Source organism: Rana temporaria, chromosome 6 (genome assembly GCF_905171775.1).
Source record: "Rana temporaria chromosome 6, aRanTem1.1, whole genome shotgun sequence".
In the NCBI taxonomy this organism is placed as follows: Eukaryota; Metazoa; Chordata; class Amphibia; order Anura; family Ranidae; genus Rana; species Rana temporaria.
The window spans coordinates 217,135,305-217,207,393 of NC_053494.1; the positions used below are offsets into that span (position 1 = coordinate 217,135,305).

Below are 72,089 nucleotides of genomic sequence, written 5' to 3' on the forward strand. Positions count from 1 at the left end.
GGTACGTGAAAGGGGGCACTAACTTTGGAGGAGCAGGAAGGATGTATGTGGTGCTTAATTTGGAGGAGCAGGAGGATGTAAGGGGTGCTAACTTTGGAGGAGCAGGAGGATGTAAGGGGTGCTAACTTTGGAGGAGCAGGAGGATGTAAGGGGTGCTAACTTTGGAGGAGCAGGAGGATGTAAGGGGTGCTAACTTTGGAGGAGCAGGAGGATGTAAGGGGTGCTAACTTTGGAGGAGCAGGAGGATGTAAGGGGTGCTTACTTTGGAGGAGCAGGAGGATGTACTGGGTGCTTACTTTGGAGGAGCAGGAGGATGTACTGGGTGCTTACTTTGGAGGAGCAGGAGGATGTACGGGGTGCTTACTTTGGAGGAGCAGGAGGATGTACGGGGTGCTAACTTTGGAGGAGCAGGAGGATGTAAGGGGTGCTAACTTTGGAGGAGCAGGAGGATGTAAGGGGTGCTTAACTTTGGAGGAGCAGGAGGATGTAAGGGGTGCTTACTTTGGAGGAGCAGGAGGATGTACGGGGTGCTAACTTTGGAGGAGCAGGAGGATGTAAGGGGTGCTAACTTTGGAGGAGCAGGAGGATGTAAGGGGTGCTAACTTTGGGGGCACTCTGGAGGAGTAGGAGGACATAAGGGGGCACTCTGAAGGTACTATCTTGGTACTTCCAGAGTGCCCTCTTGGTACAGTATTCTTTGGAGAAGGATGTAAGGGGGCACACTGAAGGTAATTATTTGTTACCTCCCAGAGTGCCCTTTTACGTCCTCCAAAGTGCCCCTTAATGATGTGGGTAAAAAGACTGTCGTATATGGGTGCAGTGTTAAGACCCTCCCACGGGCCATGCCCACTGCTTTCCATGGCTGTTTTGACTGAAGAGGGGGCCCTTTGTGGTTTCTTGCACTGGGGCCCCCAAAGGTTCTAGTTATCCCAGCATTATAGGAGTTGGGGCTCTCCTTGTTTGTTTCAACCAGGTCTTGAGGAAGGGGACCAACTGGCCTACAGGAATGGGCATTCTACAAATCCAGCAGTTGCTCTTGCCTACTGGGGCCCTATGGCTGCATTTCTTCTCAAAGGTGAACTTGGATATAATTTTAAAAGCCACATTTAAAGCTGGGGGGGGGGGGGTGAGGACCGAGGGGTCTGAGCCTGGAGTTGGGCTCTTTAAACCTTAAAAAAAGGATTTGTTGACCCTTCAAAAATGTCAGACTTGCCCGCGTTGTACTGCCCAAAAACAACAAAAGCTTCTCCAATCCAGATAATCTCCTTCCTTCTTAGTGGCTCCAGCGAAGGACATTGGTGGTCGCTCTACGGCCCATGAATCTTTTTTTTCGTATATCTTTCTTAGAGGTTTCTCTTCCTCTTGCAGAGAGTCGTTCCCGATGATTCTCGTCGCAAACAAAGTTGACCTGATGCACTTAAGGAAAATTTCCAGCGAACAAGGGAAGGAAATGGCGGTAAAACACAACGTAAGTGGGAATGGATGATGGGGGGGTGAGGGGGGGCGTGGCACAGAAGGAAACTAAAAAATAAATAACATTTCATTTTGAAGTGGTTGACTTGAAGCAGATTGTCCAGACTGGAGAGGTTTTGGTAGGAAATGAACAAGAGCCGATCTCAACCTCGTGTAACCCTATAAGGGCTGAAACCTGGCGGTCTTCCTCAGGTGCCGCTACACTTCAGTAACAATCCAGCGAAAGAATAGCGCCGCCTACTTGGTGTCATCCATAAAAGTGAATCTTTCTTGGCTACATAACAGGAGCACAGCAAATATCCCAACGCGTTTCAGCTAGGACGCCTTATGCCGCGTGCAGACGGTCGTTTTTTGTGATGGAAAAAAAAACGACGTTTTAAATCCTGAAATAAAACAACGTTTTTTTAAACAAAATCGGCGTTATTTTTTCCCACAAATAGAGCTTTCCTTTGGTGGTATTTGATCACCTCTGCGGTTTTTATTTTTTGCGCTATAAACAAAAATAGAGCGACAATTTAGAAAAAAATGCAATATTTTTTACTTTTTGCTATAATAAATATCCCCAAAAATATATAAAAAAAAAAATTTATACATTTTTTTTCTCAGTTTAGGCCGATACGTATTCTATTTTTGGTACAAAAAATCGCAATAAGCGTTTATCGGTTGGTTTGCGCAAAATTTATAGCGTTAACAAAGTAGGGGATAGTTTTATTGCATTTTTATAATTTTTTTTATTTTTTTTTTACTACTAATGGCGGCGATCAGCGTTTTTTTTTTTTTTTTTTTTTTTTTTTTCCCGTGACTGCGACATTATGGCGGACACATCGGACAATTTTGACACATTTTTGAGACCATTGTCATTTTCACAGCAAAAAATGCATTTAAAATGCATTGTTTATTGTGAAAATGGGAATTGCAGTTTGGAAGTTAACCACAAGGGGGCGCTGAATGGGTTATGTATGACCTCATCTGTGTTTCTAACTGTAGGGGGGTGTGGCTGTAGGTGTGACGTCATCGATTGTGGTTCCCTATAAAAGGGATCACACGATCGATGACGCCGCCACAGTAAAGAACGGGAAAGCTGTGGTTTACACACAGCTCTCCCCGTTCTTCAGCTCCGGGGACTGATCGCGGGACTCCAGTGGCGATAGGGTCCGTGGGTCCCGGAGCTTCTGACCGGGGCGCGCTCCCCGCGACCCACGGCTGGGTACTAACACAGGACGTACCTGTGCCCAGCCGTGCCATTCTGCCGACGTAAATGTGCAGGAGGCGGTCCTTAAGTGGTTAAATACAGTATTTCGAAATCCGATGGACTGTGTACGCATTGAATTTTTAAAGCAGCGGTGTTCTGTCAGATTGGCAAACCTGTGAGATCGGCAGGCTTGCCGTTGCTTTTAAAATGTAACATCTAAACGGTCCTTCAGATCTCCAAATACTGCATGTAAGCTCCAGTTTTTTATTAAGAATAACTCCGGTGGGTGTAACAAGATGTCCCCTTGCTCCCTTCTCGGTTTATCATTCCTATAGAGGAGTACGGGGTGTAGCAAGATGGCGGGGGCGGAACGTCACTCCTGTTACCAATTCTGGCAGGTCGACATATCTGACGGAACATGGGTGTTCCGTCAGATTGGGTGACCCGTCAAATCTTGTAACGGATGTGACGTTCCGTCACGGCCATGTTGGTACACCCCGTACTCCTCTATAGGAATGATAAACCGAGAAGGGAGCAAGGGGACATCTTTTTTTACACCCACCAAAGTCTTGCGTTTCACGCTTCTCATAACTCGGCTTATATTGTGAAATACCGTATTTAGGATTCCGTGACACCATATTTTGATGTTGAGCTTTAAAAGCAGCGGTGTTCTGTCAGATTGGCAAACCTGTGAGATCAGCAGGCTTTTGCCGCTGCTTTTAAAATCCAACATCAAAACCAGTGTCACGGATTTCTAAATCCCGTATTTCACTATATAAGCTCGGTTTACCGGTAAAAATAAGTGTGAAATGCAGTGGCGGTCCGTCCATAGAGGGCGCTGGAGTGCCGCCCCCTCTGGCTCTCACCGCCACTGAGTCTAAAAACATGGATTCATGCATTGCACGAATCTATGTTATTATCGCCGCTGCCGCTGTTCTATTCAGATGGTCGGCGCTCATGTCCGGCCATCTGAATAACGGCAGCTGGTTAGCTGTTCGGAAGTGCCTATCAGAGCCAACGGCTCTCGGGTCCCGGAGGCTTATACAAGGAACGCACTAGGGATGCGCTCCTGGTATAAGATTGACAGGCATCTCAGCCAATCAGGTTGGCCTATTCTGGCTACCGTAACCTGAGACACCTGTCAGTCATCGAGGGCGGTAGAAGATATCGAGGGACGTGGATGGCTGACTCCAGTAAAGGTAAGTGCCGGGGGGGGGGCCGGAGGGGCACTTTACAGGGCACAGCGGCGACATCAATGGGCACAGTGGGGACAATGGGCACAGTGGGGGCAATGGGCACAGTGGGGACAATTAAAGGGCACAGTGTTTGCGTTTGATGGCATGGCACAGTGGTGACAATTGATGGCACAGTGGCTGCATTTGATGGGCACAGTGGCTGCAATTTTTTTCTTTCGTTTGCTCCCCCCCCAAAAATGTTGAGCACCAGCCGCCACTGGTGAAATGCAAGACTTTGGTGGGTGTAAAAAGATGTCCCCTTGGCGAACTTCAGACTGTAGGCTGAGTGAGGGGTGCACCAAGATGACCGTGACGGAACGTCACTTCCGTTACAAAATCTGACAGGTTGCCTAATCCGACGGAACACCAGCAGGAGTGTGCTTGGCTAAGAAAGCCCCCTCCTGAGGACTCCTGGGATATTGCATCATTTTGGACTAGGCCATCAGCCAGGAAGCAACTGGAGGGGAAAAAATGTTTTTTGTTGGCAGCATAAAATTAAGAATCGGACACTTGTGGTGAGAGACGTGGCTGTGCTACTGTCGCCTCTTTATAACTTCTAACTTTCCTTTTTTATAGATTCCATACATTGAGACAAGTGCCAAGGACCCGCCGCAGAATGTGGACAAAGCATTTCATGACCTCGTACGAGTAATCAGGTACGTTCCTTACGGCAGCACCCCCTCACCCTCTCTGCTTACATCCAATCCCAACACTGCCTCCCCCCCCCCCTGTGCCCTTCTCTGCAGCACAACTGACTTCTCTCCTCTCCTTCCCACCAGCTGCTTCAAGCACATAGGGCGATCTTTTGAGGATGGAAAGCAGGGGCTGGTAAATGTCATATTTACCAGCCCCTTCCTTTCCTTTAATGAATAATTCACCCCCAGTTTGTGACTAAGCAGGAGCCCCACTTCCCATTTTATTAACCTTTTTCCTTCTATCTTGGATCATGTGCTCTACGTGGCATGCCCCTTGTTGGCGACGCCCTTTGCGGCATGCCCCCTGTTGGCGACGCCCGTTGCGACATGCCCCTTGTTGGCGACGCCCGTTGCTGCATGCCCCCTGTTGGCGACGCCCGTTGTGGCATGCCCCTTGTTGGCGACGCCCTTTGTGGCATGCCCCTTGTTGGCGACGCCCTTTGCGGCATGCCCCCTTGTTGGCGACGCCCTTTGCGGCATGCCCCCTTGTTGGCGACGCCCTTTGCGGCATGCCCCCTTGTTGGCGACGCCCTTTGCGGCATGCCCCCTTGTTGGCGACGCCCTTTGCGGCATGCCCCCTTGTTGGCGACGCCCTTTGTGGCATGCCCCTTGACGGCGACGCCCTTTGCGGCATGTCCCTTGACGGCGACTCCCTTTGTGGCATGCCCCTTGTTGGCACGTCCCCCGCTAGCGACGCCCTTTGCGGCATGTCCACTGTTGGTGACGCCCCTTGGGGCACGTCCGACCCTGGCGACGCCCTTTGGGGCACGTCCGACCCTGGCGACGCCCTTTGGGGCACGTCCGACCCTGGCGACGCCCTTTGGGGCACGTCCGACCTTGGCGACGCCCTTTGGGGCACGTCCGACCTTGGCGACGCCCTTTGGGGCACGTCCGACCTTGGCGACGCCCTTTGGGGCACGTCCGACCTTGGCGACGCCCTTTGTCACATGTCCGCCATTGGCGATGCCTTACGCAGCATGTCCGCCATTGGCGATGCCTTACGCAGCATGTCCGCCATTGGGGATGCCTTACGCAGCATGTCCACCATTGGGGATGCCTTACGCGGCATGTCCGCCGCTGGGGATGCCTTACGCGGCATGTCCGCCGTTGGGGATGCCTTACGCGGCATGTCCGCCGTTGGGGATGCCTTACGCGGCATGTCCGCCGTTGGGGATGCCTTACGCGGCATGTCCGCCGTTGGGGATGCCTTACGCGGCATGTCCGCCATTGGGGATGCCTTACGCGGCATGTCCGCCATTGGTGATGCCTTACGCAGCATGTCCGCCATTGGTGACGCCTTACGAAGCATGTCCGTCATTGGTGACGCCTTACGCAGCATGTCCGCCATTGGTGACGCCTTACGCAGCATGTCCGCCATTGGTTATGCCTTGAGATGGAGAGGCAGAAAAGCACAGTCACCGTGGAGCTCCACGGCACTATTTCTGCAGAAAGCAGACCCTAAATATGTAATGAGCAAATAGGACTCCAAATTCCCCCCCGCCATGTGAATACAGAATAGCGAAATCTACTATTTATTATTTTTTTTATTATTTTTTGGGGTAACCTTGACACACAATGAAAAGATATGTAGAAAATGTTAAAGACTCCCAAGGAAAAGCATCTCTAATCTTTGTCTTGTTTCTCCCTATAACAGGCAGCAGATCCCAGACAAGAGCCAGAAACGGAAGAGAAACACCAAGTGGCGAGGAGATCGCTCCACGGGAACGCACCGGCTGCAGTGCGTGGTCTTGTGACACGTGGGCGTGCGGAGTACAAACTAACGATGCCATACACTGCCAAGATCTGCACCCACCACTACCCCGGGCCTTGGAGACTGCCTCCTCGTTAATACTTGAAGATGGGCCGTTTTCCCTCCCTTTGTGCCCCCCCCACTCATAGTGTGGGGGGGGTGTCTGCGGTAGCTCTGCCCACAGCGACAGAGTGTTATCATCTGCTGCCTACCCAACAAGCTTGTAATGAATGGCAGACACTGAACCTGGGGGTGCTCCTTTGCCCACTCGGCACATTAAGGCATCTCTGTGTATGGATTTTGGGTTTTAATCCCATCTCCACGTGGTACATTTATTTAATTTTTTTATATTCTTCCTGTGGCAGAAACAATATTGTTTGGTCTTCACTATGGAAGAGGCAGCAGAGGATTTGAACGGTGAGGCAGCACGCCATTCGGCTGCGGCGATAGAGAGGCTGCACTCTTACTGCTAACTGTTTCATTGCCGGATGAGCAGTATGCCGCCAAACCCCATTAAGGGCCAGTAAAGGGGCCACTGTACAGGAGACTGTGGCGCCTATTTCTCCACTTTTTTTATTTTTATTTTTTACAGTTTTTTTTTTATTACAGTTCCACTTTTAATTGGTTTCACTTTTTTTTATATATATATATATATATATATATATATATATATATATATATATATATATATATATATATATATATATATATATATATATATATATATATATATATATATTTTAATTATTTTGTTTTTTAGTTTCCTTTTCTTTTTTTTTTTTCTTTTTTTTATTACAGTTCCACTTTTTTAATTGGTTTCACTTTTCTTTTTTCTCCTTTTTTTACAGTTAATTATTTTGTTTATTTTTTTAATTTTAGTTTCCTTTTTTTTTTTTTTTTACAGTTCCACATTTTTTTTTAATTAGTTTCACTTTTTTTTTTTTTCTTTACAGTTTTTAATTAATTTTATTTTTAATTAGTTTTACTTTTTTTACCAAGTCTCCCAGGAATGAACTTCTCCTACGGTACGCAGCACACTCCGGTCATCTGCAAGAAAACCTTTTATCATGGACTGGATGGATTTGCAATCCGCTTGCCTCCTGGAATCCTTCTTTTTTTTTTTTTTTTTTATATTAAACTGGTTTTTAAAAAGAGATGCAACAGACTCATCATCGGTTTACGGAGACCACTGTGTACTAAACTTGCGCTGTCGTGGCATGCCACTGCTCCGATGCCCACCCCCCCTCCTTGTGTTATGTGACTGGTGCTATAGATCACTATTGCTTTTTAAGTAACTGGACTGTTTTTGTTGGTAACTATGGGCCCAGTGTTTAAAAAGAGCGTGAATGGCGACAATTTTCGTTGCCTGTAATAAACATGTCGGCTTCCTTCCATTCTACAGTTTTAAGGTTTTGAAAATAAAACCAGGAAGTCAATTGATTAGGCATTTTGCAACAAAGTTTACCTTTTGCATTCGAGACCCTGTTGCCAGATCATTATTGCAACAAAAATCTTCACCTATGATTTGTACATTTCATGTATTTTATTGGCTACATGTGGGAGGTTTCTGAAAAGGCCCCGTTTGTCTAGCCATCTAAAAAAATTGCTGTTGGGTGCCACCATCTTGGATGTGATGGCAGTGGACTGGGAACAGTCGTTCAAGTGACACTTGGATTGATTTCTTTGACTTTGTTCAGTGCTCACTCTTCCCACTGACCACCAATGGAAGACCATAGTCTTCTGACTGATCACCAATGTGAGGAGCATTCTTCCCACTGGCCACCAATGGAAGGGGTCAATATCCCTACTGGCCAACATTGTAAGGGACATTCTCCATCCAACCACCAATGGAAGGGGGTCAATCTTCCCACTGACAACCAATGTAACGGTAATTTCCCCAATATTTTTTTTTTTTACATTTCATGTATTTTATTGGCTACACGTGGGTGCCACCATCTTGGATGTGATGGCAGTGGACTGGGAGCAGTCGCTCAAGTAACACTTGGATTTATTTCTTTAACTTTGTGTTCAGTGGTCATTCTTCCCACTGACCACTAATGGAAGATGTATTCTTCTGACTGATCACCATTCTTCCCACTGGCTGCCAATGGAAGACATGGTATTCTGACTCCTCACCAATGTGAGGAGCATTCTTCCCACTGGCCACCAAGGAAAGGGGTCAATATCCCTACTGTCTTACATTGTAAGGGGCATTCTCCGTCCGACCACCAATGGAAGAGCTCAATCTTCCCACGGATCACCAGTGGAACGGGGGTGGTCATCAATCTTCCCACGGGTCGCCACTGGAGGGGGTTCAATCTTCCCACGGGTCGCCAGTGGAAGGTGGGGGGTGGTCGAACTTTTCACCGACAACAAATCTAAAGGGCATTTTCCCAAGAGAATTTGTTTTAGCAGGAGGTCCCCTAGTCTTGAAAATTATTTCAAAAGGTTAATGAGAGGCTGCTTTGTATTATCCCTAAGCCCTCTCACTGCTGCTAAATTAAAGTGTAGGCGGGGCAGATGAGCTGGGCCAGCACAGACTTACTTGGATATTCCCAAAAGAAGGAAGCGCTATGATATAAAAGCGAGGTTGGTAATGCTAGACAATTGGCTCTTCTTGAGGAAGTCAAATGTCCTAGCAAATTCGAAGGCACTTTGCAAGTGAATAAAATGTATGGCGCATATATATATATATATATATATATATATATATATATATATATATATATATATATATATATATATAATGTGATTTGCCTGCAGTATTTTGGCGGGTGGCAGCCGGGTCTCCTTTCAAAGGTAACAATGTTTGCGGTTTGTAACATCCAATCATTGCTTTTTTGTTCTAAATCCAGGAAGCCAACAATGTTTCCTTTCGCACATTTTGATACATCGGTCTCTCGGATTCCATTCTTCCAGGGCTAGTCACTCATTTTCCAGAAAGCACTATTATTATTATTATTATTATTATTTTTATTTATTTTTTATGCATCTCAAGAACAAAAAAATGTAAAAATTAGTTTTTAACAAGAACTGTGCCCCCCCCAGCGTCCTGTGGATTTTCCTAGGTTGCTCGTCCATATCTGAACAAGCCATAGGGGGGGGGGGGCAGTAAGCTCCCCCCCCCCCCAGCAGGGACGGGGTTAATCAGCCCATCTGAAATGAATAAGGATTTGGATGGAAGTACATTCCAGCTGGCTTGGCACCGCAGACAGTGTGTCGGATCCTGGAGGGGAGCCAAGCCGGGGCCCGCAGGAATAGAAGAATCCATTTTTCTGCGCTGAGTGTTATAATGTGTGTGAGGACTTGTCAAACAGTGTGTCAGTGATAAGTGGAATTCTGGGGGGGGGGGAGGGGAGGGGGGGGGGGGGGGGGGGGGGCACATTGTCCAGAAATGTAATTCCATTGACTTTTATTTTTGTGAATGTATTAACTTATTTCTGGGGTAATAAATTGTAGAATGTTTTTATTCCAGGTCTCAAAAAGGGAAAGTGTCCGTTGTGTTTGTTTTATTTGTGTGGGGGCGGGGCGGGAATAAAAGATTTTTCTTTGGAGTGGACTGTTGGGTTCAGTCCAGATCTGTCCCACGTTTTGGAGGATCTCAAGGAAATGCTCGGAGGGGCCGATGGGAATCTCGGCAAAGATCAAGTTCCAGAGGACGAGCCCCCGCCGCCGGCCAGCTCAGGCGTGCGTTATCGCGTGGAGATTTAAGCACTATGCTGCTAACGCATTCTTTTTATAAAAAAAAAAAAAAAAAAAAATTTAAAACATTTATTTTTGGCCTGAAGATTACATAAAACCCCCGAACAGTATATAATTTCTGAAAGCAAAGACCTAGAGAATAAGGCTGCATTCACACTATAACGCGGCGTATTTTGCCACGACAAATTGCGGTGTATTGTACCGCGATTTGCCACGACAAAACGAGTCGTTTTAACCTTTTTTTTTTTTTTTTTTACAAAACATTGTTAACATTGTTGTCTATGCTGAACGGCGAAAGCCGCCTGAAAAAAAGGGTCCGGGACTTGTTTTGAGCTTCAGGCGTACGGCGTTCGGCGTGGAGATGTGAACCATCTCCATAGACATCAATGTTAAATCACACCTCCAGCGGCACGAGCGTCGGGCGTAAATACGCCAAGGTGTGAATGCTGCCTAAAATAGTGGTAGTTCCATTTTTTTTATGAGAAATGCAAAATTTCAGGTTTGGTAAAATATTTGCTTCCAGACCAGCGACTTGCTGGTACGTCGTTAGACTGTCGGTGGCGGCTGGTGCTAAACCTTTTTTTGGGAGGAGGGGGCAAAAACAACCCCCCCCCCCCCCCCCAGGTTCACACTCAGCCCTCCATGGTCCCCCCACACTCAGCCCATTTTCTCACCTTCTTCTCTTTGCCCACCCAATCTGCCTCCAGTCCTGATTGGCCGGGAGGAGAAGCCGGAACACAATAGTGTATATTGATTCGCTAGTGTCACAAGTCGGTCCTGATTGGCCGGGAGGAGAAGCCGGAACACAATAGTGTATATTGATTCGCTAGTGTCACAAGTCGGTCCTGATTGGCCGGGAGGAGAAGCCGGAACACAATAGTGTATATTGATTCGCTAGTGTCACAAGTCGGTCCTGATTGGCCGGGAGGAGATGATAGAAGACAATAGTGTATATTAATTTGCTAGTTTCACAAGTGAGTCCTGATTGGTCGGAAGGAGAAGCCGGAAACACAATAGTGTATATTGATTCCCTAGTGTCACAAGTGAGTTCTGATTGGCCGGGAGGAGACGATGGAACAAAATAGGAGAAGACGGAAGACAATAACGGATATTGATTCGCTAGTGTCACAAGTCGGTCCTGATTGGCCGGGAGGAGACGATGGAAGACAATAGGGTATATTGATTTGCTAGTGTCACAAGTCGGTCCTGATTGGCCGGGAGGAGACGATGGAAGACAATAGGGTATATTGATTCGCTTGTGTCACACGTGGATCCTGATTGGCTGGGAGGAGACGATGGAAGACAATAGGGTACATTGATTTGCTAGTGTCACAAGTGAGTCCTGATTGGCCGGGAAGAGACGATGGAACAAAATAGGAGAAGACGGAAGACAATAATGTATATTGATTCGCTAGTGTCACAAGTAGATCCTGATTGGCTGGGAGGAGAAGCCGGAAAAGACAATGGGCCAGATTCAGAAAGAGATACGACGGCGTATCTCCTGATACGCCGTCATATCTCTGAGTGCGCTCGGTCGTATCTATGCGCCTGATTCATAGAATCAGTTACGCATAGATCTCCCTAAGATCCGACAGGTGTAAGTGTCGTACACCGTCGTCTCTTAGGCTGCATTTTCAGGCTGGCCGTTAGGTGGCGCTTCCGTTTGTTTATGTGAGGAATATGCAAATTACTATTTAAGTCGATTCAGAAACGAACGACCGCCCGGCGCTTTTTTTTTTTAACGTCGTTTGCGTTAGGCTTTTTCCGGCGTAAAGTTACCCCTGCTATATGAGGGGTATGTGCGGCGTATCCTATGTTAAGTATGGCCGTCGTTCCCGCACCGAGTTTTGACATTTTTGCGTAAGTCGTTCGCGAATACGGCTGGACGTAATTTACGTTCACGTCGAAAGCAATGACGTTTTGCGGCGGATTTTCGAGCATGCGCACTGGGATGTTTTCACGAACGGCGCATGCGCCCTTCAAAAAAAACGTAACATACGCGGGGTCAAGCCAAATTTTAATAAAACACGCCCCCAACATTCCCATTTGAATTAGGCGGGCTTACGCCGGCCCACATACGTTACGCCGCCGTAACTTAGGGCGCAAGTTCTTTCTGAATACGGAACTTGCGGCCAAAGTTACAGCGGCGTAACGTATCTAGGATACGTTACGCCGGCCGGACAGATACGCTCAGGTATCTGAATCCGGCCCAATAGCGTATATTGATTCGCTAGTGTCACAAGTCGGTCCTGATTGGCCTGGGAGGAGACAATGGAGTACCATAGCCTATATTGATTTGCTAGTGTCACAAATCGGTCCTGATTGGCCTGGGAGGAGACAATGGAGTACCATAGCCTATATTGATTTGCTAGTGTCACAAATCGGTCCTGATTGGCGTGGCAGGAAAAGCTGGAACACAATAGTGTATATTGATTCGCTGGTGTCATCTCACCAGTGGGTCCTGATTGGCCTGGGAGGAGACGATGGAAGACCATAGCTTATATTGATTCGCTAGTGTCACAAGTAGATCCTGATTGGCTGGGAGGAGAAGCCGGAAGACAATAGTGTATATTGATTCGCTAGTGTCACCAGTGGGTCCTGATAGGAGACGATGGAAGACCATAGCCTATATTGATTCGCTAGTGTCACAAGTGGGTGGGTTCAGGGTGCAGTGCTCTGCCCCCCGAGCCCAACCTTTTTCAAGCCAATTAGAGCTTCTGGAAAACTCCTAGAAAACGAAAAAATTTCCGGCGCTGCACATGCATCTCTCGCATGCAAACTAGGGGGGGCTTATGGACCGGCTGCTCCTGGTCAGTGGTTATACCAGGACCATTTTGTTTTTAGAGCCGGTGGTTGGCTCTTGTAAAAGCAATCCTAGCGGCTAACTAGCCACTGGACTGCTTTTACAAGCAGCAGAGGGGATGCCCCCCCCCCTCCTGCCACCTTCCGCAAAATGAAACCCACGGTATTGCTTTGTGTGCCGCTCAGACTCGCTGATGTGGGGTGTGCATGTAGATTCCTCCGCAGCCGCCGCTGGGAGTGCTGGCAAGGGGCGGAGCCCCACATAAAAGTTGATTTGTGGCCATTGAAGATTATATATTCAGATGAGTTTGAGTGCCTGGCCGGAGTTCAGCCTTAAAACTTCATCAACAACACCGTAGAGTGAAGTCCCGCCTCCAGCAATTTATTCTATTTATCTATCCAATCAGGTAAGTCCTCCAATGACATCACTGTTGGTAACTTTTCAAATGTGGGAGAAACCATTCTGTGGTCGGCTCCGGCGGGCTGGGAGAGGTTTGATAAGAACTTCTACGGAATGTTATTTTTCTTCTCTCGCTGAGTCACCCGCACCTCGCTAGGCGGCGGCGCTCCTCTACTTCCCCCCCACAATCCACCCTCCTACAAGACCAGGGGGCGGAGCCTGGGAGGAGTTGCCCCTGCTTTAAAGCTGAACTCCAGGATCAAACATTTTTTTTTATTTAAATATAAATGTAATTATTTTCCAATAGCCACAAAAGGATATAATTAGAAATTTAAAAAATTTACGTTGTTTGCGTAAGTCGTCCGTGAATGGCGCTGGATGCCATTTACGTTAATTTTGAAACCAATGACGTCCTTGCGACGTCATTTAGCGCAATGCATGTCGGGAAATTTTAGGGACGGCGCATGCGCAGTACGATCAGCGCGGGAACGCGCATAATTTGAATGATCCAAATTGCGTCGGAGGATTTACGCTACGCCGCCGCAACTTTACAGGCAAGTGCTTTGTGAATCAAGCACTTGCCCGTAAAACTTGTGGCGGCGTAACGTAAATGAGATACGTTACGCCGCCGTAGTTTTACTCCATTCTACGAGAATCTGAGCCAATATTTTTTACTTTTTGCTATAATAAATATCCCCAAAAACTTTATTTATCAGTTTAGACCGATATATATATATATATTCTTCTACATATTTTTGGTAAAAAGAAAAAACGCAATAGGCGCATATTGATTGGTTTGCGCTAAAGTTATATCGTCTACAAAATAGGGGATAGTTTTATGGCATTTTTATTTTTTTTACTAGAAATGGCGGCGATCTGTGATTTTTATCAGGACTGTGACATTACGGCGGACACATCGGACACTTCTGACACTGTATTGGGACCATTGTCATTTATACAGCGATCAGTGCTATAAAAAATGCACTGATTTCTGTGTGAATGTCACTGGCACAGCGGGGACAGTTTTCAGCTTTCAGCGCTCTCACACTTTGAATGACGATTGCGCGGTCGTGCAACCCTGTACCCAAACCACGTTTTTATCATTTTCTTCCCACAAATAGAGATTTCTTTTGGTGGTATTCGACCACCTCTGCGGTTTTTTATTTTTTGCTAAACAAACTAAAAAAATACCAAAATTTTGGATTAAAAAAAACGTTTTTTCTTAGTTTCTGTCATAAAGTTTTTCCCATCACTGATGGGCACTGATGGGTTGGCACGGATAAGGTGGCACTGATGAGGTGGAACTGATGAGGTGGCACTGATGAGGTGGCACTGATGAGGTGGCACTGATGAGTTGGCACTAATAAGGTGGCACTGATGAATTGGCACTGATAAGGTGGCACTGATGAGTTGGCACTAATAAGGTGGCACTGATGAATTGGCACTGATAAGGTGGCCATTGGTGTGCGCAGCCTATAGCATTAGGGTGTGCACCCCAAATCTCAAACACACCGAAGCAAACTGTGTTTAATATGCTTCAACAATTTGTGAATGAACACAGTGACCTCTTTCCCCCGCTCTCCATCCTGAAACATCCCACAGCAGCCAAGGGGAGAGGAGAGAAGAGGAGGGAAGCTGGGGGGGGGACACAAGGGGAAGCCCGGGCAGTAGGGCAAGACGACACTGCACAGTGTGATTAGGGTGTGCCCAGGCACACATGGCACATACCCTGCGCACACCTATGAAGGTGGCACTGATGAGTATGCACTGATATGTAGAATTGATGGGCACCGATAGGCGGCACTGATATGCAGCACTGATGGGCACTGATAGGCGGCACTGACAGGCAGCGGTGATGGGCACCGACAGGCGGCTGTAATGGGCACTGACAGGTACGTGGCACTGATGGGCAGCACTGATGATGAGGTACTGATTGGTTACTGACAGGTGTTACTGCTGGGCACTGATTGGCATTGTAATGGGCACTGATTGGCACTGTGGTGGGCACAGATTGACACTGTGGTGGGCACAGATTGGCACTGTGGTGGGCACTTTATTGGGCACTGGCAGGGGGTTATGATGGGGCACTGATTGGCAGCTTTTTTTACAATTGATAGGGGCTATGCTGATAATCAATGTGCTGATTATCAGCACAGACCTCCCCCCCCCCCCCTGACAGGGAGAGCCGCCGATTGGCTCTTCCAGTCAGCGCGAACCGAGGAATGCCGTTTACCGACACTTCCTGGTTCACGCTGTGATTGGTCACAGTTGATCACGTGGTAAGAAGCTTCTGTCAGAGGCTTCTTACCACGATCGGAGATGCGGGATGTCAGACTGACACGCCGCACTCGCGATCGCCGCGCTGCGCCCCCCCCCCCCCCCCCCCGCCATGTTATCCCGCTGGACGTCATGTGAAGCCCAGTCGGGATAACAGAACCACTTCCCGTCCGTCATTCTGCATACGGCGGGCGGGAAGTGGTTAAAACTAATTAATACATTTGTTTTGGTCCAAGAAGCGGAAGTGACGTCGGAGGTTGCTCCAGTCCTCCAAGACCATAGAGACAAGTGGGGGCCATCTTGCCCTTGTTCCGGTAAGCCCCTCCGCTTCTAAAAGTGATCCAGTGGCGAATGCGCCCCCCCCCCCCCGGGGACCACTTTTAGTAGTAAAAAAAAACAATACCGGGGTTATTGGCACCCTAGCGTCAAAGTGATGACCTGTGAAGATTTGTAAGGGAACTGCGACAGACAATTGTGGAAGAAAGGCGACATCAGAGGGATCAGGTAATGGGATGTAACAAGGAAGAGGATAAGAATTTGCATAATGCGAAAATAAAAACAAGGGTCCAGATTCTCGTAGATCGGCGTAAAACTCCACGGGCGTAACGTATCTCATTTACGTTACGCCGCCGCAAGTTTTGCAGGCAAGTGCTTTATTCACAAAGCAGTTGCCTGTAAAGTTGCGGCGGCGTAGCGTAAATCACCCAGGGCAAGGCCGCCTAATTCAAAATAGGTGGGTAGGGGAGGTGGGGCATTTAAATTAAACGCCTTCCCGCGCCGAACGTACTGCGCATGCGCCGTCCGAAAAATATCCCAGGGTGCATTGCTCCAAATGACGTCGCAAGGACGTCATTGGTTTCGACAGTGAAAGTAAATGGCGTCCAGCCCCCATTCACGGACGACTTACGCAAACGACGTAAATTTACAAATTTCGACACGGGAACGACGGCCATACTTAACATTGGTTGCCCCTCATATAGCAGGGGCAACTTTACCCCGCGCAAACCTAACGTAAACGTCGTAACTTCACTGCGTACGTTCGGGAATTTGCGTATATCTAGCTGATTTGCATGCTCGACGGGGAAAACAACGGAGTCGACACCTAGCGGCCAAAAAAAATATTACATTTAAGATCCGACGGCGTAAGAGACTTACGCCTGTCGGATCTAATGGATATCTATGCGTAACTGATTCTAAGAATCAGTCGCATAGATACGACGGCCCAGATTAGGACTTACGACGGCGTACATTGCGTTGCGCCGTCGTAAGCCCTTTGGGAATCTGGGCCAAAGAAAACAAATCCAACAAGTCCCAGCATGCCCTGCCCGGCTCTGGATGGGTTTAGACCAGGGGGGTCTCAAACTGGCGGCCCTCCAGCTGTTGCGGAACTACAAGTCCCATCATGCCTGTGGGAGTCATGCTTGTAACTGCCAGCCTTGCAGTGCCTCATGGGACTTGTAGTTTCACAACAGCTGGAGGGCCGCCAGTTTGAGACCCCCCCTGGTCTAGAGTGATCCGGGAGCCGTTGGGACAACAGCTGGGAGCAGAACGTTCAGAGATCTGCTTCTCCGACTTTTTATTCCTTTTCGTAGAACGTTCCGCGTTGCTCCGCCCCCCCCCCCCCCCCCCGACAATTCCACGTCTCCTCCTTGGCCTGGATTCAACTCGCTGGGCCAGATTCACGTAGCGCAGCGGATCTATAGATCCGCTCGTTCTACGTGAATTAAGATCCGCTCCCGCAAGTTTAGGAGGCAAGTGGCTAATTCACAAACAACTTACCTCCAAACTTGCGACGGCGGATCCTAAATCCCCCAGCGGAATTCAAATTCCGCGGCTGGGGGAGTGTCATGTTTAAATCAGGCGCGTACCCGCGCCGATTTAAATGCGCAGGCGCCGTCCGCGAAATTTCCCGGCGTGCATTGCTCCCACTGACGTCGCTAGGACATCAGTGGTTGCGACGCTTACGTAAACGACGTCCGTCCGTATTCGAGAACGACTTACGCAAACGACGTTAAAAAATTCAAATTCGACGCGGGAACGCCGGCTATACTTAACATTGGCTGCGCCTGATAAAAGAAAGGGTAAGTATACGACGGGTACGCCGCTACGGAAACGTCGTAAGAAGACTGCGTCGGGTCCGCGTACGTTCGTGAATTTGCGTATCTCGCTGATTTACATATTATTTCTTGTAAATCAGCGGGAACGCCCCCGGCGCCATTTTTAAATTGAAAATAAGATCCGACAGTGTAACACTGTCGGATCTTAGCCCTATCTATGCGTATGTGATTCTATGAACCAGGCGCATAGATAGGACCAGTGTAAGTCAGAGATACGATGGTGTATCTACAGTAGATATCAGGAGATAATACACCGGAGTATCTCTTTGTGAATCTGGCCCGCTGAAGGCAGCAAACCAATTATTCCCCTCCGATGCGTTCCGGGAATTTGACAATTTGATTATTAAATAACGGCTCTAAATGGTGATGAATCACACCTACAGATCGTCGCACATCCTGGGGAGGGGGATGTGAAAGCGTTTGTTTTTCTGCGGTACCGCCACATAACTTTAGTGTCATTTTAATTAGTATAAATCAGTGGTGTCCAAACTGCGGCCCGGGGGCCAGATGTGGCCCTTTGCCTGCTTTTATTTGGCCCTCGAGGCACAATTCCTCCCAATGATGCCAACAATGGGGCCCAATTGCACCAATAATGGGGCACAATTTCACCCAATGGTGGGAATAATTTCTCCCAATGACACCAATAATGGGGCACAATTTCTTCCAATGATGCCAACAATGGGGCCCAATTACACCAATAATGGGGCACAATTTCACCCAATGACACCAATGGTGGGAATAATTTCTCCCAATGACAGCAACAATGGGGCACAATTTCTCCCAATTACACCAATAATGGGGCACAATTTCACCCAATGGTGGGAATAATTTCTCCCAATGACAGCAATAATGGGGCACAATTTCTCCCAATGACGCCAACAATGGGGCCCAATGACAGCAATAATGGGGCACAATTTCTTTCAATGATGGGGGACAATTTCTCCCACTGACACTAAAGATGGGGCATTGTTTTTTTTACCACTGATGTCATGAGAGCGGAAGGGGTTAATAAACCCGGATTTTTGTTCGGCGCGATCAGCCGGCGCAGAACAAAGATTGGAGAATTGCCATCAAAGGTGGCAAAATGGGTAAAAGGAGACTCCACACCCAGATCTTGGATGATGATCTCATGGCGGACGGTGGCGGAGGTCCAAGAAGGCGGCGATATACTCTGCGTACGAGAGGAAAGCTTCCAGCAGCCTCGTTGCACACAGGCCATGACGTTACGACTTCTGTTCAGTCACATCTCTTCCCCTGAGGCCGTCTGATCCCAACCCAGAGAGGGAATGACACACGCCGCTCGGATTCTGAGTGTCACAGCGCCCTCCCATGGCGATGATGGAAAAGACACGTCAGCTGAAAATATAAATGTAAGCAGTAATAGCTAGATTCAGAATGGCGAGCGCATAGTTGCGGCGGGGTAGCGTATGGCATTTACACTACGCCGCCGTAATTTAGCGAGGCAAGTACATAATTCACAAAGTACTTGCCTGCTAAGTTACGGCGGCGTAGCATAAATCGGGCGGGCGTAAGGGCGGCTAATTCAAATTCGGCTGAGGGGTCGTGTTTTATGTTAATGGGGCTTGACCTGACGTGATTGACGTATTTTACGAACGGCGCATGCGCCGTCCGCCTACATATCCCAGTGTGCATTGCGGCTAAGTACGCCGCACGGTCCTATTGATTTTGACATGGACGTAAATGACGTAAAACCCTATTCACGGACGACTTACGCAAACAACGTAAAATTTTCAAATTTCGGCGCGGGAACGGCGGCCATACTTAACATTACTATTCCAGCTATTTGATGGAATAACTTTAGGCCTGATAATGCGTTACGTAAACGGCGTATCTGTACTGCGTCGGCCGGGCGTACGTTCATGAATAGGTGTATCTAGTGTTTTACATATTCTACGCCGACCGCAATGGAAGCGCCACCTAGCGGTCAGCCTAAAAATTACACTTTAGGATACGACGGTGTAAGACACTTACGCCGCTCGTATCTGAGCCTAATTTAAGCGTATCTGGTTACCAGAATATGCTTAAATTAGCGCCGACGCAAATTCTGACTTAGGCTGGCGTATCTACTGATACGCCAGCCTAAGTCTCTCTGAATCTAGCTAATAATGTGCAATTCTGGGATTATACTCAGTGGAGACCCCTAGGCAGTTGTAACCTAGGCCCCTCCCCACAGGTTTCTGGAGGCTTCACAGTGGGATAACATTGAACTAAGTAGTGTGTATGCTGGCCGCTACATGGAGATGACATCACTACTGGGCATGACATCATCACTACTGGTCATTACATCACCACTACTGGACATTACATCATCACTACTGGGCATTACATCATCACTACTGGGCATTACATCATCACTACTGGGCATTACATTACCACTACTGGAAATTACATCATCACTACTGGGCATGACATCATCACTACTGGACATTACATCATCATTACTGGGCATTACATCATCATTACTGGGCATTATATCATCACTACTGGGCATTACATCACCACTAGTGGGCATTACATCACCACTACTGGACATTACATCATCACTACTGGAAATTACATCATCACTACTGGGCATTACATCATCATTACTGGGCATTATATCATCACTACTGGGCATTACATCACCACTAGTGGGCATTACATCACCACTACTGGGCATTACATCATCACTACTGGGCATTACATCATCACTACTGGGCATTACACCATCACTACTGGGCATTACATCACCACTACTGGGCATGACATCACCACTACTGGGCATTACATCATCACTACTGGGCATGACATCATCACTACTGGACATTACATCATCACTACTGGGCATGACATCATCACTACTGGACATTACATCATCACTACTGGGCATGACATCATCACTACTGGACATTACATCATCACTACTGGGCATGACATCATCACTACTGGACATTACATCATCACTACTGGGCATGACATCATCACTACTGGGCATTACATCACCACTACTGGGCATTACATCACCACTACTGGACATTACATCATCACTACTGGGCATGACATCATCACTACTGGACATTACATCATCACTACTGGGCATGACATCATCACTACTGGGCATTATATCACCACTACTGGGCATTACATCACCACGACTGGGCATTACATCACCACTACTGGGCATTACATCATCACTACTGGACATGACATCACCACTACTGGACATTACATCATCACTACTGGGCATGACATCATCACTACTGGAAATTACATCATCATTACTGGGCATTACATCATCATTACTGGGCATTATATCATCACTACTGGGCATTACATCACCACTAGTGGGCATTACATCACCACTACTGGACATTACATCATCACTACTGGGCATTACATCATCACTACTGGGCATTACACCATCACTACTGGGCATTACATCACCACTACTGGGCATGACATCACCACTACTGGGCATTACATCATCACTACTGGGCATTATATCACCACTACTGGAAATTACATCATCACTACTGGACATGACATCACCACTACTGGACATTACATCATCACTACTGGAAATTACATCATCACTACTGGACATGACATCACCACTACTGGACATTACATCATCACTACTGGACTTTATATCATCACTACTGGGCATGACATCATCACTACTGGACTTTATATCATCACTACTGGGCATTACATCACCACTACTGGGAATTACATCATCACTACTGGGCACTACATCATCACTACTGGGCATTACATCATCACTACTGGGCATTATATCATCACTACTGGGCATTACATTACCACTACTGGACATTACATCACCACTACTGGGCATGACATCATCACTACTGGGCATTATATCATCACTACTGGGCATTACATCACCACTACTGGGCATTACATCATCACTACTGGGCATTATATCATCACTACTGGGCATTATATCATCACTACTGGGCATTACATCACCACTACTGGGCATGACATCATCACTACTGGACATGACATCATCACTACTGGGCATTATATCACCACTACTGGGCATTACATCACCACTACTGGGCATTACATCACCACTACTGGACATTACATCATCACTACTGGACATGACATCATCACTACTGGGCATGACATCATCACTACTGGACATGACATCACCACTACTGGACTTTATATCATTACTACTGGGCATGACATCATCACTACTGGGCACTACATCATCACTACTGGGCATTATATCATCACTACTGGGCATTACATTACCACTACTGGACATTACATCACCACTACTGGGCATGACATCATCACTACTGGGCATTACATCATCACTACTGGGCATTATATCATCACTACTGGGCATTACATCATCACTACTGGAAATTACATCATCACTACTGGGCATTACATCATCACTACTGGGCATTACATCATCACTACTGGGCATTACATCACCACTACTGGACATTACATCATCACTACTGGGCATTACATCATCACTACTGGGCATTACATCATCACTACTGGGCATTACATCATCACTACTGGGCATTACATCACCACTACTGAACATTACATCATCACTACTGGGCATTACATCACCACTACTGGGCATGACATCATCACTACTGGGCAATTATATCACCACTACTGGGCATTATATCACCACGACTGGGCATTACATCACCACTACTGGGCATGACATCATCACTACTGGGCATGACATCACCACTACTGGGCATGACATCATCACTACTGGAAATTACATCATCACTACTGGGCATGACATCATCACTACTGGGCATTACATCACCATTACTGGGCATTACATCACCACTACTGGGCATGACATCATCACTACTGGGCATTATATCACCACTACTGGGCATTACATCACCACTACTGGGCATTACATCATCACTACTGGGCATTATATCACCACTACTGGGCATTATATCACCACTACTGGGCATTACATCACCACTACTGGGCATTACATCACCACTACTGGGCATTATATCACCACTACTGGGCATTACATCACCACTGCTGGGCATTATATCACCACTGCTGGCCATTATATCATCACTACTGGGCATTACATCATCACTACTGGGCATTACATCATCACTACTGGGCATTACATCACCACTACTGGGCATTACATCATCACTACTGGGCATTACATCATCACTACTGGGCATTACATGGACGGAGGTCGCACCAAAATTTACAAACTGACAGCTGGAAGAAGATGAGATTTTAAGAGACAAACTGCTGTGTGAAGCTGGTGATGTCTCTGATTTATGCCCCCGGTGCCCTTCTGTATGTGATGTGCGGCCCTCGGAGCTCTGCAGTCTGTAGCGGGAACATTGATTAGGGGAACGCCATTTATCTCTACCAGCCTCATGTAACATGGTGTATCTCCTGAGTGTCTGGCTGGCCATACACAGTACACACAGCACAGAGCACACATATCACACACAGTATACGCAGGCAGCACAGAGCGCACACAATATACACAGCACAGAGCACACATAATATACACAGCACAGAGCACACATAGCATACACAGTACACACAGCACAGAGCACACATATCACACACAGTATACGCAGGCAGCACAGAGCGCACACAATATACACAGCACAGAGCACACATAATATACACAGCACAGAGCACACATAGCATACACAGTACACACAGCACAGAGCACACATATCGCACACAGTATACGCAGGCAGCACAGAGCACACACAATATACACAGCACAGAGCACACATAATATACACAGCACAGAGCACACATAGCATACACAGTACACACAGCACAGAGCACACATATCACACACAGTATACGCAGGCAGCACAGAGCGCACACAATATACACAGCACAGAGCACACATAATATACACAGCACAGAGCACACATAGCATACACAGTACACACAGCACAGAGCACACATATCACACACAGTATACGCAGGCAGCACAGAGCGCACACAATATACACAGCACAGAGCACACATAATATACACAGCACAGAGCACACATAGCATACACAGTACACACAGCACAGAGCACACATATCGCACACAGTATATGCAGGCAGCACAGAGCACACATAATATACGCAGCACAGAGCACATATAGCATACACAGTATACTCAGCACAGAGCACACATAGCACACGCAGTATACACAGCACAGAGCACATATAGCATACACAGTATACACACCACAGAGCACACACAGTATACACAGCACACGCTACGCAGCACAGAGCACACATAGCACACACAGTATATACAGCACAGAGCACACACAGTATCATATACACATCACAGAGCACACATAGCACACGCAGTATACACAGCACAGAGCACACATAGCACACACAGTATACACAGCACAGAGCACACACAGTATACACAGCACAGAGCACACAGTGCGCACACATGGGGGAATCTAGGATGGAAAAGGACCTGAGGGTCCTAGTAGATAATGGGCTCAGAAATGCCAAGCTGCTGCTAACAAAGCAAAGAGAATATTGGCAATAAAAAAAGGGGATCAACTCCAGAGATAAAACAATAATTCTCCCGCTCTACAAGACTCTGGTCCGGCCGTACCTGGAGTATGCCGTCCAGTTCTGGGCACCAGTCCTCAGGAAGGATGTACTGGAAATGGAGAGAGTACAAAGAAGGGCAGCAAAGCTAATAAAGGGTCTGGAGGATATTAGTTATGAGGAAAGGTTGTGAGCGCTGAACTTATTCTCTCTGGAGAAGAGACGATGAGAGGGAATAGGATTTCAATTTACAAATACCGTACTGGTGACCCCACAATAGGGAGAAAACTTTTTTTTGCGGAAGGGAGTTTAACAAGACACGTGGCCACTCATTAAAATTAGAAGAAAAGAGGTTTAACCTTAAACTACGTAGAGGGTTCTTTACTGTAAGAGTGGCAAGGATGTGGAATTCCCTTCCACAGGTGGTGGTCTCAGCGAGGAACATCGATGGTTTCAAGAAACTATTAGATAAGCACCTGAAGGATCACAACATACAGGGATATACAAGGTAACACTGACCTATCATCAGGGCCGGGAATTATGGGGCCCCTTACACAGCGGTGCAAATTGAGAAGTGGGAGGGGCCCGTTTTACAAAAAAAAATAAGAAATAAAGAAAAATATATATAAAAAGGGGGGTAGCCATCTGTGGACCTCTGGGCCCTTTAATAAAAAGAAATAGAGAATATATATAAAAAATATATATTTATTTTTTTAAAAGGGGGGGGAGTTGCCATCTGGGGCCCTTTGGGCCTCCAGACCTTTTTTTTTAAAAGGGAGTTACCATCCGGGCCCCTGGGGACCTCCGGGCCCCTTACAGGTGTACTGCCTGTACTACACCCCTGATGGCGGCCCTGCCTGTCATCACACACATAGGGGGGACTTTATGTCTTTTATTTCAACCTCACCTCCCATGTAACTCTATATATACACAGCACGGCCCATTGGGGCTCCTCCTTAATCTCTAGTAATCACCAATCATCTTCTATCAGTCAGGGGGCTCCTCCCACTGATCACCAATACAGGGGGCGGGGCTCTACACTGCCCACCAATCAGCGGACAGCACAGCTCTCCCCGTCTATTCCGCTCATTTATATTCATTATTATTACTGAAAATAATTGTGTTACATAGACTCCCCCTCTACCTTGTGCCTCATTGGCCGAATCTAATCGAAGCTCCGCCCCCCTCCTCTTCCGCTTTCAGTTTATTTCGCGCTTTTGCTTCACAGCTTCACTCGTGGCTCCGCCCCCACCCGGCCCATGACACTCCGAAGATCCGCCCTGGATACATCGTAACAAATGTTTCCTGCGTGTGACGTCACTGGAGCGCAGCGTCCTGTGTGCTGCACGTGTGTTGGAGGTCAGTACACCGGGAACCGGAGGAGGGGGAGGGGTGCTCGGAGCTTGCAATACCGGGTACAGGGGGGGGATTTATAATGACGTCACCGATCTCTGTGATGGAAGCGGCCTTCTTACGTCATAGCTGTTCTGCTAAATGTTGTGATGTCATCTGATTATAATATGACATGGGGGAGGGGGGATTTTATATTATTCTGTTTATTTTATAGCTTTAAATCCAAAGGGCCAGATCCACAAAGAAATTACGCCGGCGTATCTACTGATACGCCGGCGTAATTTCAAATTTCCCGCGTCGTATCTTTCGTTTGAATCCTCAAAACAAGATACGACGGCATCTGGGTTTGATCCGACAGGCGTACGGCTTCGTACGCCGTCGGATCTAAGATGCAATTTTCCGGCGGCCGCTGGGTGGCGTTCCCGTTGTAATCCGCGTTGAGTATGCAAATTGGCTATTTCCGACGATCCACGAGCGTACGACCGGCCGTTGCATTTTTTTTCCGTTCGGCTTTTTCCGGCGTATAGTTAAAGCTGCTATCTGGTGGCGTACTCAATGTTAAGTATGGCCGTCGTTCCCGCGTATAATTTTGAAAATATTTGCGTAAGTCGTCCGTGAATGGGGCTGGACGCCATTTACGTTCACGTCAAAACCAATGACGTCCTTGCGACGTCATTTGGAGCAATGCACCCTGGGAGTTTTTACGGACGCGCAGTTCGTTCGGCGGGGGGACGCGCTTCATTTCAATGAAACACACCCCCTACCCGCCGGATTTGAATTCCGCGCCCTTACGCCGCGATAGATACGCTACGCCGCCGTAAATTACGGCGCAAATTCGTTGAGGATTCAAACAAATGCAAAGTAAGTTACAGCGGCGTAGCGTATCTTGCATACGCTGTGCCCTGCGCCGATGTATGTGGATCTGCCCCAAAATCTCTTATAATATTTATTCCCGAAATCTCATATAATATTCATTATTAAATCTGAAATCTCTTATAATATTTATTACATTTGAAATCTCATAATATTTATTAAATCCCAAAATCTCACCATATTTATTATTAAATCCAAAATCTCATCATATTTATTATTAAATCCAAAATCTCATCATATTTATTATTAAATCTGAAATCTCCTATAATATTTATTCTATAAGTCATTTCCAAAATCCATTTCAATCTTCTTTCCCTTTATTTTTTATTAATTAGTCTGCAGATTTTTTTTTAAATATAATCTCTGGAGATCCCGCCATGAAAGTCCTCATTCAGTAACTTCCTGACATAGGGTGACAGCGCCTGACAACGTCTCCTAGTTGTGATAATATTTATTTATTAAATCCAAAATCTCTTATAATATTTATTCCGAAATCTCATATAATATTCAATATTAAATCTGAAATCTCTTATAATATTTATTAAATTTCAAATCTCATAATATTTAAAAATAAATCCAAAATCTCATAATATTTATTAAATCCGAAATCTCATAATATTAAATCCAAAATCTCCTATAATATTTGTTATTAAATCTGAAATCTCTTATAATGTTTATTAAATTCGAAATCTCATATTATTTAATATTAAATCCAAAATATCATAATATTTATTGTTAAATCCAAAATCTCATAATATTTATTATTAAATCTGAAATCTCCTATAATATTTATTCTAAAAGTCATTTCCAAATTCCATTTCAATCTTCTTTCCCTTTATTTTTTTATTAATTAATCCGATTTTTTTTTTTAAATATAATCTCTGGAGATCCCGCCATGAAAGTCCTCATTCAGTAACTTCCTGACATAGGGTGACAACGTCTCCCAGTTGTGATAATATTTATTTATTAAATCCAAAATCTCTTATAATATTTATTCCGAAATCTCATATAATATTCATTATTAAATCTGAAATCTCTTATAATATTTATTACATTTCAAATCTCATAATATTTAAAAATAAATCCAAAATCTCTTATAATATTTGTTATTAAATCTGAAATCTCTTATAATATTTATTAAATTCAAAATCTCATATTTTATATTAAATCCAAAATCTCATAATATTTATTATTAAATCCAAAATCTCATAATATAAAAAATATATATATATTACACACAAATTATTATGGATATATTATTAACCTCTTCCATACCGGGCTTTTATACCCACCTCCATACCGGGTCTATACTGGTACTTCTCTCCTACATGTACAAATCATCATTTTTTTGCTAGAAAATTACGCAGAACCCCCAAACATTATATATGTTTTTTTTAGCAGACACCCTAGGGAATAAAAAGACGGTCATTGAAACCTTTTATTCTGCACGGTATTTGCGCAATAATTTTTCAAACGCCTTTTTTTTGGAAAAAAAAATTGTTTCATGAATTAAAAAAATAACAAAACAGTAAAGTTAGCCCAATTTTTTTGTAAAATATGAAAGATTATGTTACACCGAGTAAATAGATACCTAACATGTCACGCTTTAAAATTGCGCACACTCATGGAATGGCGCCAAACTTCGGTACTTAAAAATCTCCATAGGCAACGCTTTGAAAATTTTTACAGGTTACCAGTTTAGATTTACAGAGGAGATCTAGTGCTAGAATTGTTGCTGGCACTCTAGCGCACGCGGCGATACCTCACATATGTGGTTTTAAACGGCGTTTACATATGTCGGCGGGACTTGCGTGTGCGTTCGCTTCTGCGCGCAAGCTACTGGGGACAGGGGCGTTAAAAAAAATGTTTTATTTCTTTTTTTTTTTTTTACATATTTATTTCTTTTTTTACACTTTTTTATTTTATTTAATTTTTTTTATTATCACTTTTATTCCTATTACAAGGAATGTAAACATCCCTTGTAATAGGAATGTGTGTGACAGGTCCTCTTTATGGACCTCACATCTCTCCTCCAGGCCTGAAAGCATGAAATCGGTGAAAAAAAATTCACCGATCTCATGTTTACCGTTGCTTAGCAGCCGCAATTGCGGCTTTGTTTACTTACGGGGACCCGGGCGTGACGTCATCACATCGCGCCCGGGTCCTCCGACGGTCATAGAGATGACTGGTGACCATCTGGTCACCAGTCATCTCTATGCTTCCTGCGAGCGCCGGACGATTCGTTCTCCGGGCCCCCGATGGCACAGGAGAGCCTGGAGAAGCACCGGATGGCGGCGGGAGGGGGGGGATGTCCCCTCCCGCCGCCTGTAAGAACGATCTAGCGGCGGAACCGCCGCTATGATCGTTCTTACGTTGTGCAGAATCGCCGGCACAAGAGAAGGATATCTGAATGATGCCTCTAGCTGCAGGCATCATTCAGATATCCACCCGGAAAGCCCAGGACGTCATATGACGTCCACTCTGAACGGCAGAGGTTCTTTGTGGACGTCATTTTACTATGGGCCGGTAGGGAAGTGGTTAAGAATAAATTATAAATATAATAAATTATATAATTTTATATATTTTTTTTATTATATTTATAATTTATCCTTAATATATCAATAATTTGTATAAAATATATAATTTTTTATACAAATTATTATGGATATATTAGTTATAAATATAATAAAAAATATATAATTTTTATATAATATAAATTATATAATTTATTATATTTATAATTCATTCTTAATAATATATCCATAATAATTTGTATAAAAATTATATTATAATATTATTTTGTTATTTTATGAATATATTATAATTTGGGTAACGAATTGTTAATTGAATCCTACTGCTCCAATTGGAGGACTTTTGGACCCCTCTCACCATGACCTGTATGGTTATAATGTCTCAATAATAATAAATGGGACCCTGCTGTCCCTTCCCCGGTTGAGGTGGCCATTGGGTGGACATGACCGTTGACTATTACTTACCCGTTTCTCTTGTTTCCAGGTTTGGACCATGGCTCTCCAGCTCCTCCTGAGGGTCTGCACCTTCACCCGGAATCACCGGGGTAAGCTCCTTGGCGCCTCTTCCTTTGGCCTGTTTGCCGCCAATATTTCCTATCACGTCTTCCCAGAGTTGACGTTCCGGAAGCTCTACCAGTCGTGGTCCAAGGGGGAACCCGCCCAGCTGTCCGACAGACTTCACTCGCTCTTCCGGGATGTCCTAGAGGAAGCAAACTGCGGCTCCCCCACCGGATACACCCCCTTTGCGGCCTACGGCTTCCACCCGGTCAGCGCCGGCGTTCCCTGGCTCCCGGCCGGATGCTTAATCGGCATTCCCGCCAACTATAAAAACACGGCGGAGGACGGGTCAGGAATTGTGGACCGGTTGTTGGTGGTCGGTGGCGAGGAGGTGGACTGGAACAGCGACGTCGGGAAAAGGTTGAGGGACACTTTGACGTTCTCATCAGACGCTCAGAAATTCTCTTTGGCCCGTGAGGCCATCCACGCACAGAGTAGCGGCCCCGTGATCCAGGCGTCTGTGGCCCCCGCCTGCTTTGCCGCCGTCTGCTTTTCTAGCGTGGGGCTCAAGCAGCTCCTAGGTTTGTATTCCGGCCCCATGTTATTCAGGGGGGTCTTCAATTTGCTGGCCGCCACGCTCGGCTTCACCGGATACTGCCTATGCTACGACTCGATCAGTCAGTGGTTGGATTACAGGGCCGATCGCAAAGTAGCCGCCGTATCCAGATCCTACGCCCAGGGGGGGCTGGAGTTCTACGAAAAAATATTGGCCCGCAACCGGATCCTGCGAGGAATTCTGGGTAAAAAAGGGGAGGCGATGTACGCGCCGAGCGGGAATTTGTTCCCCAGACAGAAACTGCGACTGAAGCATGCGTCTTACACATCCCGGAGAGACCGGATACAACATACACTGAAGACCATGCAGTCGTGATCGAGGACGAAACATTTTAGGGGGGGAGCAAGCAAATATATGCAAAATTTTCTTTTTTTTGTTTTGTTTGGGACAGAATGAGGAGAGTTGGATCCTCTGTAGGGTTATGATGGTTGTCTGGGGAGATTTCCTCTCGCTTTCTATTCTAAAAATTGCATTCTCCATATACAGTGGAACCTCAGTTTACGAGTAACGCGGTTAACGAGCATTTTGAATAACGAGCAACTTTCGGTTTGCAACACAAGTAGAATTCAAGCTAATTGGGTGTGCAGTACCGCATTTGGCCAGCGAGGGCGCCGGAGCCATTCGGAAATACTCCGTTCCCGGGTGTTTCCAAGGTTTCCCGAGGTCAGCCGAGCTGTCCACGGGTCTTTCCGAGTCTCTCCGGCAACCCCTCCACCTCTGGCCACATGAGGTATTGCATGCCATTGAAGTCGATGCGGAACGAATTATTTGCGTTTCCATTGACTTCTATTGGTACCAGTGGGAGGAATAGTGTCCCATCATTGGTGTCAGTGGGAGGAATAGTGTCCCATCGGTGTCAGTGGGAGGAATAGTGTCCCATCATTGGTGTCAGTGGGAGGAATAGTGTCCCATCATTGGTGTCAGTGGGAGGAATAGTGTCCCATCATTGGTATCAGTGGGAGGAATAGTGTCCCATCATTGGTGTCAGTGGAAGGAATAGTGTCCCATCATTGGTGTCAGTGGGAGGAATAGTGTCCCATCATTGGTATCAGTGGGAGGAATAGTGCCCCATCATTGGTGTCAGTGGGAGGAATAGTGTCCCATCATTGGTGTCAGGGGGAGGAATAGTGTCCCATCATTGGTGTCAGTGGGAGTAATAGTGTCCCATCATTGGTGTCAGTGGGAGGAATAGTGTCCCATCATTGGTATCAGTGGGAGGAATAGTGCCCCATCATTGGTGTCAGTGGGAGGAATAGTGTCCCTTCATTGGTGTCAGTGGGAGGAATAGTGTCCCTTCATTGGTATCAGTGGGAGGAATAGTGTCCCATCATTGGTGTCAGTGGGAGGAATAGTGTCCCATCATTGGTGTCAGTGGGAGGAATAGTGTCCCATCATTGGTGTCAGTGGGAGGGATAGTGTCCCATCATTGGTGTCAGTGGGAGGGATAGTGTCCCATCATTGGTGTCAGTGGGAGGAATAGTGTCCCTTCATTGGTGTCAGTGGGAGGAATAGTGTCCCTTCATTGGTGTCAGTGGGAGGGATAGTGTCCCTTCATTGGTGTCAGTGGGAGGAATAGTGACCCATCATTGGTGTCAGTGGGAGGAATTGTGTCCCATCATTGGTGTCAGTGAGAGGAATAGTGTCCCATCATTGGTGTCAGTGGGAGGAATAGTGTCCCATCATTGGTGTCAGTGGGAGGAATAGTGTCCCATCATTGGTGTCAGTGGGAGGAATAGTGTCCCATCACTGGTGTCAGTGGGAGGAATAGTGTCCCATCATTGGTGTCAGTGGGAGGAATAGTGTCCCATCATTGGTGTCAGTGGGAGGAATAGTGTCCCATCATTGGTGTCAGTGGGGGGGAATAGTGTCCCCATCATTGGTGTCAGTGGGAAGAATGATCTAATATGTAGAAAATACACTCCAGATTGTAGAATCGGGACGTTCAGTTTACAGCAACGCTGTGGGGGTCACTTGGACAGGAAGTGGGGGACCCAGGAAGCAGTAATCCTTCGCTGGGATCCTTTCTGACACTTTGGCACTAAAAACATTTATAAATCTTCTTCCGATGGGACAAATATCTCGGTGAGAAGTCGCTGCTCTGCATGTCTTCGCGGTTTCTGTCCTCTAGGTGGCGATGGTTCCCTGTAATCCATGTATGATTCTAAAGTTTTATTTCAATAAACTTGACTTTTTCCTTTTATTTTATTTTAAATTTTTCACTTTGCTGTCCTGTGATGTCACATGTTTAGAAAAAAACAGAGAAAAGAACCTCAATTTTCATCGGAACGGGCTGGAAGGACAGCAGCTTGTAAGGGTTTGCATTTGATACTCTGTGTGTGTCCCCTATAGTTATAAATTGCTGCTTGCCATACCTGTGCAGTGCCTTGAAAAAGTATTCTCCAATGCTCTAATTCATCCCTAAAGTCTTCTGATGGGTAGAGGTCAGGACTCTGTGCAGGCCCGTCAAATTCCTCCACCCCCAAACTCGCTTTTCCATGTCTTTATGGACCTTGCTTTGTGCACTGGTCATGTTGGAACCCCACCATGCCTGACTGTAGACAAGACACACTTGTCTTTGTCCTCCTCACCTGGCCCCCCCCCCCCACACACGCCTGACACCATCTGACACCAAATACCTTTATCTTGTCTCATCAGACCACAGGACATGGTTCCAGTAATCCATGTCCTTAGTCTGCTTGTCTTCAGCAAACTGTTTGCGGCTCTTTCTTGTGGATCATCTTTAGAAGAGGCTTCCTTCTGGGACGACAGCCATGCAGACCAATTTGATGCAGTGTGCGGCGTATGGTCTGAGCACTGACAGGCTGACCCCTCCCCCACCCCCTCAACCTCTGCAGCAATGCTGGCAGCACTCATACATCTATTTCCCAAAGACAACCGCTGGATATGACGCTGATCACGTGACCTCAACTTCTCTGGTGGACCATGGCGAGGCGGGGGATGGGAACCCGTCCTGTTATACCGCTGGATGGTCTCGGCCCCCGTGCTGCAGATCAGTTTCAGGGTCTTGGCAATCTTCTTATATCCTCGGCCATCTTTATGTAGAGACACAATTCTTTATATCAGATCCTCAGAGAGTTCTTTGCCATGAGACGCCATGTTGTCCTTCCAGTGACCAGTATGAGAGAGTGAGAGCGATAACTCCAAATTTAACACACCTGCTCCCCATTCACACCTGAGACCTTGTAACACTAACGAGTCACATGACACCGGGGAGGGAAAATGGCTAATTGGGCCCAATTTGGACATTTTCACTTAGGGGCGTACTCACTTTTGTTGCCAGAGGTTCAGACATTATTGGCTGTGTGTTGAGTTATTTTGAGGGGACGGAAAATGTACACCGTTATACAAGCTGTACACTCACTACACAACATTGTAGATACTATGGGCCAGATCCACGTACATCGGCGCATATTCCCATTGGGCGTAGCGTATCTAAGATACACTACGCCGCCGTAAGTTACTTTTTTTTTAATCCTCAAAGAATGCGCGCCGTAAGTTACGGCGGCGTAGTGTATCTTTGGCGGCGTAAGGGCGCACAGTTCAAATCGATGTGATGGGGGTGTGTTTTATGTAAATACATCGTGACCCGTCGTAAACGACGTTTTTTTTTAACGGCGCATGCGCCATCCGTGGGGGTATCCCAGTACGCATGCTCGAAATGAAACCGGAACAAGCCAATGCTTTCGACGGTGACGTCATTCTACGCAAATCCCTATTCGCGAACGACTTACGCAAACGACGTAAAAAATTCAAAATGCGAGGCGGGAACGACGGCCATACTTAACATTGAGTACGCCTCATATAGCAGGGGTAACTATACGCCGGAAAAAGCCGAACGCAAACGACGTAAAAAAATGCGCCGGCTGGACGTACGTTCGTGGTTCGCCGTAACAAGCTAATTTGCATACTCGACGCGGAATTCGACGGAAACGCCACCAAGCGGCCGCCGAAAAAATGCACCTAAGATCAGACGGCGTACTAAGACGTACGCCTGTCGGATCGATCCGAGATGCAGTCGTATCTTGTTTTGTAGATACAAAACAAAGATACGATGCGCAAAATTTGAAATTACGCGGCGTATCAAGAGATACGCCGGCGTAATTCTTTTGTGGATCTGCCCCATAGTGTCATTTCTTCAGTGTTGTCACCTGAAAAGATACAAGAAAAGATTTACACAAATGTGACTGAGGGGTGTACTTACTTCAGGACACTGTCCAATATATATATATATATATATATATATATATATATATATATACATACACAGTATCTCACAAAAGTAAGATTCCAGGTTTGTACTCTTGGCATGAGTAAAAATAAAATAAAATCAGGAAATAAAATAAATAAATAAGGGATGGAATACAAAGCAATGCTGTAGGTATTTATAATAGACTTTATAATTATAACAACGATCGATCAGCTTCTGGAATTCAATTGCATTTGTTTAATAGAAAATATGAATTTATTTGTATTGGGTGTCAATTCTCATTTATGAATTTACTAAACTCTGGGCAGATGTAAAAGACACCGCAAAATAATGGAAATCCTGAAAACATGACCTGTTGGGGCTCCTTGAGGACTGGAGTTGAGAAACATTGATATTAGAGGTGATTGGATCTAATTTTAATTAGCCCCTCAGCGATCGATCTCCGTAGAGGGGCCCCAGCCGGCGGTCTACACCCGGTTGCAGTACATATGGACGGGTCTGATGAGGATAAGGGAGTGCCTACAGTTGTGTTGGCACAGCGTCTTCCAGTGAAGCCCGTTCTTGACGTTGAGTTGAGCGTCGTAGCAGGAGTCGTACCACCACCCTCCCCCGTGTTCGTTGGCGCAGTTGTTATTGTGCCGCCGATCGTTGTCGTCGTCGTACGTGGAGAACCTCATGTTGTCATGCAGGTTTTTTTCGATGGAGGTCATGGAGTCCCCGGCGTCTCCTTCGTAGGTCCCCAGCCTCAGGCGGTACTTGTCCCCGGCGTCGGTCAAGTAGAAGCTGTCGTAGTCGGCGTGTTTGGTGTTGTTTTCGGCGTCCACGAGGAGGAAGCGGACTTTGTTCCACTTCTGGGTGGTCAGGAGGTGGATGTACTTATTGCCGAGGTAGTGGTTCAGCTCGATGTCCCCGAAGCCGAATTCGTAGGCCGACCAAGTCTCGTGCCAAGAGATGGTCGTGTCGAAGGCGTTCCTCTGGATGACGGTCCACCCGCCGCAGTCATACATCAAGCATTGGACCACCAGGTAGGGGGAGCCTTCGGGGCGGATCACGTAGACGCCGCTTTTTTTGTGACCCAGCTGATAAAGTTCTTCGCAGTCCCTGGTGAAAAAGACTGAGAAAAAAGCCAATGTAAGGAATTAATGTACCAAAAAAATGTTCAGTGGGAAAAAATGTTCACATCTCCTCCATGTACAATGGGATATTTTAAAGTCATGTCATGTATGTGTGTAGCCAATTGTTTAAACCTAACCCTAACTGCTAGCCCTAACCCTAAACTCCTAACCCTAACTCCTAACCCTAAGCCCTAACTCCTAACCCTTACCCTAACTGCTAACCCGAAGCCCTAAACCATAACCCTCTAACTCCTAACCCCTAATTGCTAACCCGAAGCCCTAAACCATAACCCTAACTGCTAGCCCTAACCCTTAGCCTAACTGCTAACCTGAAGCCCTAACCCCTAAACCATAACCCTCTAACCCTAACTGCTAACCCCCTAACTGCTAACCCGAAGCCCTAACCCCTAAACCATAACCCTAACTCCTAACCCTAAGCCCTAACTCCTAACCCTTACCCTAACTGCTAACCTGAAGCCCTAAACCATAACCCTCTAACTCCTAACCCCTAATTGCTAACCCAAAGCCCTAACCATTAACCCCCAACTCTAACCCTAACTGCTAGCCCTAACTCCTAACCCTTAGCCTAACTGCTAACCTGAAGCCCTAACCCCTAAACCATAACCCTCTAACCCTAACTGCTAACCCGAAGCCCTAACCCCTAAACCATGGGTCTTCAAACTATGGCCCTCCAGTTGTTCAGGAACTACAATTCCCATCATGCCTAAACATGTCTGTGAATGTCAGAGTTTTACAATGCCTCATGGGATCTGTAGTTCCGCAACAGCTGGAGGGCCGTAGTTTGAGGATCCCTGCCCTAAACCATAACCCTCTAACCCTAACTGCTAACCCGAAGCCCTAACCCCTAAACCATAACCCTCTAACCCTAACTGCTAACCCCCCAACCCCCTAACCCTAACTGCTAACCCAAAGCCCTAAACCATAACCCTCTAACCCTAACTGCTAACCCGAAGCCCTAAACCATAACCCTCTAACCCTAACTGCTAACCCAAAGCCCTAAACCTTAACCCTAACCATTGTAACGGTCAGGGGTTAACACCGTTTACGATATTCCATTCCACCAACCCAAGACAGCTTATCCGACACTCCAACAATCCAACAGACACGATCCATTAGAATTCCCCAGAAGGACGAGACACACACACAGCTCTGTCTCTGGTTCAAAAACGAATGAATGCTTTAATGGTAAACTCAGATTTTTATACAGTTAGAAAGCATGCTGCAGTACTCACAGGGACAATGAAACACTCCACCCACAACATCACACAATGGGTGCTTAACGAGTCCCCCTCAATCCGCATCTTAGACATTCTGGCACCGAATCGACAGGAGTTAATTACTACAGCTGACAAGTCACATTCCACATCTATTATCAATAGTATTTTCACACAAAACAGTGTCATTAGCATACACAATGAAAGATCTTAGGAGCAGACGTAATTAGCACAATGGACAACAGAATGCAATCACAGCAAGCCCCACCACTACAGCCAGGTGGACTTAATTAGCATCTCAACAGTCTATGTTACACATTGAATGAATCACTGTCCTAGTGACCTGTTGGGGTCAGAATAAACAACCTGTAATATTCCAAGATATCCTGCAATACATGAATTATCATTTAATGTCCCATCTCATGTAATCCGAGATATCAGTTCTCAGTCATCCTATGCCCCTAAAGAACATAGGATGACCCTAGACCAGGGGTGGGCAATTATTTTTTCGATGGGGCCACATGAGAAACTAAAAATATTTTGGAGGGCCGGGCCAAAAGGCTAAACTCAATACTGCATAAAATCAATTGTATTTCTTTATAAAAAGCAGTAAATATCATTGTTGGAAAACTGGGGGACAGAGGCTGGGGACATGACACAGGAGGGGGACAGAGGCTGGGGACATGACACAGGAGGGGGACAGAGGCTGGGGACATGACACAGGAGGGGGACAGAGGCTGGGGACATGACACAGGAGGGGGACAGAGGCTGGGGACATGACACAGGAGGGGGACAGAGGCTGGGGACATGGCACAGGAGGGGGACAGAGGCTGGGGACATGACACAGGAGGGGGACAGAGGCTGGGGACATGGCACAGGAGGGGGACAGAGGCTGGGGACATGGCACAGGAGGGGGACAGAGGCTGGGGACATGGCACAGGAGGGGGACAGAGGCTGGGGACATGGCACAGGAGGGGGACAGAGGCTGGGGACATGGCACAGGAGGGGGACAGAGGCTGGGGACATGGCACAGGAGGGGGACAGAGGCTGGGGACATGGCACAGGAGGGGGACAGAGGCTGGGGATATGACACATGAGGGGGACAGAGGCTGGGGACATGACACAAGAGGGGGACAGAGGCTGGGGACATGACACAGGAGGGGGACAGAGGCTGGGGACATGACACAGGAGGGGGACAGAGGCTGGGGACATGACACAGGAGGGGGACAGACGCTGGGGACATGACACAGGAGGGGGACAGACGCTGGGGACATGACACAGGAGGGGGACAGACGCTGGGGACATGACACAGGAGGGGGACAGACGCTGGGCACATGACACAGGAGGGGGACAGACGCTGGGGACATGACACAGGAGGGGGACAGACGCTGGGGACATGACACAGGAGGGGGACAGACGCTGGGGACATGACACAGGAGGGGGACAGACGCTGGGGACATGACACAGGAGGGGGACAGAGGCTGGGGACATGACAGGAGGGGGACAGATGCTGGGGACATGACACAGGAGGGGGACAGACGCTGGGGACATGACACAGGAGGGGGACAGACGCTGGGGACATGACACAGGAGGGGGACAGAGGCTGGGGACAGGCAGCCACTGTTTAATCAATAACAATTGATTAAACAGTGGCTGCATGTGATGGCACAGTGGCTGCGTGTGATGGCACAGTGGTTGCGTTTGATGGGCACAGTGGCGACAATTGATGGCACAGTGGCTGCGTTTGATGGGCAGAGTGGCTGCGTTTGATGGGCAGAGTGGCTGCGTGTTATTGGCACAGTGGCTGCGTGTGATTGGCACAGTGGCTGCGTGTGATGGGCACAGTGGCTGCATGTGATTGGCACAGTGGCTGCGTGTGATTGGCACAGTGGCTGCGTGTGATTGGCACAGTGGCTGCGTGTGATTGGCACAGTGGCTGCATGTGATTGGCACAGTGGCTGCATGTGATTGGCACAGTGGCTGCATGTGATTGGCACAGTGGCTGCATGTGATTGGCACAGTGGCTGTCTTTGGGAACAGTGGCAACAATTGATTGCACAGTGGCTGAGTGTGATTGGCACAGTGGCTGCGTTTGATGGGCACAGTGGCTGCGTTTGATGGGCACAGTGGCTGCATGTGATTGGCACAGTGGCTGCGTGTGATTGGCACAGTGGCTGCGTGTGATTGGCACAGTGGCTGCGTGTGATTGGCACAGTGGCTGCATGTGATTGGCACAGTGGCTGCATGTGATTGGCACAGTGGCTGCATGTGATTGGCACAGTGGCTGCATGTGATTGGCACAGTGGCTGCATGTGATTGGCACAGTGGCTGTCTTTGGGAACAGTGGCAACAATTGATTGCACAGTGGCTGCGTGTGATTGGCACAGTGGCTGCGTGTGATTGGCACAGTGGCTGCGTGTGATTGGCACAGTGGCTACGTGTGATTGGCACAGTGGCTGTGTGTGATTGGCACAGTGGGTGCGTGTGATTGGCACAGTGGCTGCGTGTGATTGGCACAGTGGTGACAATTTATGGTGGCGAAGTGGCTGTGTGTTGGCACAAGTGGCTGTGTGTGTTGGCACAAGTGGCTGCGTGTGATGGGCACAGTGGCTGCGTGTGATGGGCACAGTGGCTGCGTGTGATGGGCACAGTGGCTGCGTGTGATGGGCACAGTGGCTGCGTGTGATGGGCACAGTGGCTGCGTGTGATGGGCACAGTGGCTGCGTGTGATGGGCACAGTGGCTGCGTGTGATTGGCACAGTGGCTGCGTGTGATTGGCACAGTGGCGACAATTTATGGTGGCGAAGTGGCTGCGTGTGTTGGCACAAGTGGCTGCGTGTGTTGGCACAAGTGGCTGCATGTGTTGGCACAAGTGGCTGCATGTGATGGGCACAGTGGCTGAGTGTGATTGGCACAGTGGCTGCGTGTGATTGGCACAGTGGCGACAATTTGTGGTGGCGAAGTGGCTGTGTGTGTTGGCACAAGTGGCTGCGTGTGTTGGCACAAGTGGCTGCATGTGCTGCGTGTGATGGGCACAGTGACCCCTCCCGGCCCTGCCTACTGTTATCACATCGGCGGGGAACATAACAGACAGCGTTCGTTTGAACAGCTGTTTTCCCCGCTGCGCATAGACACTCCCCCTTGGACGGATCTGTCCAATCGCGAGCAAGGGGGAGTGTCTATGTGACTCCCCCTTGCTCGCGATTGGACAGATCCGTCCAAGGGGAAGTGTCTATGCCATAGACACTCCCCCTTGGACAGATCTGTCCAATCGCGAGCAAGGGGGAGTGTCTATGTGACTCCCCCTTGCTCGCGATTGGACAGATCCGTCCAAGGGGGAGTGTCTATGCGCGGCGGGGAAAACAGCTGTTCAAACGAACGCTGTCTGTTATGTTCCCCGCCGCGGTGATAACAGTAGGTTGCGGCGGCGGGGGTGGGCCGGATTAAAAGGTCCGCCGGGCCGTATACGGCCCGCGGGCCGTAGTTTGCCCAGGTCTGCCCTAGACCCTAGTCATTAGTGAAGCTGGCACAGGAGTACCCCGCATCCTTCAAAAGTCTCTGGGTATCATGGGCCATTCCGTTACAACCATTAACCCCCAACTCTAACCCTAACTCCTAACCCTAAACCTCTAACCCTAGGAATTTCTTAACTTCGAATTTTGATTTTTCAGAATTTGGAATTTTCGAATCTTGAATTTTCAATTTTGAAATTTCGGAATTAAAGGGGTTGTAAAGTTGAAAGTTTTTTCACCTTAATGCCCTTTTTTTTTTACTACTACATTTTTGGGACCATTGGCATTTTCACAGCAAAAAATGCATTTAAATGCATTGTTTACTGTGAAAATGACAATTGCAGTTTGGGAGTTAACCACAGGGGGGGCTGAAGGGGTTATGTGTGACCTCATCTGTGTTTCTAACTGTAGGGGGTGTGGCTGTAGGTGTGACGTCATCGATTGTGGTTCCCTATAAAAGGGATCACACGATCGATGACGCCGCCACAGTGAAGAACGGGGGAAGCCGTGTTTACATACAGCTCTCGCCGTTCTTCAGCTCCGGGGACCGATCGCGGGACTCCAGCGGCGATCGGGTCCCGGAGCTTTGGACCGGGTCGCGGGCGCACGCCGCGACCCACGGCTGAGTACTAGCACAGGACGTACCTGTATATGCATGTGCCCAGCCGTGCCATTCTGCCGACGTAAATGTGCAGGAGGCGGTCCTTAAGTGGTTAACTGATCTCAATATCTCCCAGGCAGAGAGAGGGCGGGTGTGGGGTACTCCTGTTTCAGCTTCACCGATGACTCTTGTGTCTAAAGTCATCCTATGTCCCCTAGGGGCATAGGATAACTGAGAAATGATATCTTGGATTACATGAGATGGGACAGTAATGATTATTCACAATGTATTCCAGGATATCTTGAAATATTAAAGGTTGTTGATTCTAAACCCAACCGGTCAATAGAAGAGTGATTCAATTAATGTGTTAAGGTGTTTAATGTCGTCTGCTAATGTCATGTAAATGAACCTTAGCCTGGCTCTCAAAAACCTTTCATTGTGTGATGCTAATTGACACTGTATTGTGTGAATTTCTATTGATGATAAATGTGTATTGTATAGCAGGTGAGAAGAGCTTATCTCGGAGTCACCTTGTCTGGGTAAATGATTAGTAATTAGCTCATGTAGATTATCTCGGAGACAGATTGTCTATCTCCTAAAGGATGTGTATTGGAGGATCGTTAGTAACCATTGTATGATGTTGTGGGTGGAGTGTGTCATTGTCCATTTGATTACTGCAAGTATTCCTTTTGGTGTATATAAGAGCCTGCCATCTCAATAAAGATGTTCTATGCCTATTACACCCTTCATGAAGTCTTGGCTCATGTTTGGGGGAATATTCTAACCATTGGGAAGAATCATCCTGGAAACTGCATTCATCTCCACTATCCCTCTACCTCCTATGGTAGCGATAATCACTTATGCTCTGCGATTGAGGGATGGAAAGAAGGCCGCAGTACCAAAACCACTGCAGGTCTTAACACACTATATACCAGTATACGCCACAAAGATGCCTTGGAGGCACTAAAGTGGGCTTTAACCAAAGATTCAGATACATTTTATAATTAGGGGTCTACAGATGGCCATGGGTAATAATTATTTTTGGGCCAACAATAATTATTATAACCAAATAGGGGGTGTAGCTATGGGGGCACGCTATGCCCAGAGCGTACCCAATATAGTCTTGAATAAATGGGAACAGGAAATCATCTTTCTCAACAAGCATGTGTCACTCTTGTTCTACAAACGATATATAGACGACGTTATCCTGTCATGGATATGCAATAAAGTCTGGCAGCTTACCTGATCTCCATGTGTTCATTAGAGGCCTGACCCTCCTTCTGGCTGTCTTTTATCACCTTCCTTCCTGTATTGCTCCACCCTAGGCCATCCCAGGAAGCCTATATTAACCACTGCACTGCTAGTCTGCTTTGCTGTTCAACAGTGTTGTTAGCTTTAGTTCCTGTCTGCAGTGTGCTACGATTATCTTCCTGTGTACCGTTTTTGGCTAGTCCCTGACTTCTCCTGTTTGCCTGTAATCCTGACCCTTTGCCTGTCCTTAGGTTACCCTTGTCTGCCTGTTGCCCTGACCTCGGCTTACCCATCACTACTGCTTGTCCTGCTTGCTGCTTCCCCTCACTCCCTGCGGAGTGTGACCTAGGGGATCCCAGGAGTCGTGACCTAGATCCAGCTGCGGCGAAGGCCGTCCTTACCACTAGAGGCTCTGGTGAACACAAAGCTGGGTCTTAGACTCCGTGCCCTGGGCGATCTTGGGTTCACGCTTCCTCTCTAATCGCAGCAGTCGGCCATAGGGTTCACTACCCTGTGGTGCATCCCTGACCCCAGCGGGGTGCACTTGTCACCTGGTCACAGGTGACCTGACAGATCCTCTTTTGGGAAGGGACAGAAGAAAATCTATTTATGTATCTAGAGCAAATGAACAATAATAAATATGGCTTAAAATTTACGGCCGAAATCAATTCTAACACCGTTAATTATTTGGATCTCACCATCAAGAAAAATACGGACAAGTTTGAGACACTTACGTATTTTAAAGCAACCGACAGGAATGGGTTTGTACCCACACATAGTTGCCATCATCCCCAATGGATAGGGGCAGTCCCCAAAGGACAATACATGCAGTTGCGACGTAATTGTGCTAGTAATGAAGATTATGAAACACAGGCACAACTTTTAACCAACAAGTTCCTAGAAAAAGGAATATCCAGCAGAGACGCTTGGGTAAGTATGTTCGCGGGTATCTCTAATGGATAGACAATCCCTTTTTCGTTTTTTTTTACGCTGTTTTAAAAAAAAATTGTGGCACTTTTATCCCTATTACAAGGAATGTAAACATCACTTGAAATTGAAAAAAGCATGACAGGTCCTCTTTAATATGAGATCTGGGGTCAAAAATACCTCACATCTCATATTTGGACTAAAATTCAATAAAAATAAAACACCTCCGCCGCTGCTGACGGCTCTGGTAAGTGACAGAGGGTACGGGAGAGCGGCCCCTCTCCCGCCGCCGATAATGGTGATCTTGCGGCGAATCCGCCGCTGAGACCACCATTATCTGAAACCAGACCGCCAGGCTGAAGAGATGGATATCTGGGTGATTGTAGCTAGCAGAGATATCCCTCTTCAAACAGCCAACGTATATCGGCGTGCGGCGGTCTGGAAGTGGTTAAAGCTTACAAATCCTTAGATGTGGTGGCTGCTCTAGTTCCCTCTTTCCTTTATTTTCACCTGGTGACTGCCAGTGACACTCTTCTTGTCCTAAGGGGGCCACACTCACTCACTGAACGGTATCTGTAGAGGAGCTTACATCTGATTGGATGTTCACCACACCAGGCTGGGGAAAGCTGACATCTGACTGGCTGCCTCAGGCTACTCCCCTTATCTCTGTAGTATCTCTGAGATCTTGTTGGCTTACATCTGATTGGATAAGGAAGAATTAAGACCTCTCACCTTTTTTTTGACGTAGCTCATTGTAGTTGATGGCGTCGGTGATATCCTTTACCATGTGAATATTGTCTACCAGCTTCCCTTTAGTGACCTGCTGTGCCTCCTCTGCATTGGTGAATGTGGCCCATAAAAGAAAGAACCAGACAACCGTCCAAAGATTTGGCCCCGACATCTTCACTACTGAAGAAAAAACATTGTTACATTGTTTAACTGTTAATCCAACTTCTCTCGGTCTTTTTGCTAAAGTATAACGTCTAAGATATGTTTAGGTCTTTTGGTCACCAAACATTGGTGGTCACACTGGTCAGTGGAGAAAGGTCTCTTTAGATTGCTGGTCCCCCCCTAAGTCTTCTATTAATATTGGTGGCCAGAGGAGGAGAAGGGCCCCCCTACATTTGTTGGTTGTAAAAAAGATTCCCCATACATTTTTGGTCAGTGGAGACAAGATGCAGATATTGGTGGCCAGTGGAAGGAGGACTTCCTTACATTGTTAATCATTATGAAAAGGTCCCCCTTACGCTGGTGTTGGTGATTAGTGGGAGGAGGATTCCCATACTTTGGTGTTAGCAGTGGTGGTGCGTCCATAAGAGCACCAAAAAGGTGAGAAGCGGGCGTACCTCACTCCACACAGCACCTCTACCCCCCCCTTACCACCTCACCCTACATAGCACCTCTACCCCTCACCTCACTCCATCACAGTACCTCTACCCCCCCTTACCCACATAAACCCACCAAAGCACCCCTCTCTATCCAACCCACCTCACTCCATCACAGCACCTCTACCCACCTAACCCCACACAGCACCCTTATCCCTCTGACCCCACACAGCACCCATACCCCCCCCCTCCCACCTGACTCCATCACAGCACCTCTATTCCCTCTTACCCACCTCACCCCACACAGCACCTCTTACCCACCTCACCCCACACAGCACCTCTTACCCACCTCACCCCACACAGCACCTCTACCCCCCCTTACCCACATAAAGCCACCAAAGCACCCCTATCCCTCCAACCCACCTCACTCCATCACAGCACCTCTACCCACCTCACCCCACACAGCACCCCTATCCCTCTTGACCCACCTCACCCCACACAGCACCCATCCCCCCCCCCCCCACCCACCTGACTCCATCACAGCACCTCTATTCCCTCTTACCCACCTCACCCCACACAGCACCTCTAACCCCACCCCCCTAACCACCTCATTCCATCACAGCACCTCTACCCCCCTTACCCACGCCACCCTGCACCCCTATCCCTCTGACCCCACACAGCACCTCTACCCCCCACCCACCTCACCCTACATACCACCTCACTCCATCACAGTACCTCTACCCCCCTTACTGACATAAACCCACCAAAGCACCCCTATCCCTTCAACCCATCTCACTCCATCACAGCACCTCTACCCACCTCACCCCACACAGCACCCTACACAGCACCTCTACCCCCCACACAGCGCCTCTACATCCCCACCCACCTCACCCTACACAGCACCTCTATCCCTCCGCCCACCTCACTCCATCACAGCACCCCTACCCACCTCATCCCACACAGCACTCCTATCCCCCCACCCACCTCACCACACACAGCACCTCTACCCTCCCCTTACCCACCTCACCCTGCACAGCACCTCTACCCCCCACCCACCTCACCCTACATACCACCTCACTCCATCACAGTACCTCTACCCCCCTTACCGACATAAACCCACCAAAGCACCCCTATCCCTCCAACCCACCTCACTCCATCACAGCACCTCTACCCACCTCACCCCACACAGCACCCCTATCCCTCTGACCCACCTCACCCCACACAGCACCCATACCCCCCCCACCCACCTGACTCCATCACAGCACCTCTATTCCCTCTTACCCACCTCACCCCACACAGCACCTCTACCCACCTCACCCCACACAGCACCCTACACAGCACCTCTAACCCCCCCCCTACCCACCTCACCCCACACAGCACCTCTACATCCCCACCCACCTCACCCTACACAGCACCTCTATCCCTCCGCTCACCTCACTCCATCACAGCACCCCTACCCACCTCATCCCACACAGCACTCCTATCCCCCCACCCACCTCACCACACACAGCACCTCTACCCCCCCCACCCACCTGACTCCATCACAGCACCTCTATTCCCTCTTACCCACCTCACCCCACACAGCACCTCTAACCCCACCCCCTTACCCACCTCACTCCATCACAGCACCTCTACCCCCCTTACCCACCCCACCCCGCACCCCTATCCCTCTGACCCCACACAGCACCTCTACTCCCCACCCACCTCACCCTACATACCACCTCACTCCATCACAGTACCTCTACCCCACTTACCGACATAAACCCACCAAAGCACCCCTATCCCTCCAACCCACCTCACTCCATCACAGCACCTCTACCCACCTCACCCCACACAGCACCCCTATCCCTCTGACCCACCTCACCCCACACAGCACCCCTACCCCCCCCACCCACCTGACTCCATCACAGCACCTCTATTCCCTCTTACCCACCTCACCCCACACAGCACCTCTACCCACCTCACCCCACACAGCACCCTACACAGCACCTCTAACCCCCCCCCTACCCACCTCACCCCACACAGCACCTCTACATCCCCACCCACCTCACCCTACACAGCACCTCTATCCCTCCGCTCACCTCACTCCATCACAGCACCCCTACCCACCTCATCCCACACAGCACTCCTATCCCCCCACCCACCTCACCACACACAGCACCTCTACCCCCCCCCACCCACCTGACTCCATCACAGCACCTCTATTCCCTCTTACCCACCTCACCCCACACAGCACCTCTAACCCCACCCCCTTACCCACCTCACTCCATCACAGCACCTCTACCCCCCTTACCCACCCCACCCCGCACCCCTATCCCTCTGACCCCACACAGCACCTCTACTCCCCACCCACCTCACCCTACATACCACCTCACTCCATCACAGTACCTCTACCCCACTTACCGACATAAACCCACCAAAGCACCCCTATCCCTCCAACCCACCTCACTCCATCACAGCACCTCTACCCACCTCACCCCACACAGCACCCCTATCCCTCTGACCCACCTCACCCCACACAGCACCCATACCCCCCCCACCCACCTGACTCCATCACAGCACCTCTATTCCCTCTTACCCACCTCACCCCACACAGCACCTCTACCCACCTCACCCCACACAGCACCCTACACAGCACCTCTAACCCCCCCCCCTACCCACCTCACCCCACACAGCACCTCTACATCCCCACCCACCTCACCCTACACAGCACCTCTATCCCTCCGCTCACCTCACTCCATCACAGCACCCCTACCCACCTCATCCCACACAGCACTCCTATCCCCCCACCCACCTCACCACACACAGCACCTCTACCCCCCCCCCTTACCCACCTCACCCTGCACAGCACCTCTACCCCCCACCCACCTCACCCTACATACCACCTCGCTCCATCACAGTACCTCTACCCCCCTTACCGACATAAACCCACCAAAGCACCCCTATCCCTCCAACCCACCTCACTCCATCACAGCACCTCTACCCACCTCTACCCACCTCACCCCACACAGCACCCCTATCCCTCTGACCCACCTCACCCCACACAGCACCCATACCCCCCCCCCACCCACCTGACTCCATCACAGCACCTCTATTCCCTCTGACCCACCTCACCCCACACAGCACCTCTAACCCCCCCTACCCACCGCACTCCATCACAGCACCTCTACCCCCCTCAACCACCCCACCCCAAACCCCTATCTCCCCTGACCCACCGGACCCCACGCAGCACCCATACCCCCCCCACCCACCTGACTCCATTACAGCACCTCTATCCCCTCTTACCCACCTCTCCCCACACAGCGCCTCTACATCCCCACCCACCTCACCCTACACAGCACCTCTATCCTTCCGCCCACCTCACTCCATCACAGAACCCCTACCCACCTCACCCTGCACAGCAGCTCTAACCCCCCTACCCACATCACCCCACAAAGCACCTCTACCCCCCAACCACTTCACCCCACACAGCGCCTCTACATCCCCACCCACCTCACCCTACACAGCACTTCTATCCCTCCGCCAACCTCACTCCATCACAGCACCCCTACCCACCTCATCCCACACAGCACCCCTAACTCCCCCCCACCTCACTCCATCACAGCCCCCCTATCCCCCCACCTCACCCCACACAGCATCCCTATCCCCCCACCTCATCCACTACTGCTCTCTGCATAAATCTATGCGTTTCAGAATGGGCACACATGTGTTGACTTTTTTTTCAATATGTGGCACTTTATCAAATTAATATCATTATGTTTCACCCACCTCATCAGACACCCGGCCCGGGAAAGTCTCAAATTCTTCATTCATTTCTCTTTTATACCCCGTCTCCTGTTGGCTCAGAGTCATTTATTAACTGAAAGCATCTGACAAGGAAACTGATTCAGCGGCAGCTGCTGGCCGTAGATTATTTTTTATTTACACCACCTGAAGTACCCAACCAATATCAATTTATATAAAACCCAAATAAATCTTTTAATGAGGTTGGTAAAATTTGTGTTTCTAATTAATTCTTTATATCAAAAGCTTATTACTTTCTTCACACCTCGAGTGGCAGCTGCTGGATGTCGTCACCATTGGAAGCTGACGTGCAAAGACGAAATCGGGGCGACGGCGCAAATCCGGCATGTAAAGTTTTAATGATGTTTGGATTTTTTAGAAGTGAAAGTGCTTCTGAAGTCAAAAGTTTTCATGTTGGGTAGAAAAGGTAAGGGTTCAATATTGCCAGATGCAGGGCCGATCCTAGGCAGGGTGCACCCAGGCGCCTCAGGAGTGGGGGCGCCGAAGCTCCAAAGTGCTCCCTCCTCCTTGTCTGTGTCCAGAGGCGGAGCGCATGTAGCGGGTGCTGTGGTTCCCCATCCTACTTGCTCTCTCCGCTGGCAACTGACAAGAGCGCATACCTCCCGCTGTCCCCGGAATCCGGGCTGGGTACCACAGCGGAGCCTAGTACTGGAACACGTTTCGGTACCAGGCTCCACTAATTAATTCTGTCCAGTGCGCATGGAGCAGTCTCCTGTCTGCCCCGCCCCCTCTGCGTGTGTCGGCTCTTCTCCCATAGGCAGTGTGATGAGAGGCTTCTGGGTTGGCCAGAGCTGCTGCCAATCATCCTGTGCACTCCCAGAAATGCTCTCCGAGTGCCATCCTCCTAGTAACCAAAGATGCCACATATGCCCCACCCCCTGTAATGTGCTTCTGCTCCCAGCGCGCCCGAGGTACAGGGATCTATTGGACAGGTACTGATCTATGGGGACACCTGCTGTGGGGGGTTCTGATGGGGACACCTGCTGTGGGGGGTTCTGATGGGGACACCTGCTGTCGGGGGCTCTGATGGGGGACACCTGCTGTGGGGGCCCTGATTGGGGACACCTGCTGTGGGGGGCCCTGATGGGGGACACCTGTTATGGGGGGCCCTGATGGGGGACACCTGCTGTGGGGGGGCTCTGATGGGGGACACCTGCTGTGGGGGGGCCCTGATTGGGGACACCTGCTGTGGGGGGCCCTGATGGGGACACCTGCTGTGGGAGGGCTCTGATGGGGACACTTGCTGTGGGGGGACTCTGATGGGGGACACCTGCTGTGGGGGGCTCTGATGGGGGACACCTGCTGTGGGAGGGCTCTGATGAGGACACTTGCTGTGGGGGTACTCTGATGGGGGACACCTGCTGTGGGGGGGCTCTGATGGGGGACACCTGCTGTGGGGGGCTCTGATGGGGGACACCTGCTGTGGGGGGCTCTGATGGGGGACACCTGCTGTGGGGGGCCCTGATTGGGGACACCTGCTGTGCAGGGCTCTGATGGGGGACACCTGCTGTGGGGGGCACTGATTGGGGACACCTGCTGTGGGGGGCCCTGATGGGGGACACCTGCTGTGGGAGGGCTCTGATGGGGACACTTGCTGTGGGGGTACTCTGATGGGGGACACCTGCTGTGGGGGGGCTCTGATGGGGGACACCTGTTGTGGGGGGCCCTGATGGGGGACACCTGCTGTGGGGGGGCTCTGATGAGGGACACCTGCTGTGGGGGGCCCTGATTGGGGACACCTGCTGTGGGGGACTCTGATGGGGGACACCTGCTGTGGGGGGCCCTGATTGGGGACACCTGCTGTGGGGGGCCCTGATGGGGGACACCTGCTGTGGGGGGGCTCTGATGGGGGACACCTGCTGTGGGGGGATTTGATAAGGGACACCTGCTGGGGGGGACTCAGATGGGGGACACTAATGAAGACTTCTTAGGGGAGCATCTCTGTGTTTGAGTCGTAACCATAGCAACATTTGTAAAGGGGAGGAGTTAGTACGATGCCCATGTGGGGGCGCCAGAAATATTTCTGCACCCAGGCATCTGTGACCCTAGGATCGGCCCTGGCCAGATGTCATTCCAACTTCTAACGATCAATGGCCCTGGTGAGACCACTCTGGTCAGATGGGGGTCATCCTTGCAGGGGGGTCCCCAGAATCAGAACCTACAGAGAGATATCCTAAAGAGCCCCAAACCACAAATGAGTCCAAGGAAGCGTTCATTGCTCATCAAATCAGTACACCTCTTCAATTGCAGTGGAACCTCGGATTACGAGCATAATCCGTTCCAGGAGAATGCGCGTAATCCAAAGTACTCGCATATCAAAGCGAGTTTCCCCATAGAAGTCAATGGAAACAAAAATAATTTGTTCCGCATTGACTTCTGTGGCATGCAATACCGTATGTAGCCAGAAGTGGGGAGGGGGCGCCGGAGAGACTCGGAAAGGCTCGGGAACAGCTTGGCTGAACTCGGAAAACCTCAGAAAGGCACGGGAACGGGACTATTTCCGAGATCTTCCAAGTATCTCCGAACGGCTCCGCTCAGCTCCGGCGCCCCCGCACCCCTGGCCATATGTGGTACTGCACATCGCTGTGGCTTGAATCCTGCTCATATTGCGAGACAACACTCGAGTCAGGATTTAAAAAAAAGAAATGCTCGTATTGCGAAACGTTCGTTAACCACGTTACCGAGGTTCCACTGTGCTTGGAAACACAAATTGCTAATCAGCCAATCACAGGGCAGCAACTCAATGCATTTAGGCCTCTAGACGTGGTGAAGGCGACTTGCTGAAGTTCAAACCAGCCACCAGAATGGGGAAGAAAGGGGATTGAAGTGACTTTGAACGTGGCATGGTTGTTGGTGGCGGACGGGCCGGTCTGAGTATTTCTGGGATTTTCACACACAACCATCTCTCGGGGTTTACAGAGAATGGTGGGGGGAGAGAAAATATCCAGTGAGCGGCAGCTGTGTGGAGGGAAATGCCTTGTTTGATGTCAGAGGAGAATGGGCAGACAGACAGTAACTCAAATAACCACTCGTTACACCCAAGGTATGCAGAATATAGTCAGAAGATAGCCCCCTTCTGACTCCATGGGGAAACCAGAGGGGGGCGGAGTCACCCGTTTACGTCACCGGGTGGCCCCGCCGTCAGCTATATAACAGCTGTCACGGCGGGAGAAGCGTCACTCAGCAGACGCCTCCCATAGAGGCAGAACTGTTTCGGCTTTTTTTTTTTTTTTTTTTTGTCGGCGAAGTGGATTTACATTGCTGGACACATTTTTTTTTTTAATAAAGGACTTTTTCCAAGCTGTCTCTTGTATTTTTTTTACTATTTTTACACGTTTTTGGGTGAAATGGTAGAGGGACAATGCACCCGGTACCAATTCACATGAGGGGGCCGGGATCTGGGGGTCCCCTTTGTTAAAGGTGGCTTCCAGATTCCGATAAGCCCCCCCCCGCCCGCAGACCCCCACAACCACCGGGCAAGGGTTGTGGAGATGAGGCCCTTGTCCCCATCAACATGGGGACATGGTATTTTGGGGGACAGACCCCAAGGCATCCTCCCCATGTTGAGGGCGTGTGGCTTGGTACAGTTCAGGAGGGGGGCACTCTCTTGTCCCCCTCTTTTCCTGCGGCCTACCAGGTTGCGTGCTCAGATAGGGGGCTGGTATGGATTTTTGGGGGGACCCCTCGTTATTTTCCTTTTTTAATTTTGGCGCAGGGTTCCCCTTAAAATCCATACCAGACCTGAAGGGTCACGCAATTTTTTAATTTTATTTTGGTTCGGGGTTTCCCTTAGTATTCATACCAGACCCAAAGGGCCTGGTAATGGACTGGGGGGGGGGACACCCATGCCGTTTTTTTAATGACTTTTATCTGTATTGCCGGAACCCGACAATTCATGAATAGCCACGAGTAGTTTTAAATTACTTTTTTTCCTTTAGAAATGTCATTTTGTGTAGGGATTGTTCTAAACACGGAAAACATGCGCTATTTTACATGCATACTATAGACACCCCCCAGGTACGAAATTTAAAGGAATATTTCACTTTTATTGTTTCACTTTAAGCATTATTAAAATCACTGCTCCCAAAAAGATGTCAGTTTTTAAAACTTTTTTTTGCATGGATACATGTCCCCTGGGGCAGGACCCGGGTCCCCAAACACTTTTTATGACAATAACTTGCATATAAGCCTTTAAAATTAGCACTTTCGATTTTTCATGTTAATCTCCCATAGACTTTTAAACGCGGCATATTGTTCGCTATTCTGCGAACAGGCGAACACCCGATGTTCTAGTCGGACTTGCATTCGACTCGAACATCGGTCTTATTGCTGCTGAAGAGTGTCCTTCACTTGTCTGGATGTTGTTTATGGGTTTTTCTTTACCAGAGGATCCGGTGATCATCCACCACTGTTGTCTTCCATGGATGTCCAGGCCTTTATATGTTGCTGAGCTCACCAGTGCGTTCTTCTTTCCTCAGAATGTACCAAACTGTTGATTTGGCCACTCCTAATGTTGCTGCTATCTCTGATGGATTTGTTTGATTTTTGAAGCCTTACAATGGCCTGTTCCACTAGCATGGACAACTCCTTTGATAGCATGATGTAGGTTCACAGCAATAGATTCCAAATGCAAATACCACACTTGGAATCAACTCCAGACCTTTTACTGGCTTAAAGGGGTTGTAAAGGTACAATTATTTTTTTCCTAAATAGCTTCCTTTACCTTAGTGCAGTTGTCAGAGAACTGTCCGTGGAAAAATTGGCAGACCTGTCCTGCAGCAGAGGCACAGACCAACGAGCACAGAGCGCATGCGCGAGCAGGCGAGCACACACACGGGCAACAACTCTGAGAACTCTGTGTTCTTTATTGCGCACGCTTGTGCGCCATTGCGCATGCAATACAGGCGGGACTCCTGGCGTCAGTACCCTATTTAAAGCTTGCTGCAGCAGTTACCAACTGCTGCATGATCTTCAGCCCTTGGTGTGTTTCCTGAGTTCCTGTTTCCTCGAACTGCTGTTGTCGACCTGGCTTGCCTGACCAGACTTCTCCGTGCATGACCCCGGCTTGTCTCCCGGCTTATCCTGTGTCTTGATCCTGCCTGCCTGATCCAGTGTATGACCCCGGCTCGCTTCCTGACCTGTTCCAGTAACTTCCTCTCTGCTACCAGTGTATGACTTCCGGCTTGGCTCCTGACTCCGCACCTGGGTTTCCCAGCTACACAGTCTCATCTGGTACTTCCATGGTACCCCTGCCTGACTACTTATCCTGGTCTACAGCTGATCTCCAGCATCTACTCAGCAAGTCGCAGCTGGCAACTCCTGCCTCTTTGGGCATAGCACTCCCTGTGTCACCTTCAGGGGACGCTCTGCACTCAGTCGCAAGGGAAGTCCTCTCAGCACTTCTGCCTCTGGTTCAGGTACGTGACAGCAGTCCTCCTTCACTTACCTCATCCTTCCATTTTGCTTTTAAATGTCCCTATTTCTTCTGAGAAATCCTCACTTCCTGTTCTTCTGTCTGTAACTCCACACACAGTAATGCAAGGCTTTCTCCCTGGTGTGGAGTGTCGTGCTCGCCCCCTGCCTTGGACTACAGGAGAGTCAAGAAGCTCTCTACGTTGCAGATAGAGAAAGGAGCTGTGTGTTAGTGGGCGTCCAGAAGAAATAAGGACATTTAAAAGCAAAATGGAAGGATGAGGTAAGTGCAGGAGGACTGCACTAAGGTAAAGGAAGCTATTTAGGAAAAAAAATTGCACCGTTACAACAGCAGGTAAAAGGTCTGGAGTTGATTCTAAGTGTGGTATTTGCATTTGGAATCTATTGCTGTGAACCTACATCATGTGTTCAAAGGAGTTGTCCATGCAAGTGGAACAGGCCATTGTAAGTCTTCAAAAATGAAATAAATCCATCAGAGAGATAGCAGCAACATTAGGAGTGGCCAAATCATCAATTTGGTAGAGGATTTCTCAGAAGAAATAAGGACATTAAAAAGCAAAATGGAAGGATGTGGTAAGTGAAGGAGGACTGCACTGAGGGAAAGGAAGATATTTAGGGAAAAAAATGTAACTTTTACAATTCCTTTAATTGATGAAGAAATAACGAAGGAGATGCCCACACTTGGCCGTGATAAAGATAAAAGAGAGAGCGCACAGGCCCCTAGTACTTATCGGATACAACTAGAAACAACAAAGTAACAATGAACACTCACGTGTGTCCATGAAACAGCCTTTGATTCAATTGTCCAGTTGATTTTGGTCCCTTGAAAAAAAGGGGTGGAATGGCTGATCTTAAGAGCCGTAATTCCTAAACCCTTCCCCCGATTTGGATGTACATACCCTCACATTAAACCTGAGTGTGTGCACTTTCAGCCCTTATCCATTATATAACTGTAGCTTGAATATTTTTTGGTAAATACCTGGAAAAAAAATTGTGCCCAAATTATATGGACCTAACTGTATAATGGCAAATAAAAGCAAAGTAGAGTCGACGCGTTTCGCACTGGTTTAGCACTTACTCATGACTAATCGCTAAACCAGCGTGAAACGCGTTGACTCTCCTTTGCACCTCCTGCTTTTATGTGCCTGTATATGTGGTTGCTTTCAATAAATTAGAATTTTGCATAATGTCGTTTATGTGAAAACACAAATTTTATTAAAAAACACTAACAAAAAAAAATCACTTTCATAAATGGATGCAGAACATATAAACACGTTTATTTGTTTTACTTGGATCTTGTGCTGGATCGCAGGACCGGCCACACAGAATGCCCTAAATCTGAGTGATATGTCACTGCCTGCCGTGCAATCTCCAGGTAGGTTCTCTTCCAGAATGGGGGAGGGGGGTGTAGAGGGAGGAGTCCAGGACGGCAACTGTCAAATCCACCAATGGCCGATCAAGAGGGAAAGAAACTTTGTGGTATTTATAGGTGTGGGCACAGGGTGTGCCCGGGCACACCCCCAATTTTAACCCCTGATATTTTACCAAAGCCCCCTAACTGGGCTCCTAAAAAAAAAATGCAAACAAATGATTTAATAAAGTAGTAAAAAAATTATAAACTACTAAACACCACCCACTGCTCTATTGACACCGTCAGTATATATATATATGAATGCGCACACATGCATATGTGTTTGAGCTTTGGGGTGCATACTAGACATGTGCGGTTCGATTCGTTCCGAATTAAAAATTTTACAAGTTTTCGTCATTCAGAAATTCGGATGTATCCAAATTTCCGAATTAGAACAGTGCTGAATTTAAAACGAATGCGAAATAACGTAAAAAAAACCCAATTCGGATGAAATTTGAAATTCAAATCGTTTTTGAATACTTTTTAGAATTCCAGAGAGAATTCAAGAGAATAAAATAGAATAGAAAATAAAGGAATAGAATAGAAAAACATTTTTTTTTCTGTTCTATTTCTTTATTTTCTATTTTTTGGGGGGAAATTTGAAAACTATTCGAAATTGTTTCAAAAACTTTTCGAATCGATTTGAAAACGAATAAATAAAATTTCTTCCGAAAATGAATTAAACGAATGAAACAAATTTAACTAAACTAATTTATGGGAATAACGAATCGAAATGAAACAATTTTTTTGGATGTATCTGAATTTCAGAATTAGAATAGTACCGAATTTAAAACTAATCTGAAATAACATTAAGGATGAAATTCGAGTTCAAATGGTTTTTGAATACTTTTAGAATTCGAATAGTTTTCAAATTTCCAGAGAGAATTAAACAGGATAGAAGGTAAAGGAATAGAATAGAAAAAATTCTTTTCTATGGAAATAACGAATCGAAATGAAACTAATTTTTTTGGATGTATCTGAATTTCCGAATTAGAACCGTACTGAATTTAAAACTAATCCGAAATAGCGTTAAGAAAATTAGGATGAAATTCCAATTTCCGGGGAGAATTAAAGAGGATGGAAGATAAAGGAATAGAATAGGAAAACAATTGATTCTATTTCTTTATTTTCTATTCTTTTTGGAAATTCAAAAACTATTCTAAATTGATTCAAAAACTTATTTTTTTTTAATCGATTCTAAAACTTTTCGAATCAATTTGAAAACTAATAAACAAAATACAATTTCCGAAAATGAATTAAACGAATGAAACAAATTTAACTAAACTAATTTATGGAAATAACGAATCGAAATTAAACAAAACTAAAACAAATTTTTTCGGATGTATCTGAATTTTCGAATTAGAATAGTACTGAATTTAAAACTAATCCGAAATAACGTTAAGAAAATTAGGATGAAATTCGAATTAAAATGGTTTTCGAATACTTTTAGAATTCAAATCGTTTTCAAATTTCCGGGGAGAATTAAAGAGGATAGAAGATAAAGTAATAGAATAGAAAAAAAATATTTGATTCTATTTCTTTCTTTTTTATTCTTTTTGGAAAATCGAAAACTATTATAAATTGATTCAAAAACTTATTTTTAATCGATTTCTAAAACTTTTCGAATCAATTCGAAAACTAATAAACAAAATACATTTTCTGAAAATGAATTAAACGAATGAAACACATTTAACTAAACTAATTCATGGAAATAACGAATCGAAATGAAACAAAACGAAACAATTTTTTTTTGGATGTATCTGAATTTCCGAATTAGAACTGTACTGAATTTAAAACTAATCCGAAATAGCGTTAAGAAAATTAGGATGAAATTCGAATTTCCGGGGAGAATTAAAGAGGATAGAAGATAAAGGAATAGAATAGAAATAAAAATTGATTCTATTTCTTTATTTTCTATTTTTTTGGGGAAATTCGAAAACTATTATAAATTGATTCAAAAACGTCTTTTTTTTAATCGATTTCTAAAACTTTTCGAATCAATTCGAAAACTAATAAACAAAATACAATTTCCGAAAATGAATTAAACGAATAAAACAAATGTAACAAAACTAATTCATGGAAATAACAAATGGAAATGAAACAAAACGAAACAAATTTTTTCAGACGTATCTGAATTTCCGAATTAGAATAGTACCGAATTTAAAACTAATCTGAAATAACGTTAAGACTGAATAAAATTTAGACAAATTTTTGTCATTCAGAAATTCGGATGTATCCGAATTTCCGAATTAGAACAGTACTAAATTTAAAACGAATCCGAAATAACGTAAAAAAAAAAAAAATTCGGATGAAATTTAAAATTCAAATAGTTTTTGAATGCTTTTAGAATTCCAGAGAGAATTCAAGAGAATAAAATAGAATAGAAAATAAAGGAATAGAATAGAAAAACTTTTTTTTTTCTATTCTATTTCTTTATTTTCTTATTCTTTTTGGAAATTTGAAAACTATTCGAAATTGATTTCAAAAACTTTTTGAATCGATTTGAAAACGAATAAACAAAATTAGTTCCGAAAATGAATTAAACGAATGAAACAAATTTAATTGAACCAATTTATGGAAATAACGAATGGAAACGAAACATATTTTCGCATGTATCTGAATTTCCGAATTAGAACAGTACCGAATTTAAAACGAATCCGAAATAACGTGAAAAAAAAACAATTCGGATGAAATTTGAAATTCAAATCGTTTTTGAATACTTTTAGAATTCCAGAGAGAATTCAAGAGAATAAAATAGAATAGAAAATAAAGGAATAGAATAGAAAAACATTTTTTTTCTATTCTATTTCTTTATTTTCTTATTCTTTTTGGAAATTTGAAAACTATTCGAAATTGATTCGAATACGTTTTGAATCGATTTGAAAATGAATAAACAAAATTTGTTCCGAAAATGAATTAAACGAATGAAACAAATTTAACTGAACTAATTTATGGAAATAACGAATCGAAATGAAACAAAATCAATTTTTTCGGATGTATCTGAATTTTAGAATAGTACCGAATTTAAAACAAATCTGAAACAACGTTAAGAAAATTAGGATGAAATTCGAATTCAAACGGTTTTCGAATACTTTTAGAATTCGAATAGTTTTCAAATTTCCAGGGAGAATTAAACAGGATAGAAGATAAAGGAATAGAATAGAAAAAAAAGTGATTCTATTTCTTAATTTTCTATGGAAATAACGAATCAAAATGAAACAAATTTTTTTGGATGTATCTGAATTTCCGAATTAGAACAGTACTGAATTTAAAACTAATCCGAAATAGCGTTAAGAAAATTAGGATGAAATTCGAATTTCCGGGGAGAATTAAAGAGGATAGAAGATAAAGGAATAGAATAGAAATAAAAATTGATTCTATTTCTTTATTTTCTATTTTTTGGGGGAAATTCGAAAACTATTATAAATTGATTCAAAAACGTCTTTTTTTTAATCGATTTCTAAAACTTTTCGAATCAATTCGAAAACTAATAAACAAAATACAATTTCCGAAAATGAATTAAACGAATAAAACAAATGTAACAAAACTAATTCATGGAAATAACGAATCGAAATGAAACAAATATTTTCGGATGTATCTGAATTTCCGAATTAGAATAGTACCGAATTTAAAACTAATCTGAAATAACGTTAAGAAAATTAGGATGAAATTCGAATTCAAACGGTTTTCGAATACTTTTAGAATTCGAATAGTTTTTAAATTTCCAGGGAGAATTAAACAGGATAGAAGGTAAAGGAATAGAATAGAAAAAAAAATGTGATTCTATTTCTTAATTTTCTATTCTTTTTTTGGAAATTCGAAAACTATTATAAATTGATTCAAAAACTTTTTTTTAATCGATTCTAAAACTTTTCGAATCAATTCGAAAACTAATAAACAAAATATAGTTTCCAAAAATGAATTAAACGAATGAAACAAATTTAACTAAACAAATTTATGGAAATAACGAATCAAAACGAAACTAATTTTTTTTTTTTGTTCTCCACGGGTCTAGTGCACACCCTGATACAATGGGGTTCATATCGATTCGTTATTTCCATAAATGTGTTTAGTTAAATTTGTTTCATTCGTTTAATTCATTTTCGGAACTAATTTTGTTTATTCGTTTTCAAATCGATTCAAAAAGTTTGTGAATCAATTTCGAATAGTTTTCGAATTTCCAAAAAGAATAGAAAATAAAGAAATAGAATCAATTTTTTTTTCTATTCTATTCCTTTATCTTCTATCCTCTTTAATTCTACCTGGAAATTTGAAAACTATTCGAATTCTAAAAGTATTGGAAAACCATTTGAATTCGAATTTCATCCTAATTTTCTTAACGTTATTTCAGATTCAATTGCGCGGTCATGTAACACTGCACTTGTATGGAAATGTAATACTTTCTTTGTCCCCACATATAGAGACTTCTTCTGGTATTTATTCACCACTGGGCGGTTTTTTATTTTTATTGTTGCTGGATAAATAAAAAAAAAGGCAGAAAATTTTGAAAAAAAGAATAAAAAGTTTTTCTTAGTTTCTGTTTATATAATTTTGTAAATAAGTAATTTTTCTCCTTCACTGATGTGTGCTGATAAGGTGGCACTGATGGACAGTGATGAGGTGGCACTATTGGGAACTCATGAGGCTTCACTGATGGACACTGATAAGGCGGCACTGGTAAAAGCTTCACAGATGGACACTGACGAGGTGGCACTGATGAGTCTGCACTGATGGACACTGATAAGGCGGTACTGGTGAGGTTGCACGGATGGACACTGATAGGGCATCACTGATGAGGCGCCACTGGTGCGACTTCACAGATGGACACTGATGAGTTTGCACTAATGGACACTGACGAGGTGGCATTGATGGACATTGATAAGGCAGCACTGGTGAGGTCGCACTGATGGAAACTGATGAGGTGGCATTAGTGAGGTTGCACTGAGGGACACTAATGAGGTGGCACTGATAAGACGGCACTGATGGACACTGATAAGGTGGCACTGATGGGAACTGATAAGATGGCACTGATGGACACTGATAAGGCGGCACTGATGGGAACTGATGAGGCAACACTGATGGACACTGATAAGGCAGCACTGATAGGCACTGATAAGGTGGCACTGATGGACACTGATAAGGTGGCACTGATGGGCACTGATAAGGTGGCACTGGTGGACACTGATAAGGCGGTACTGATAAGGTGGCACTGATAGGCACTGATAAGGTGGCAATGATAAGGTGGCACTGATGGACACTGATAAGGCGGCACTGATAAGGTTGCACTGATGGGCACTGATAAGGTGGCACTGATGGACACTGATAAGGCGGCACTGATAAGGCAGCGTTGATGGGCACTGATAAGGTGGCACTGATGGACACTGATAAGGCGGTACTGATGGGCACTGGTGAGGCTTCACTAACATGCAGCACTGATGGGCAATGATAGGTGACATGGACAGGTGGCACTGAAAGTCAGCACTGCTGGGCACTGATAATCAGGGCACCAATTATCAGTCCAATCTGCCCTGTAAGGAGATCCTGCTGACCAGCTCTCCTCTCCTCATACTCTGTCAGTGTGAGGAGAAGAGAGCCCATACCCGACATTTCCTTGTTTACATGTGATCAGCTGTGATTGGACGCAGCTGATCACATGGGTAAAGAGGCATGCCATTAGCTCTGTACCGGGATTGGAGATATAGCTCATCTGCTCCTCCTCTTTCTGGGTCTGCCCCGCCCCCACACTCCCCGGGCATGTGTGGGCACTGGACAGGAAGTTTGAACCCAAAAAAGCATCAGACAGCCTGCCTGCGCCTCAGCCTCCATCCTGGTAAGCTCACCCTCTCTAGTCTCTCCTTCATCCCAGTGTATAAAAAGGGGTGCTCTGTGGACTTTGTTAAAGGGGAGGAGGGCAGGCTTTGGTGAGCAGAGACCCTCTTTACACAATAGTCCACAGCATGCACCCTTAAGTCAAGTTTCCCAGAACACCCCTTACATCAGATCTGATATATATGGGGTCTGTGCGGACTCTGATGTATATGGGGTCTGTGCGGACTCTGATGTAAGGGGGCCTCTGTGCGAACTCTGATGTAAGGGGGCCTCTGTGCGGACTCTGATGTAAGGGGAGGCTCTGTGCGGACTCTGATGTAAGGGGAGGCTCTGTGTGGACTCTGATGTAAGGGGAGGCTCTGTGTGGACTCTGATGTATATGGGGTCTGTGCGGACTCTGATGTAAGGGGAGGCTCTGTGTGGACTCTGATGTATATGGGGTCTGTGCGGACTCTGATGTAAGGGGAGGCTCTGTGCGGACTCTGATGTAAGGGGGCCTCTGTGCGGACTCTGATGTAAGGGGGCCTCTGTGCAAACTCTGATGTAAGGGGAGCCTCTGTGCGGACTCTGATGTAAGGGGAGGCTCTGTGCGGACTCTGATGTAAGGAGGCTCTGTGCGGACTCTGATGTAAGGGGGCCTCTGTGCGGACTCTGATGTAAGGGGGCCTCTGTGCAAACTCTGATGTAAGGGGAGCCTCTGTGCGGACTCTGATGTAAGGGGAGGCTCTGTGCGGACTCTGATGTAAGGGGAGGCTCTGTGCGGACTCTGATGTAAGGGGGGCCTCTGTGCGGACTCTGATGTAAGGGGAGGCTCTGTGTGGACTCTGATGTAAGGGGGGCCTCTGTGCGGACTCTGATGTAAGGGGAGGCTCTGTGCGGACTCTGATGTAAGGGGGCCTCTGTGCGGACTCTGATGTAAGGGGAGGCTCTGTGCGGACTCTGATGTAAGGGGAGGCTCTGTGCGGACTCTGATATAAGGGGAGGCTCTGTGCGGACTCTGATGTAAGGGGAGGCTCTGTGCGGACTCTGATGTAAGGGGAGGCTCTGTGCGGACTCTGATGTAAGGGGAGGCTCTGTGCGGACTCTGATGTAAGGGGAGGCTCTGTGCGGACTCTGATGTAAGGGGAGGCTCTGTGCGGACTCTGATGTAAGGGGAGGCTCTGTGCGGACTCTGATGTAAGGGGAGGCTCTGTGCGGACTCTGATGTAAGGGGAGGCTCTGTGCGGACTCTGATGTAAGGGGAGGCTCTGTGCGGACTCTGATGTAAGGGGAGGCTCTGTGCGGACTCTGATGTAAGGGGAGGCTCTGTGCGGACTCTGATGTAAGGGGAGGCTCTGTGCGGACTCTGATGTAAGGGGAGGCTCTGTGCGGACTCTGATGTAAGGGGAGGCTCTGTGCGGACTCTGATGTAAGGGGAGGCTCTGTGTGGACTCTTGTGATCATGAAAAATCTTAGGCTGTTTTCCTCGATCCATCACTTTTCCACGCTCTATGGGCCACTTGACTGGACTTGCCCCCCCCAGGCCTAAGGCTGCCAGCCCTCCCCTGCCGGAAGCAGTTAAAGTGGTTTGTAAAACCTCAGACATGAAATATGAACAAAGCACATCCCTCTGTAGTGTGTACTTGTCTCAGTCCAGAGCACTACGTGTCATTTCTGTCTGCTGCTTCATTCCTCTGCTATCAGCATGAGTCGCTTCTGACAAGTTTTCCTGACACCAAGAGGTAAAAAGGTGACAGTGGAAGGCAGCGGCGGTCCGTCCATAGAAGGCGCTGGAGCGCCGCCCCCTCTGGCTCCGCACCGCTACTGAAAATAACATACATTCATGCATAAAGAAATAATAAAGAAATTGTATACAAAAAAAAAAAAACACCAGACCTCCTTCTTCTCTATAGCCACTTCCCGACCTCCTCATGTAAATATACGTCGGCAGAATGGCACGGACAGGCACATGTACGTACCTGTACATCCTCTGCTAGACGTGGGTGGGGTGTCCGATCGGGACCCCCCCCCCGCTACATGCGGAGGTCGGGTCCGCTCGGGGAGCGATCCGGGACAACGGCGCGGCTATTTGTTTATAGCTGCTCCGTCGCGATCGGTCCCCGGAGCTGAAGAACGGGGAGAGCCGTATGTAAACACGGCTTCCCCGTGCTTCACTATGGCGCTGCATCGATCGAGTGATCCCTTATGTAGGGAGACTCGATCGATGACGTCATTCCTACAGCCACACCCCCCTACAGTTGTAAACACATACTAGGTGAACCCTAACTCCTACAGCGCCCCCTGTGGTTAACTCCCGAACTGCAACTGTCATTTTCACAATAAACAATGCAATTTAAATGCATTTTTTGCTGTGAAAATTACAATTGTCCCAAAAATGTGTCAAAATTGTCCGAAGTGTCCGCCATAATGTCGCAGTCACGAAAAAAATCGCTGATCGCCGCCATTAGTAGTAAAAAAAAATAAAAAAAATAAAAATGCAAAAAAACTATCCCCTATTTTGTAAACGCTATAAATTTTGCGCAAACCAACCGATAAACGATTAATTGCGATTTTTTTTTAACCAAAAATAGGTAGAAGAATACGTATCGGCCTAAACTGAGGGAAAAAAAATGTATATATGTTTTTGGGGGATATTTATTATAGCAAAAAGTAAAAAATATTGCATTTTTTTTCAAAATTGTCGCTCTATTTTTGTTTATAGCGCAAAAAATAAAAACCCGCAGAGGTGATCAAATACCACCAAAAGAAAGCTCTATTTGTGGGGAAAAAAGGACGCCAATTTTGTTTGGGAGCCACGTCGCACGACCGCGTAATTGTCTGTTAAAGCGACGCAGTGCCGAACTGTAAAAACCCCTTGGGTCTTTAGGCAGCATATTGGTCCAGGGCTTAAGTGGATAGTTAAAACCATAAAATCAGAGTTCAGGTGTCTCCTTTTTCCTGGTTACCTTAATGTCCCCAAGTAAACCTATAGGGGCCCCTAGTGAGACGCGACAAAGATCGCTAATAAAGAGATCCAACAACAACAGTCACTCCATAGAAAACAAACACTTCTTGTGATTTTCATGATAGCCGTTTATTAAACATTCGATTGATTTTTGCAAATTTTATTTAAAATGTAAGTTTTATTTATGAAAAAAAAAAAAAATCTGTGCGATAACCTCAGTATTTGGACAACGGTCACGAATAATCCTCCGTAATGTGCGAAATTTGTGTTTTTCCGTTTGATCGCCAGCTCCATCTAGTGGCCATTATGTGGTATTTCAGGATCATTATCACCTTATGGCCACTAGATGGAGCTACAGATCGTAGGAACTTCACATAGAAGACGCATTATGGGGATTAATCGCAGAGGCTGGAGCTTTTTTATTATTACTAGACCCCCCTTTTTGTCTTTTTTTGGAGGTTTATTATTGTATAGATTGGGCCTGGCTATTAATTTTATAATATAGGAGGCATTTCTAAAGGAGTGAGGATCTTCAGTAGCCGTGAAATTGCCATTCCCGGCGTGCCTTGGTGATACATAGCCAGGTAATGCAGCTCCTTGACCACTGGGGGGCAGTGCAGTTTGCTTAAAGTTTATGTATAGCCAAAGCTTTCTTTCTTTTTTTTTGGACGCAGCAGGGAGGGGGGGGGGGGTTTTAGTTTTTGCTATTTGTGTCCTGTAAGGCAAGGCTCGACAAAATCCGGGCGCCCGGTCGCAAATTGCGACAAGAAATTGTGACCTGGCGCGCCCGGGGGAAGCTTAGGCCTGCAGAAGGCCGCAAAGCCGCGGCCTCAATTAACGGCCGGTGTAGTGTCACAGTCTGCTGCCTATCGTAGAAAATGCTGCGGAAGTCACGTGGCGGCTAACTGCGCATGCGCTATGCGTTCCAAACGTTTCAATAGATTTACGACAGTACACACCAGCGAACCCGGCATTCAGGGCGACGTAGATTTAGAGGAAAGTGGCCAGTCGGCCTCACGTCCTCGCTGCGCTCGGGCGGCTTGCTCCGCTCGCTCGGCCTCCTGGCTCTTTTTTTTAACATCCTCCAATCCACGGGGATGTGAAGGAAAGAGCTTGAATGCCGACCGAGGTTTCACTGGCGTGTACTGTCGCGAATCCATTGGAACGCATCGCACTTGCGCTTGGAACGCATCGCGCATGCGCAGTTGGCCGCCACGTGACTTCCGCAGCATTCTACGATAGGCAGCAGAATGTGACGATACACCGGCGCAGGGAGTGGTGGGGGCGCACGGAGACACAGGATCCTGCGTCTCCGTGGCCCGCGCCCGCCGGTAATTGAGGCCGCGGCTTTGCGGCCTTCTGCGGGCCTAAGCTTCCTTCTGTGAACCGGCCGCCATCTTGTGGTGGCCGTTGGCATTACAAGTAAAACAGCAGTTCTAATGTGTTTTTCACTGCCATCTCCTTCCCTCCAATTAGAACCCCCAAACATTTATGTATATTTTTTATTCTAACACCCTAGAGAATAAAATGGCGATCGTTGCAATACTTTCTGTCGTGCCGTATTTGCGCGGCGGTCTTACAAGCGCACTTTTTTGGGGAATCAATACACTTTTTTTAATAAAAAAATAAGACGACGGTAAAGTCGGGGCAATTTTTTTTATATAATGTGAAAGATAATGTTACGCCGAGTAAATTGATACCCAACGCGTCACGCTTCAAAATTGCGTCCGCTCGTGGAACGCCGATTAAACTTTTACCCTTTTAAAATCTCCATAGGCGACGTTTAAAAAATTCTACAGGTTGCATGTTTTGAGTTACAGAGGAGGTCTAGGGCTAGAATTATTGCTCTCGCTCTTCCGATCGCGGCGACACCTCACATGTGTGGTTTGAACACCGTTTTCGTATGCGGGCGCTGCTCACGTAGGCGTTCGCTTCTGCGCGCGAGCTCGTCGGGACGGGGCGCGTTTTCCGGCTCCTAACTTTTTTAGCTGGCTCCTAGATTCCAAGCAAATTTGTCAAACCCTGGTGTAAGGAGATTTTTTTCCTTCTCGTCCCATACCAGAAATGCGCCGGGAAACGCGAAGAAATCTCTAGAAAGTGAAGAGGTGGAAGGTCTGCCGTCTCCTTCTGCCGCCAGTGATTGTATTTGCCATCACCGGGGCAAATAGAGAGCGCCGACCTCCTCCGGTGGGATACAGACAGGAATAAAAAATGTAAAAAAACACAAGAAGAGCGCCGGTCCTGAATGGTGGAAGAGTCCCGAGTAGCTTTAATGATTCAGCATAGGATCACGTAACACGTTTCGGGGGATCAAAACCTCCTTCGTCAGGGCTCTTTTTTTTATTGTTTTTGGTGTTCGGAGCTCCGAGATGCCGGGCTTGGTGATTCCCTATGGACAAAAAGAGCGACCCGTGAAATCTCAGCACATGGGGGGAAAATAAAGGAAAAGGGTCCTTCATCCCTGAGCTCCTCGGGGGGCAGGGCTCCTGATGGGGCACTCCATGGTCTACCTAGACTAAAGCCAGGTACAGAGATGTGCAATAAAGTGTATATAGTGCAGGAGTGTGTAATGTGCAATATAATGTATATAATGCAGGAGTATGTAATGTGCAATATAGTGTATGTAGTGCAGGTGTATATAATGTGCAATATAGTGTATATAATGCGGGAGTGTGTAATGTGCAATATAGTGTATGTAGTGCAGGTGTATATAATGTGCAATATAGTGTATATAGTGCAGGAGTGTGTAATGTGCAATATAGTGCAGGAGTGTGTAATGTGCAATATAGTGCAGGAGTGTGTAATGTGCAATATAGTGTATATAGTGCAGGAGTATGTAATGTGCAATAAAGTGTATATAGTGCAGGAGTGTGTAATGTGCAATAACGTGTATATAGTGCAGGAGTGTGTAATGTGCAATATAGTGCAGGAGTGTGTAATGTGCAATATAGTGTATATAGTGCAGGAGTGTGTAATGTGCAATATAGTGTATATAGTGCAGGAGTGTGTAATGTGCAATATAGTGTATACACTGTATAATGTAGTAGTGTCTAATGTGCATTATAGTGCAAGTGTATGTAATGTGCAATATAGTGTATATAGTGCAGGAGTATGTAATGTGCAATATAGTGCAGGAGTGTGTAATGTGCAATATAGTGTATATAATGCAGGAGTGTGTAATGTGCAATATAGTGTATATAATGCAGGAGTGTGTAATGTGCAATATAGTGTATATAGTGCAGGAGTATGTAATGTGCAATATAGTGTAGGAGTGTGTAATGTGCAATATAGTGTATATAGTGCAGGAGTGTGTAATGTGCAATCTAGTGTATATAGTGCTGGAGTGTGTAATGTGCAATATAGTGTATATAGTGCAGGAGTGTGTAATGTGCAATATAGTGTATATAGTGCTGGAGTATGTTATGTGCAATATAGTGTATATAGTGCAGGCATAGTGGATATAGTGCAGGTGTATGTAATGTGCAATATAGTGTATACACTATATAATGCAGGAGTGTGTAATGTGCAATATAGTGGATATAATGCGGGAGTGTGTAATGTGCAATATAGTGTATATAATGCAGGAGTGTGTAATGTGCAATATAGTGTATATAGTGCAGGAGTGTGTAATGTGCAATATAGTGCAGGAGTGTGTAATGTGTATACCCTGTATAATGAGGGAGTGTGTAATGTGCAATATAGTGTATATAATATGTGAGTGTGTAATGTGCAATATAGTGTCTATAGTGCAGGGGTGTGTAATGTGCAATATAGTGTCTATAGTGCAGGGGTGTGTAATATGCAATATAGTGTATATAATATGTGAGTGTGTAATGTGCAATATAGTGTATATAATATGTGAGTGTGTAATGTGCAATATAGTGTATATAATGCGGGAGTGTGCAATGTGCAATATAGTGTATATAGTGCATGACAAGCCACACAAGTGTAAACGGATCTTAAAGGGGCGGCAGCAAGAGGTTGAAGCTACTCGGACTCTTTCGGCGTTTGGTTTGGCGCTCTTTTTGTGTTTTTCGGCTTTGCGTCGCGTTCTGCGTTTCCTTCGAAGGGTCGCTTTGCTTTTCTTGAGCAACCTCCTAAAAACCAGACAGAGGCTCTAATCTTTTACTATTATTTGCAATAAAAAAAAAAAGAAAAAATCCCTGGCTATACAAACACTTTAACCAAATTGTAGGCGTTTCCCCATGACTCCGCCCCCATTCTAGTCATAGTGGATGGGATAGTACTCCCCGCCCCCCGGTAGCGGTATGGGGGAGCAGTTCTTGCTGCCTGGTCTGATCAGAATTCCGGTGGTCACACACGGGTTCTTCTCATTGCACACGCCCCCCCAGTATACCTCGCCGTCCGTATTGAGGAGGGCGGAGCGACAATTGTCAAACCACCACCCTCCGCTCAATTCGTCGGCACAGTTACGGTCCCACCGGTCGTTGTCCCTGTCCTTGGTGGAGAACACCATGTTGTCGTGAATCCCCGACTCGTTCCAGAGGGTGAGGGCATCACTGGCGTTGCCCGAGTACTCCCCCAACCTCAGGGAATACCCCTTGGCCTCGCTGTCCACCCGGAAGCTGGAATAGTCAGCGTGGTGCCGATTGCCCTGACTGTCCACCAGGAGGAACCTGACGGTGAAGGCGTTCTGCCGGGTGAGCAGATAGATCAACTCGTTGCCCAGCCAGTGACTGCCCTGGAGATGACCGAACCCATTTTTGTATTCTTCCCAATCACGTGACCCGAAGGAGGCGTGGTCATCGGCGAGCTTCCTCTGCAGAACGGTCCAGCCGTCCCCCTCGGAGCCGAGGTCACAATACACCACCATCGGGGGGGAGTCTTTGGGCCAGATGACGTAGAATCCGCTTCTTCTCCTGAGGTTCAAGTAAGCCGCCCTGCAGTCCTTCGCCACGAGTTCTGTGGATACAAAAGTATTTGTAAAGAAGCAAAAGTTTAATATCAATAACATCATAAGAGCCGGTTCACACTACGGCACTAATTGGGACCCGACTTGTAAAAAAGCTGCCCCAAGTTGCTGGACATTCGACATGTGCACTGCCGAAAAATTTGTTCATTTTCGTTTTGCTTGTTTTTTAGCTTTTTCGGAACCTCAGGAAATTGGAAAATTCGGAAATTTGGGAATTCGGAAATGTGAACAGTTAGGAATTCGGAAATGTAAAAATTCGAAAATTTTAGAATTCTCAATTTTCGAATTTCCAATTTTCAAATTCTGAATTTTCTGATTTTCAAACATTCAAGAATTCGGAAATTTGGAAATTTGAACATTTAGGAATTCGTAAATGTAAAAATTCGAAAATTTCTGAATTCTGAATTTTCTAATTTCCAATTTTAAAATTTTCCAAATTTGCGATTTTCTAATTTCTAATTTTCCAATTTGCGATTTTCTAATTTTACAATTTTTAATATTCCAATTTCTGATTTTTGAATTCTGAATTTTCCAATTTCTAAATTTCTAATTTTACAATTTCTAATTTTCTGAATTTCAGACATTCAAAAATTCGAAAATTTTCGAATTCTGAATTTTTCAATTTTCAAATTCTGAATTTTCCAAATTTCCGATTTTCTAATTTTCCATTTTGCGATTTTCTAATTTTACCATTTTTAATATTCCAATTTCTGATGTTTGAATTCTGAATTTTCCAATTTCTAATTTTCTGAATTCTAATTTTCTGAATTCTAATTTTCTGAATTTCAGACATTCAAAAATTTTCAAATTCTGAATTTTCCAAATTTCCGATTTTCTAATTTCTAATTTTCCAATGTGCGATTTTCTAATTTTCCAATTTTTAATATTCCAATTTCTAATTTTCTAATTTTCTAATTTCTAATTTTCTGAATTTCAGACATTCAAAAATTTGGAAATTTGAAATTTCGGAAATTTCCGAATGAACAAATTAGTCAAAATTTGTTAAAAAACGAATTCGTAACTAAACGAATTGCACATGTCTACTGGACATAAGAAATGCCATAGAAGTGAATGAGATCCGTCCTAATGTACACTAATGAAGTCGCTCCGACTTCAGAAAAGGTTCCTGCACTACTTCAAGGCGACTTCTAGACAACTTGTACCCATAGATTTCAAGGAGGGTGCACAGGATAAGATAGGGAGCGTGCACAGGATAAGATAGGGAGCGTGCACAGGATAAGATATGGAGCGTGCACAGGATAAGATAGGGAGCGTGCACGGGAAAAGATAGGGAGCGTGCACAGGAGAAGATAGGGAGCGTGCACGGGAGAAGATAGGGAGCGTGCACGGGAGAAGATAGGGAGCGTGCACAGGAGAAGATAGGGAGCGTGCACAGGATAAGATAGGGAGCGTGCACAGGATAAGATATGGAGCGTGCACGGGAGAAGATAGGGAGCGTGCACGGGAGAAGATAGGGAGCGTGCACAGGAGAAGATAGGGAGCGTGCACGGGAGAAGATAGGGAGCGTGCACGGGAGAAGATAGGGAGCGTGCACGGGAGAAGATAGGGAGCGTGCACGGGAGAAGATAGGGAGCGTGCACAGGGGAAGATAGGGAGCGAGCACGGGAGAAGATAGGGAGCGAGCACGGGAGAAGATAGGGAGCGTGCACGGGAGAAGATAGGGAGCGTGCACGGGAGAAGATAGGGAGCGTGCACGGGAGAAGATAGGGAGCGTGCACAGGATAAGATAGGGAGCGAGCACGGGAGAAGATAGGGAGCGTGCACAGGGGAAGATAGGGAGCGTGCACGGGAGTTGATTGGGAGCGAGCACGGGAGAAGATAGGGAGCGTGCACGGGAGAAGATAGGGAGCGTGCACGGGAGAAGATAGGGAGCGTGCACGGGAGAAGATAGGGAGCGTGCACGGGATAAGATAGGGAGCGAGCACGGGAGTTGATAGGAAGCGAGCACGGGAGAAGATAGGGAGCGTGCACGGGAGAAGATAGGGAGCGAGCACGGGAGTTGATTGGGAGCGAGCACGGGAGAAGATAGGGAGCGTGCACGGGAGAAGATAGGGAGCGTGCACTGGAGAAGATAGGGAGCGTGCACGGGAGAAGATAGGGAGCGTGCACAGGATAAGATAGGGAGCGAGCACGGGAGTTGATAGGAAGCGAGCACGGGAGAAGATAGGGAGCGTGCACAGGAGAAGATAGGGAGCGAGCACGGGAGAAGATAGGGAGCGTGCACGGGAGAAGATAGGGAGCGAGCACGGGAGTTGATTGGGAGCGAGCACGGGAGAAGATAGGGAGCGTGCACGGGAGAAGATAGGGAGCGTGCACTGGAGAAGATAGGGAGCGTGCACGGGAGAAGATAGGGAGCGTGCACAGGATAAGATAGGGAGCGAGCACGGGAGTTGATAGGAAGCGAGCACGGGAGAAGATAGGGAGCGTGCACAGGAGAAGATAGGGAGCGAGCACGGGAGTTGATAGGGAGCGAGCACGGGAGTTGATAGGGAGCGTGCACGGGAGAAGATAGGGAGCGTGCACAGGAGAAGATAGGGAGCGTGCACGGGAGAAGATAAAGGGAGGTTCCCCTGGGTGGACTTTTAAGGCACTAATAATATTTCAAAATACAGGATATTGAGAGTAAAAAAGCATTCTTTGCTGGGTTGGCAAGCTGTGATGCTGCTCCTGTCAATAATTCAGTGTACTCTTTGACAGCGGACATTATTAGGTTTGCTTCGGATCTCATATAATCAGGGACCTCCAATCCAGTCCCAGTATATCCCTTCTGGCTGATCCACCGCCATCTTGATCTTTGGAATAATTTCTCCCTAACGGGATGAACATCCAAAACTTGCATTAATTGTACATCCTGATACAATTCTTTGACTGGCAACCCCATTGCTTGGACCCAGCGTGCTGTGTATATTTTAAATTCTTTTAAAACGTATCCAATGAAATATTCACCATCCTTTATAATACATGAACTAATTGTCCTTCTCAGCACACCCCTGAAGAAGGTTATCCCGAAACGCGTCGGGTGTAAAGAAGGTTCTTCTTCTTGTATTTTCCTATATGGTGACAATCTTTGGAACTCTGTATTTTAATTTAATATTTAAACATTTTTTGATGAATATGTACAATTGTGAATAAAACCTTTTTTACTCTCAATATCCTGTATATTTTGAAATATTATTAGTGCCTTAACCGCTTAACGCCCGCCGCATGTATATGTACGTCCACAGAATGGCACGTACAGGCAGATGGGCGTACATGTACGTCCCTGCCTTTCCACGGGTCGGGGGTCCGATCGGGACCCCCCCCCCCCCCTGGTACATGCGGCGGTCGGAAATCGTCGGGGAGCAATCCGGGATGAGGGGGGGTGCTATTCGTTTTCTAGCCGCCCCCTCGCGATCGCTCCCCGGAGCTGAAGAACAGGGAGAGCG

At 46.7% G+C, this 72,089-nt stretch overlaps 4 protein-coding genes across 6 annotated transcripts in view; 2 read left to right on the top strand and 2 right to left on the bottom strand.

The window, feature by feature from the left end:
* Positions 1–6,796, top strand: part of LOC120944255 (ras-related protein M-Ras-like) — a 16,273-nt gene extending 9,477 nt beyond the window's left edge. Inside the window, 3 exon segments of the mRNA XM_040358244.1 lie at positions 1,369–1,468; positions 4,477–4,556; positions 6,250–6,796. Coding sequence (XP_040214178.1) covers positions 1,369–1,468; positions 4,477–4,556; positions 6,250–6,349 — 280 coding nt within the window. The 3' untranslated portion in view covers positions 6,350–6,796.
* Positions 6,797–25,498: 18,702 nt separating this feature from the next.
* TMEM177 (transmembrane protein 177) lies at positions 25,499–30,639 on the top strand. 2 transcript variants are annotated; one of them, XM_040355636.1, is made up of 2 exons: positions 25,499–25,583; positions 29,466–30,639. In XM_040355636.1, exon 2 carries the CDS (start codon positions 29,475–29,477, stop codon positions 30,408–30,410), a length of 936 nt encoding a protein of 311 aa, XP_040211570.1. In that variant the 5' UTR covers positions 25,499–25,583; positions 29,466–29,474; the 3' UTR covers positions 30,411–30,639. The 2 variants fall into 2 exon arrangements, with proteins under 2 accessions (XP_040211570.1, XP_040211571.1); XM_040355637.1 differs by having other exon boundaries at positions 25,583–25,639.
* A 3,844-nt stretch (positions 30,640–34,483) lies between these two features.
* On the bottom strand, positions 34,484–48,157 carry LOC120942711 (fibrinogen-like protein 1-like protein). 2 transcript variants are annotated; one of them, XM_040355638.1, is made up of 3 exons: positions 48,058–48,157; positions 43,697–43,873; positions 34,484–35,437 (listed from the first exon to the last, which is right to left on the bottom strand). In XM_040355638.1, the coding sequence occupies exons 2-3, from the start codon at positions 43,863–43,865 to the stop codon at positions 34,791–34,793; spliced, it is 816 nt and encodes a 271-aa protein (XP_040211572.1). In that variant the 5' UTR covers positions 43,866–43,873; positions 48,058–48,157; the 3' UTR covers positions 34,484–34,790. The 2 variants fall into 2 exon arrangements, with proteins under 2 accessions (XP_040211572.1, XP_040211573.1); XM_040355639.1 differs by having other exon boundaries at positions 43,697–43,870; positions 48,058–48,109.
* A 19,419-nt stretch (positions 48,158–67,576) lies between these two features.
* The window catches only part of LOC120942712 (fibrinogen-like protein 1-like protein), a 10,929-nt gene continuing 6,416 nt past the window's right edge, over positions 67,577–72,089 (bottom strand). The window contains exon 3 of the mRNA XM_040355640.1: positions 67,577–68,633. Within this exon, the coding sequence (XP_040211574.1) occupies positions 67,933–68,633 (701 nt within the window). The 3' untranslated portion in view covers positions 67,577–67,932. The remainder of the gene's footprint in view (positions 68,634–72,089) is intronic.

Coding starts and splice junctions, on each gene's coding strand:
- TMEM177 (XM_040355636.1), top strand. CDS start 29,475: ATGGCTCTCCAGCTCCTCCTGAGGGTCTGCACCTTCACCCGGAATCAC.
- LOC120942711 (XM_040355638.1), bottom strand. CDS start 43,865: ATGTCGGGGCCAAATCTTTGGACGGTTGTCTGGTTCTTTCTTTTATGG. Junction 35,438..43,696: donor TGAGCTACGTCAAAAAAAAG/GTGAGAGGTCTT, acceptor CTTTTTTCTCAG/TCTTTTTCACCAGGGACTGC.